Source organism: Indicator indicator, chromosome 8 (genome assembly GCF_027791375.1).
Source record: "Indicator indicator isolate 239-I01 chromosome 8, UM_Iind_1.1, whole genome shotgun sequence".
Taxonomy (NCBI): domain Eukaryota; kingdom Metazoa; phylum Chordata; class Aves; order Piciformes; family Indicatoridae; genus Indicator; species Indicator indicator.
Window position 1 is genome coordinate 13,587,014 of NC_072017.1, and position 71,286 is coordinate 13,658,299.

Genomic DNA, 71,286 nt, shown 5'->3' on the forward strand with positions numbered 1-71,286 from the left:
ACCAAAATGTTAAGCTAAGGAACCTTGGTAAAACAAAGGGAAAGAGGATGACCCAGAAGGCTCTCCTCATTCACACTCCCGTGTGCACACATAACTTCAAGAACATGAAGACTCTCTGTGAACTTGAGAGGAATTGCTCATGTCCTTGCATCTAAGGGCATGTTTCCTCAATTTGGATTCAAGTGAGTGACTTTGTCCCCCCTAGATGTTGGGTAATGAAGAAGGGGTAATGAAGAAGAGATCCAGCTGTATCTCCAGGGCTCCGCCTGCAATTCTTTGCAGATGCAGTTTCTATTAATTTTAACATGGGCATGAATACTTCTAGAACACTGCAGAAACACCACAGATCTGACACCCTTTTATTTACAACTATGTAAGCAGAAAGCAAATGAAACAAAAATCCCCTTCCAATGAATAACACCAATTTCATAGGAGAAATGACAAATTGTTAAAGTGTTAGCCAACGTTTCTTTCATTATACCTGGGGTGACTGTTTATGTTATAGCAATATGCAAATACTTTAAATACTTAACTATAATCAGAAATTTTGTGTTTTGTTTTGTTTTGTTTTGTCATAAGAAAGGGATTATTGCTATCCAGTATCTAAAAGTATCAGTGCTACAGATTACATCAGCATCAGAAAGTTTTTTACAGGACAAATTAATATTCAAAAAAATTTAATCGTGCATCGTCATTAAAAATGGGTGTAGGCACTCAGGAAGATGTGGGTAATAGTGTTAAAGTAAGAATTATAGGAGTCTTGCAACTGATTTATATTCTTGATAAGCCCTGGTCTGTAAATGCAAATTACCAGCATGGTTCCTGCTGGAGAGCTTTCCGACTTTAATGTACCAGAAAAATAAACAGGCCAGCTGTGGGTGCCCGACTCCATGAGGAAATTCAACTGCTCCAACTGCACAGATAAAAAGTCACAATGCTTGTGGCAGTGGTTTAAAGAACCAAAACGATGGTATAGTCAGGTCCACTGAAAGACAGTGTGAAGCCCCGCAACAGAAACAACAAAAAGAGAACATTTCAGAAATATTATTAAACTTTGAAAATAAGCAGAATGGCTTATTTACCTCCTGGAACTTGAAGGATTCCCATTTTCAAGTTTTTCTTTTTTTTTCTCACAGAAATGAAAGCCAGGCCAGAATAGAGTTGGGTTTGTTTGTTGGGATGGTTTGTTTTTTTTTTTTTTGGTGAGGGAGAGGCAGGATGCTGAATGAAACAACCTGTTCCAGCAGCTGGATGTCTAAAGAAAATGATTCAAATAGTAAGTTCCAAACTCAGCAATTCTGCAGGAAAAAAAAGAAAAACAAAAAAAAAAGGAAAAGAAAGCTCTGGATATTTGATACTTCTGGGATAAATTTTCTGAATTTAAAGCTGCTAGGTCTTACTGAAACAGCAAAGCCACAAAAGATAAAAGCGTCTTTTTTAAGAGAATGAATCACCAATGAAAGTTAAGAAAACCAAATCTGCCCATTCCCATTACCTTTCAACTTCAAAAAAAGAATCACAACAGAAGATGTAACTTCTGGTGTGTATCGTGTGAACCTGTGATGCGAGAAGCAGAGGGAAATACCTTTGTCAATGCCTTGAACGTGCCCCATTGAGATCATCTGAAGATGGTGGGAAGAAATGGCAAGAGGGAGCTGCAAATTCTGCTCAACGGTTTGGCTAGCGTTTCTCAAGGAAGCCAACTGTGTTTTATTTGACCAAAACCAATTATTGTCATTCACAGTATCTGCTGATACAGTCACAGCTGGCTCATTTTGTAAATTAAAAGCACATACTAGAAACGACAACAGCCACCGAGCATCACAAAAGCCAGCCCCAGCTATTCTTCCCTTTGCCTGGAAGGAGGTGCTGGAGCAGCACCAGGCACCTCCCCTGTCCTGAGCCAGTGCAGGCATTCCCAGCCAGGCCTTTTTCAAGGTTAGGAAAAGGCCATCCTCTGTGGCTTAGGCAGTTGCTCAAGGTAGAGTTGGTGTCTCTACATTTAATAGCACCTCACGGGATTGTTTTTTTTTTTTTTTTCCTTCTGTGAATGTGCATAGGTGCTATTTTGGATCCTCTGTGAACTTTAGCCACCTCAAAGCAGGGTGTCTCACTGTTGAATTACTGGCCGTATGAAGATCCGCCTCCTTCTGTCTGCTTTAAATCTGCCACCTGCTAGTTTCATTTGATGCTCTCAGTTCTTATATTACAAAAAAAAAAAAAAAAAAAGGCAAATAATCCATTAATCCATTTCTATTCTTTATACCTGACTGTGTATTTTCTTATCTGACTGGTTTTTGTTGGTTATCACCCATCCATCCCAAATAATCCTAGTCATTTGAATCCTCAAATCACTCTAATATTGAGGTCTTTCCATATTTTTAGTTATCTTTGTTGCTTTTCTCTGGATATTTGCTATTTCTGTTACCCATGGGCCAGAGCTGCTAGAGGCACGTATATTACAGCCTTCCCCATACTCTCCTTTACCCTCCATCCTGGCAGGTCCTGCCAGCTTTGAGATAGTTTCTGATCATCGAACCAATCCTTCCATGGAGTTATCATGACTGCAAGATCTTTTTTTTCTCCTGAGTGGGAACAAGTTGGTTAGAAATTTCTTGCTTTCAACCACTTGACTGATCTCTAATCACACCTGGCATAGTAACTACCTCCATCCAGGTCAAAGAGTCATTAATACCACCAGAGAATCATAGAACGGTTTTGGTGGGAAGAGACCTTTCAGACCAAGAAGTGCAACCATTAACCTATTACTATTACTGCTGGGTCACCACTAAACCTCAATTGAATACGTCTATACATCTTTCAAATACCTTCAGGGATGGTGATTCCACAACTTCCCTGGGCAGCCTGTTTCAATGTTTGACAACCCTTTCAGTGAAGACATTTTTCATGTCGAGCCTAAACCTCCTCTGGCATAACTTCAGGCCATGTCTTCTTGTCCCATCTTAATAATACTGTTAATAATGCTGTTTTCCTAGTGTCATGTCCTAAACCATTACACCTAGTTAGACCTCAAGTCTATAAAAATTCAGCTTTATTTGCTGGAGTTTGATGATTTGAATCCTTTTGGCTCATTTTCCTCCAGCCACAGCCTAGTATGACCCTCCTATACAATCTGGGTTGTCACGATTGCGTCCTGCTAATTATCTCCTCTCCCCACACTTCTGTTCAGTCAACATGTGTACTCAAAGCCAAATGTCCCAAGTTATGGAATCATAGAATGGCTTTATTTGGAAGGGACCTCAAAGATCATCTAGTTCCAACCCCACTGTCATGGGCAGGGACACCTTCTGCTGGATCAGGTTGCTCAAAGTCTCATCCTTATTCCATTGTGGCTTCATGGAAATCAGTCCCTCTGGTTTCTTCCAGAAGTATCTGGGAGTATCTGCCATGTGAATACGACCCTTCCTTGCTGTTCCTTCACAGCTGCTCTGGGACTTATGTCTCTCCCTAGTTGTGTGGACTTGTGAGTGTTTCTTGAGTTTTGGAGGAGATGCTTGATTTCACTATCCTGCTTGGCATCCTACATCTTGCTTCCAAAACCTCTCCCGTGACCTTTCTTACTTCACTGTTGCACAGGTGGTGCACAGGTAGACCACAGTCACCTTCTAGGCCCCAACATTTTTGGGAAGTGGTTTTTGTATTCCTGATATCAATGGGTCCTTTCCAACCCAACACAACACAATTCTGTGTTTATATTTTCTTCAGTGCAAGGAGATAATTTTCCAAAACAGGAGGACTCATCACACACAAAGGTGACTCCCCACCCTCTTTCTAGCTTGGTGTCCTCTCCACATCCAGGGCTGTGACTGCAGGGGGTCCTCACAGCACCCAGCACCTGGGGAGTACCTCCCTCTCCATTTGCCATCCAGCTGGAAAGCAGACCACTCCTCCTGTGCCACCCTCTGTAAAACATCTTGTGTCCTGGCATTCCCCCCACTGCTGATGGCTGTGCATCACGTGTCTGCATACATAGCTACACCACTTGCCTACCTTTTACCTACATATAGATGTGCATGCATGTGACACAGATGTGCACTTCCTGTCACTCCTTATACAACCTTTTATAGTGACTACATTTCATACTATCCCCAGTCCCCCTGTGCTTGGGGCCTTTCCTTCATCATCTCTGGGTAAGGCTAGAATGAAGTAATGCAGCCCCTCCTCAGTCAATGTTACATGCTGTAGTTCGCACCTGGATTACCTAAATTTCTGCAGAATATGCTTGGTCTCTAACCAGACTCCATGACCAGTGGCAATTTGCAAAATCTTAGGACATCCAACAGCTCCCTCTTGAAGTAACCCAGCTGCTTGAGAGCTGCAGAGTTCAAAGGATCGTGTCTGAAGTTGTTCTCGTTGTAGGACTGTGACATAGTCCTTCTGAAAAGACAACGACGGTCCCAGCAGGTGCGTTACACCAGACCAAGACCACCACTCCCAATGCAGCAGAGAGGGAAGAGATGCAGCGGGTGATGCGATTGGTGCTGGTGGAGCTGAGCTGCGGGAATTCCCACCAGGTGTCTGGGAAAAGCTGCATCCTGGGATAGTGTCTTCTCACCCTTGCTGCTCGGAGCTGTCCCGCCTTATTTAGGGTTGTGCGTGGGAGCCGTTTCGGTCGCAAATCAAGCCATGAATAAAATTCCAGATTTCCGCATGCAGGTCAGACCTTGAATTAAAACCATGTAAAGATGCTGTAGGAGCCGACGGGCCCGACACGACGCTTAGCACCAAAATCAACCATCACTGAAACTATCGACCCAGTTCCCCGGGATGAACGGGGCGAGGGGTTCGGAGGAGGAAGGGGCTGACCACGTTACGCAGCAGCCAGGATCGGGGAGCGGGATAGTGCCGGGGACTGCGCCGTGCAGCGCCTCGCCGTGCCCTGCCGCGCCGTGCCCTGCCGTACCGCGGCGATGACGGGCGCAGCGCGCTTCCGCGCCCGCCGCTGCAGCCCTGCCCCCGCCGCCTGCGCGGCCGGCCCGGCCCGGCGGAGAGGCGGGGGGATTTCCAAGCGCCGGCGGCCTCGCCGCTTCCTCTCCTTGTTTTGCTTTCGATCTGGACCTTTCTCCGCCCGGGCGGAGGCAGTTAACTTTTAGTTTTGCTCCCGCGATTATTCAGCGCCTGTTTTAATTTCCATTTCGCGTCCCCTGGCAACAGCGGTAACCTTGAGGAATTGTGTAAGGGCCGCGAAAACGGCCGGCGAGGTAAAAAATTAGATATTTTTAATTTTTTTTTAATTTTTTGCTGTTTGATTTTTAATTTTCCGCATTGCCGCTGTTTTTGAGTGCAGGGCGGCGGGGCTCCCGGAAAGATGCGCATCGGCTTAAAAACAAAGGTCGGGCTGCAGTGGCCGGGGCCGAGCCCGGTTCCGTCGCTGCATTTGGGAAGGGGAGGGTGGGCGGGCAGGGGGTGGTGAAGAGACGGCGGCGGGTTGCGGCGGCGATGCAGTGGGTGCGGGGTACCGTGGCCTTCTGGGTTAGGAGCTCCGGCGCGCAGACAAAGGCGGGGGCGTCGGATCTGGAGGGCCAGGGCGCGGCGCGGGCCGGGCCGGGGGGGTCCTCCGCACTTGTTGCGGGCCTGGCGGTTGTCGGTAGCCTCGGTAAGGAAAGGGGGCAGCGGCAGTGGCGCAGCGCGGGCAGCCTCAGGGGCTGCAGGCGAGGGTCGCACCGCGTGGGGGAGGGTGGGGGGGGCACTGCCCCCGCGGGTGCCCGGGGCAGCGGGAGGCGGGGGAGGGGCGGTTGCGGGGGGGGCGGACCCGGAGCTCCAGAGAGGTGGGGCCTCTGCGCCCGCCCCGCGGCCGGTCCGTTACACAAGCGGAGGGGCGGGGCCTTCGCTCCTTGTCCAGCGCGGCCTCCGCCTTGCCCTGACTTCAGCGGGTTAGAGGGTCGGGGGTTGCCGTCCTTGCTAGGGGACGGCAGCAGCCGTGCGGCGAGAGGAGCGGTTGGCACGACAGGATGGAGCGCGGCCTGAGGGGCTGCGAGGCCGCCGCGGGTGGGTTCTGCGGAAGCGGCGGAAGGAGGAAGTCTCGTGAAGTGCCGCACAGGGCAGGCGGGTGATGGGCGGCGGTGTTTGCTCGCTCCTGTGCGGCAGGCCCTTCCGCCGCTACCCAGATCTTCAGCACGCCTCTAGAGAACTAGCATTTCTGTTGGTTTCCGCCCTAGTCTATGCTCTCAATGAATCCAGCGTTAGCAAGTGAGTCGTTTGAACACTTAGCAACCTTGAACAGCGCTCTGCTTTCTGTTGTTTTCAGGAATACCTTCGTTTCTAGTGGGGGCAGGCAGCGCTGTCATGTCGCAACTCATTGTGTGGCCCTTTGCATAGTGCTGTCCTGCTCCATGCCAGCAAGTGGAGGGCCAAGTCCTGGACATCTTCCCCTGGACGAAATTTAGGAACAGAGGTTTTGTTTGTGTGTAGCACAGTGGGTCAAACTCCAAGCATCTCGTAGTGTCTGGGGTCAAAGTTGTAGTGCTTGAAGAACTGGATCCCTCAACCCAGGTTCCTAGTAATATTTAGGTCTTTAATTGTATTTTGATTACTATGAGTACCTAAACAGCAGAGTGTTTGAGACTTACTTCAGAGTGCAGAACTTTGCTCCTCGTTAATGTAACGTTGTCATTTGTTGCCCAACTTCCTGTGCTAAGATCTTGCATACAGCAATCTCTTTTATGCAGGAGCAGTTGTAAACTACAGCCTCAGTTCCTGGAGATGAAATACATGTTTTAGTTCATACTTATTTAAATCTTAATAGGTTTGCATATAATAACCTTTGCAGAATGCTTGTGTTACTATCATGAAAAAGAGTTGAGTGGAGCAGCAACAGTTAAATTCACCCTAATACAGAAACAGTGACATAATTACAAAAGTAGCAGAATCAATTTGAGGCAGATGATTTCCTTCTAAATCATAATCTTTCAGTGCCACTCACTCCTTCACAGACATAAGCATACTTCTCTGCCCCTGTGTGTAATGTCCCAGAGGGGAATTACTTCATGTGCCCCTTGTGTGTGGTTCCTTTTCACTGGTAAATAGTGGTAGAAGGAGTGAGAGCACCAACTCGTTTGACATGGTACCTTTTCATTGTGTTCACATGCCACACTGTAGATGCTCATCTAGGTACAGACAAGATGATGTGTCAGTCTGCTGACCCCCGTGTGATCTCTGGAGGTCCCAGCTGGTTCACAGAGGTAGTTAGAGCAGTTAGCCATTATATTTGACAATTGTCTTTGTAGTGCCACCTGATTACTTGGTGAGTACAAAAGTGACATTTCAGAAGATGTCAATTTCTTGAGAAAAGCTGTTCATTGTAGACCTTGGAAAGTGGTAGTAAGAGGTATGAGAAGTAGCATAGAGGCTGTTAGGAAGGGATGGTAAAGAACCCAGTCTCCATTGCTTGGAGGTCTTTGATGTGTGGGACCAGGTGGAGTTAGAGGCAGAATCTTAATAAACAGTTGGAAAAGTGATGCAGAAAAGAAAAGGAGCTAAGATTCAAGAGGAAATGGAAATATTCTTGTAATAGAAAGAGCCTGCATTAGAAGAATGGACTTTATGTAAATACATTTGCAGCAAGGCTATGTATGTCTTAAATAAAACATGTTTTTATGTATTTATATACTTGTAATTTTAATATATATTGACACAAGTTTAAAAAGTAAGATGTGGGAAAAAGCTGACAGATGAAGAATGTAAAGTTTGCCATGACACGTCCTCTCTTGAAGAGGAGCATCATCCCCTTGATATTAAAACATCTTTGTGATACAATATTTGAGAAGTATCAGAAAGTTGGTGGAAACTCAGATATCGTAGAGACAGACTACAGATAGCATAGAAAGGGCAGAGTCCCTTGCACATATATGCAATAGGATACTTTTTGTTAAAGAGAAACTAGGATCTCATGAACTGATGTTCTAGGCCTGTGTAGGAGGAGTAGAGATTAGGGGTAGATGACTGTCTGATAAAAATGTTGAAGACTGCCCTATATTAAGGGAGAGTAGAAGAGCAACAAAAATAGGAAACAGGATGATAATGGGAGGCTTCAGTTCCCTTCCTCCTAGATTACGTCATGCTCCAACATTAAATTTGCCCAGGTACTAAGTTTTTAGATACCAAAAAAACTGTGCTTCCTAAATGTGGCTTGTAAGAGTACTTTGTGGATAGCAACTCTGAACAAGGGGCTGGCTAGCAAGAATTAAGTTCAGAGTTTTCTGTCAAAAATGCCAGCCAGCAATGATGTGATGGTGATTGTAACCTGCTTAGACTTCAAGAGCAGTAAAGCCAAGGGTTGTTGTGGCAGGGTTTAATTTCCCCAAGTAAATCTTCATAAAGCAAGGGGAAAAAAATGGTAAGAGGCAGCCAAAAGTGTAAAATACTTGCAAGTGGCATGTAATTCTTTAAAGACACTCTAGTGAAGGCTCCGAGCAATTGCATGGCATCTATCAGAAATACCAAAAAAAAGGCTGAGTGGGCTGACAAGCAAAGATTCTCAGTAGAAATAAAAAGACATCTTTTAAGAGTTAAACCTTTGTCTCCTAATAGGAAAGGTGGAAAAGAACATAAAATCTGTGTTAAATACAGTAAGGTAGACCCAAAAGAGTCATGGAACAAGTTGCTAAAGGCATGAAAACAATTAGTAAATCCTCTTTGAAATGCATCAAAAGCAGGAAGCCTGCTGATAAGTTATCCATGCATAACACAAGTGTGTAAGGAAGATAAAGTCATAGTAGAAGAGTGAAACAAATTCGTTGCTTTACTGAGGAAGAGTTTAAGTTGCTCCCCTTGGAGGAAGCTTTATCTTTTTTTAAGGAGTATGTTGGAGAATTTCTTCCAAACTGAAGTGTCTGTTAGAGAAAGTATTAGAACAAACCATTGGGAAGGGTGAAATAGATGGTAGGAGGTAATACTTGTTGAAGAATTTTGAAAGGAAAATATGAAATGTAAAATGTATTACTTATACATTGCCCATGGTGTGTAACTTGTTGTCTAGGCCTGCCTTGGTGCTCCAGGAATAGAAGGTGACAAATGAGCTGCCAGGTTTTCAAGGTCTCTGGTGAGACTGAGAACTCCAGGGTGGTAATTTTTGTTTGCTTGGGCATTGTTTTGCCAGGGATTAGTGAACACAGGTTAAAATGTGATACATTGACAAAGACTATGTCTAGTTTCTGTGGAGGAGGAGTTGTGAGTCTTCCAAAGTTGTGAGCATTGTGAGTCTTCCGAAGTTCTGTAAAGGCACTGCTGTGCTGTGGCTGGAGTCTGGTTGATATATACAGTCCTTAACGCAGGGCCAATTCTGAAGTGAGATCACATTGCTCTGGGCTGTATAGTCATGGTCAGTTTGCTTAATGAAAGGAAGTTGCCAGTTGTCAGTCTGAAGAATGTGCCTAGGGTCTGTGTGGTTCAGTGGTTGGAGGAAAGGGTAGGTGGTGATGTGACAAGTTTGCTGGTTATGATAACTCATTTGGCACATGAAAATCTCAAAGGCTGAACCCCAAAGCCTGTAGGAGATCTTGTATGGAGCATCCAGATGTAAGTTTGCAAACAAAATTCAGTATAGACCGAGTGTAATGCAAGTATAAGGAAATGCAACCTTAACTTTATGTACACAAGGATGAGGTTTGAACTGACTTGAAAATATCATACAACATAAATAATCCTATGAAAAAAAAAAAGCTCTGTGCCCAGAAATGACTAACGAGAGGGCAGGTTAGGAATTATTAACAAGGAGTAAAGAATTAAATAGAAACCACTATAAATCCATGTTGCTTCTCTCTCCACAATAGCGTTAATAATTTTTGTTCCTTCATCTCAAAATAGATGTAGTGAAAGTTGATGAGCTGCAGAGAAAGGCATCAAAGACAGTCAAGGGTATGAAAGAGCTTTTGTGAATGAGAAATAGCTTGGAAAAGAAGAGATGGAAGAGAATGTGGGGATGTTCTTTAAAATCATTCATGTCATGAAGAATGCAAGTAGGTGATAGTACAGATAAGATAAATGCAACCCAAATAAAACGATTGAGAGGCAGCTTCACAACAACAGGAGTGTTTGTCCTGCATCATATAAATTCTGGTGCTTATGGCCACTGCATGGATGTCAGGAATTTACGTGGGTTCACAAGTGATTAGGCTATCTGTGGGAGAGAAACTTGCTGTGCAACTTAGCAGTCAGAACAGTTCAGTATCAAATTTTGAGCACTGACTGCCCACAAAGAATTACTACAGATGCTGATCAAGAATTACTGCTGAAAGCTGCAAATAGAAACCTTCACTGAGAAGCATAAGCTACGGTCCATTTGCAGATAATAGAGAAGCAAGATCATGTGTTGCCCTTTGTTATGTGAGCCTGGTGACATAAGATCTTATGAAACTTCCAGCAAAATAATGTCTCTGTGATGATCCTGTTTAATCTATGCTTGTTACCCCTGGACTTGTTAACCTGACACAAGTTACAGTCAGGTTAACTACATCCTGAATGCATTTAACATTGAATAGGAGTGGTACTCCCAACAAAATTCCTCTGATGTTTGCAGGATTAGAACCTCAACTTCTATTTTGTGGCTCTGATGTTGAAAGTCACAGTCCATTTGTAGGTAAAGAAGTAAAACTAATCACGTGTTACTTACCTCCGTGACTGCTTTGTAAATAATTCCCTTTTGAAACTCTGTTCTTCAAAGGCCTGCAGTGATTGTAATACTGAGGGCATAAACCAAAAGGTAGCGTTTACAGAAGTTTTATTATACCTTATGGTGCCATAAACTGTGTGCCATTTTCTGGTTTGTCCTTTGAGATCACAAGTGCAAAAGGAAAACAGCAAATAAGCAAGCCAGAAAGATTGTAGGTACAATGAATGGGAGGAACAGATTCATTGTGTTGCATATTCCTATGTGTAAATAACATTATGGAAAAAATAATTCAGTGTAATTAAATAATTTCCCTTTTTTTTATTTTTCAGAAGTTTTGGTGGAACTATATAAAACTTCCTCATGTATTGCCTATGTGTGAACTCTTGTGTTAAGATTAAAGTAGGTTAAAATAGCCAGTAAGAAAAGCTATAATCAGCAACTAGCAGTAATGAAGGGTTGGTGGAAACGAATGCATGTTAACAGTTAAGAGTTTAGTATGTGCATATATATACACATACATATCTACATGTGTATAATAAAAATGTTTTGCATGTAGCAGAAATAATATGCAGCACACATTTCTTATTGATAGACTGCAGAACAGTTTGAAAACTTGCTCTTCCAGTTAATGATGGATCTTTCCAATCTCTCAAAGGTTGATGAAAAATTACTGTGTTTTTTTGTATGAGCTGGGGAGAAAAGAAAAGAAAAAGAGGTAAGCAGTAAAGTAATGTTTGTTTTTTAATGTGTAATATACTGCACGCCAAGGTTTGTGTATACTGGAATTCTTCTGACCCCTTTGTTTGCTAGGGGGCAGATTGCAACAAATGTGCAGCAGTTGTTAGTACAAGGCAGATGTTTTATCTTGTTGCAGCTTGGATGCAGGCATCCAGGGGCAAATCCACCTTCATGTGGCATGTTGTTTCACCCAAGGTGCAGAACTAAATTCTAACTAAATTATTTCAACATTCAGCTGTTGCTGTACAGGTTGCTAGCTTTCAAGATGAGCTTAGAAATTAGGATTTCCGTATTCTTGGCCTTTTAAAGAGTAAAGCAGGTTATGGTTTGATAGTTTTCCAGCTAATCTTTACAGGATTGCTTTGTAGCTCTCAGCATATCTGGTGTTAGGAGTGGAGTTAAGGTGTGGCAAAAGCAAATGTATTTAAATTTGCCCTTTAGTTTGAACTGCATACAACAGTGGATGTTGTGTAACCTTTTTCTGTAAAATTATTTCAGTTGCTTTTAAAGGACTTGCATGCTTGACATTGATATAGCACATAAGAAGGAAGGGTTGCTTACAGGTTTTGTTTTTAAAAATCTGAAGTGTGATTAAGTTCTGAGTTTTTTGATATGTATGCAGGACTATATGTGACTTGAAGGGCAAAAAGACAGTCTGTATTGTAATATTCCTATGGCTATTGGATATTGCTTGAGAGCATCACAGGCAAACCTCTTACAGCTTTATCTAGGCAAGGCAATGCCTTAATTCTTTATTAAGGTAGTAGTAAATTTAAGTCTTTATGTCCATTTCATGCATATATATATAACATTTCATGCATATATATATATATATATATTTGGTGCATGATATGGGCTTTTGTCCATTTGGCTACTCTTTTGAGGTTTTTTTGTTGAATTGTGTAAACATACTTTATATGCAACTGAGAAATTAATCCAATGAAAAGTACCGAACTATTGAATTTAATTTGATGTGGCATGTAAATTTGTAAAATCAAAATCAAACACCCTCCACCCCCATAAGCATTCAAAAACTGTGACAGCATCTTAAAAAGCTTATCTGAAATAAAAATAATTCCACAGTAGGAAAAAAGGTGGGATAGAAAACTAATGCTTTTAAATTATTGAAACCTCTCCAGCAGGATTTGAAATCCCAACAGTGTTACATGGAAAAGATGAAAGCAAAACTTGAGGATAAAATTGAAACCAAATATAAACAAAAGTGAAACCGACTCCATTGGTTTTCATTTCCCAGTTGGCAAAAATGAAAGAATAAACACAGAGCAAAGAAGTAGGAGAGCTGAACTTGAAAAATTATTTCAATTTTACGATTTATTTTATTTAGCAGTAAATTTGACTTCTGCTTGGCAGCTTTCCATTAGTAGACTACATAGTAGGGAGCAGGAGTTGCTGCTCTCCATGGTTTATCTAGGTACCACTTTTCCCTCCTAATGGATAGGGAAGTGGCCCTGCAGTGTGGGAAGTGACATCTTTTTCAGTCACAGAAGTAATGTTTTGAAATGCTGTGACAAACATGCACAGAAAGTACAATGGAGATGATGACATCTAGTATGTTGAAAGGGAGTCAGCTGGTAGGTGCACTTAAATTTTATTCATGTTGAGATTTAAGTTGTTAATATGATCAAGTCTAAAAGCATTTGGTGGGCTTTTTTTTGCTCCCCACCTTTGCGATTGTCTGTTCAGATCTGAGTCAGATCAACAATAAGTTATGAAGTATCAGCTTCACTGATGACATGAAATGACTGAATGATTTCACCCCATTTCCCCAGATCAGTCAACAGTTAGAAGGTCCTTTTTGAGCTTGAGAACTAGCTAGTAAATTAGTTAGAAGATGGCCAGACATTGGGTAGCTGTGGAATCTTGAATGAATATCCTTCTTGTATGTAGAGAGACTTGCTCCTAGGCTGTGTTGACAAAAAGGTTACGTGTTGAGGAGGAGCTTGGACAATTGCTGCTCTGCTGAAGCTGTACTAGGGTGAAATGAAAGACTTTTATTTCAAAGGCCTAGTTCTCACACACTGCATTCAAGCATTATAAAAACTAAATTATTTTGATGCCAAAAACGTTGTGGAGATTTGAGAATGATGAGAAAAACTGATGAAGACTAGCTTTGTTCAATTTAATAATATTATCTGGCCTAGATGAGAAATGAAGATGAGTTCAGTGGTCTCACTCTAGCTCACTAGCATTTTAGGAATCTTCCAAGATAGAAATAGCTGCTGCAGATCAGAAATCGAGACTGTTTCATTGCTGTTGGTCTGTGGTCAATACAAAAACTTAGGAGTGCATTTTGTAACTGATCCATTAACTATTCATATCTCAATGTGAAAATTACATAAGATGTTCTCATATGTCCTGTGGCAGTGGAAAGGGTAGCACTGTCATCAATGTCATACATTTCAACAAGCATTAGTCTTAAGCGTTTAATACTCCTCACTCTTTCAGTGAAAGCCTCTTAAGTATATGTATAAAAGAAAAAATATTTCCCTCTTACATTCTCCAGTGTCAAGCATATCTCTGTAATAACTAATTCATTTTTTGTGCTCAACACATCTGCTTCTTTCATGGTGCTATTTTTGTAACCGTAAATAAGTGCGTGTGATAGACATGTTTCCACCTCACAGTGTGGATGATTCAGAGGATCCCAGCCCCCAAGTCTGTGCCTACTGTGGTCTCTCTGTAAAGAAACTATCTGAGTAAGCAGGAGAGAGTTCTTTATTAATCTGAAATAGTGTATACTTTTCTTTAATACCTTCTCTTGGAAGTAAAGGAGAACCTGCTTTCTTGAAAGTGCTGTGTTTGGTGCCTGCTGTGAGATTAAGCAGGGGCGGTTCATATCTTTTGCTCTCGGTTCTGGGTGCTACGCTAGAGATTAGAAGTTCGGGTAGCAAAAGTGTAGGTGTGGATTAGCTATTAACTTCTGTGGTGGAAACTGCCCTTGCCCAGACAATAAAATGAAAGCTTTGAGCAAATATTAAATCACACTTTAGTGTAGTGTGCAAATAGTTTTTGCTGTGTGTTGCAGAACAGTATGTTATACAAACAAAGGTAGCTGTGAGAAACAAGCCCAGTCCAAGCAAGGTGGATTACATCAGGTGCAGGTCATGGCCAGTGAATATGAAAAGTCTTCCTTGAACACATTTCTCAGTGTTAGCTATCCGGAATAATTTTTCTGCCTTTCTGAATGCCTCTAAAATGTTAATGCCTTCTCTGCAGTCCTGCCTGAGCCTCAGAAGCTGTGAGTGTGGGAACACTGAGACTTTGGTTTTACGAGGGCTGCTTTTCATGTATATAGCATCCTGTAAAGTATTGACACTATACTTAGAAGAATGCTCGGCAGGACATGGAGATGAAGTCTGCTTCAGGCTTAAAAACAGTATGTTTACAATTTAAGATCCTGATCTTGCAGATACTCACATGTGATTTTTTTTCACTGCTTTCAGAGGGACACATGTTGTGCTTGTTAAAATTTTTAGGATATCTCCTGTAAGCTTAGTCACAGAGAGCATGTAAGAGTGCTTTGGTCTAACAGGGCCATGGAGAGACTTAAAAATTCTGTTGAGTTGTATCAGTATGATAAAATACGTGATTCTTTATAAATGTGCAAGCCTTAATAGCCTTCTAGTTTTTGCCAGGCTGGAAAATTCTTTATGAATCAGGTGTCAAATGCTGAGTTTTCCTGGCAGCTTTCAGGATTTGGCTTGTGTGGATACTGGCTGAAACAGCTAAGCAGCAGCAGCTATTACATGTGGGTATTTGGGAGTGGATTTGTGTATGAGCACTTAATTCCAGAATAACATTGGTTTATTGGGGGAAAACTGCTCCCCAATGCAGGGAATTAATTATGCCCTGACAACCATGCCAGCAATTTTCTTGCTGTAAACAAGCCATTCACAAACTTCTCTTTGTGAAATCCAGCTCTACTACTGAAACTTACCACCTCTCTTCTAGGCAGCTTTTTGAGGAAAACTAGTTAGACGTCCCAGATACAGAAGATGAACCTTGATCAATCATCAGATGTAACACAAAGGATATAAATAAGGTAAAAATTATGGCTGCTTTTGAGACTCCTGGAGGAGGTGGAGAGTTTTCTCTTGTCATGTGCTGTTGAGTGTCGCTTGCATAGCCCCATTGTCATCCTGATGCCACCACAATCTGGCATCTCTGTCTTCACTCCAGACAACACCTGGGAAACAAATAAAAGAAACCCCGAGGAAACAAAGTCTTCCTTTGAAGCTGAAAGTAAAGCAATCATTTTTTATTGCCCCCAGACTGTCAGACATTGATGTGTGTGCAGATCATTGTGGCAAGGATACTGCAGAGATGATCTTTACCAATGTATTTGTATAGAAGGCTGGGTCAAGCTCCTGGCTGATACAAGTCACTGAGATGCCAGAGAAATGAATGAGCTCAGCCACGGACATCATGTTCAACTGTCATGATAAAATTCAACGTAGGAACCAGCACAAGGGAAATTTTATTGTAGGCGTGGAGAGGTTGAAGTGTTTTTTCATTAAGGCTAAGTTCAGAAGCAAAAAACCCTCCTCCTTCTAGTTCTGTTACATTAGAATAAGATGGCTTTACTTCAGTGCCTTTCTAGTTTGCAAATCCAAGGACTACTCTTAATGATGCCTGAGATCACTGAAAAATAATAGCTCATGTCTGTGCTGCTGAGGGAGAATAAGCTTTGCATAGAAACCAAAGGAAAGAGTCTGTTTTGATGTGTAATGTCTGAATCCCAGCCAGGACGTGTTAACACCCTTTGGGTGGGACAGAAATGCTATAGGGCTGATGAAACATGCTCTATATACAGCATGAGCTTCCATTGTATGTTTTCCTGGGCATGTTTATCATGCAGCCTGCAATGCTGATTTCAGTATGTTTGAAGTATTTGCTGCCTTTGTTTTCTTTGGGTTTTTTTGGGGGTTGTGTGTGTGGTTGTTTTGTTGTGTTTTTTTTTTCAGAGAATGTTGGGTTGTTTGGTGTTTTTCACACTCTGTCCCTTGAGGACACAAGGGCTTTTCTTCCTTCTACTTTCATATATCTTTCTTGGGTACAGCAGCATGACAGGAGGGCATGCAGAACGCTTCCCACTACTCTACATGTTCCTGCAGCCCAAGGTGAGCACAACCTGGCCCCTATGAAGCAGAGGCTTGGGAAGTTGGGTAGCTGCTGCTAGCTTGACTCTTCAGTGCAGCAGCCTGCATTCCCAGATGTCTCACCACCCCACAGAGCTTTCCCCTTACCAGCCTTGGTCCTATTGTAGCTGTGACATTTTTGGTTTGAGAATCTAGGAAAGCAGGTGAAGTATTGCCCATTGGTTGCCTGTACAGGTTCTGCCTCATGTCTTAACACCAATCCGTCCAGGATCTGCACCCTCCCACCCTGCCTGCTATCCAGTTCTTGGCTTTCTGGCCTGTGTTGATGGAGTTTTCTCCTTCTTGTAGACACCTGAGGAAATAAGATACCACCTTTCATGCCCGCAGTGAATTATTTTTCTTGGTGATGGATAGGAAGGATATAGCATGCTCATGACATCTTTGCTGCTGTCACCAAAGTGTTCAGAAAGAACAGGAAAAATGTTGCCGTTACTATAGCATAGATCAAACATTCCAGCTAACACAAGAGCTGGTCTGTGGAGCAGTGGCCATGGGGTATGCTTTAAGGGAATATAAGGCAAGAGATGCTTGGTGATAAGCATATCTGCCAGCAAAGTTGTGTTCCTTCCCCTATCCCTCAATGGGGCATCATTGACAGAGTGTTCTTAAGGAACAAAAGAGGCACCATTACATGCAATTAAGAGACCAGAGAGGGTAGGCTTTGCTGTCTGACTATCCATGAATCTAAAATGTCTCTTTTGAGGTTTTATATGTTTGCTTGCTCTGTATTCGTTTTCAGTGCCAAGAGCTTCAGGATTTTTATTTTGAACCCTTAACCCTTGTACCTCAGAGAACAGCAGTGCCCACTTTTCCTTGTTTACTCATCCTACTTTAATTACATGCTTTAGTGTTGGTTCAAAAAAAAAAAAGGATACTTGTGTAGTTTGGGGTTAGCAGGAAGAAGGCATGTTAATTCTACTTCTGCAGCATTAATGGTGAGATTGTCCTCGTGGCAGATGGGAAATGTACTGGGCAAAGGTCTGTCTCCCTGTGGGCTGCAAGCAGGGAGATTTTAGTGTCTGAAATTGGAGCAGCTGTGTAAAGTTCAGTTCAGTTGTCTGTGTTGCAGTATCAATCTCACATTTCAGAAGTATTTCTGAGCAGGGTAGGCCAACAGGTTTTCTTACCCAGAAAAGTCTCTGTCCCTGACAAGTTTGACTTCCAAGCAGGGCTTTGCTTAGAGTACATAGGGTTAAACCTGTGTTTACCTTTGATAGGGGCATCCCCAGTGAAATTGCTGGAAAAGGTGGTCCTATATGCAAAATCCTACGTGAAGACAGAGTCTGAGCTGTGACCAAGAGACAGAATTTTGCTCCAAGTACTGTTCCTTAAAATAAGATCATGTTTCCTTGTATCCTGGAACAGTCCTGGCACAGGGACAAATACAGAACCCGGTTCTCTGAATCCTAAAATTAGCGTATGGTCTCATTTCAGTGTATCTGCTTGGTCACACAGGGTGATTGATGCTTTTCTGAACTGCTGCAGCAGTAGCTAACAAAGGGAATGCTTTGAAAGTTTATCAGCAAAGCACGAGATAACTTTTTTTGAAAACAAAAAAAAAATACCATCAGTTCTGAATTTACAGAGAAAAGAGAAATGGATGCCATGGAATATTCTGCACATGTCCTCTGGGGAGCAGATGTTTTTTCACAGCTCTGAGGAAAGGCTGTAACCTCTTCACAAATGCACCTCCAAGTATCTTATCCCATCTTACCTTCTCACAACCATTAATAGTATTTCCACACATTGGCATATATCTTTTAACCTGGGTACTTTTTGAAGGGAGGAGAAGAATTATTTGTTCAGATTTTTTTTCCTTCCAGAGAAATAATTAAAAAAAAATACCCACAAGCATAGAGTAGCTTGTCTTTTGGGGATAACCTTTGTGCCTTTTCAGTTACACAGATGCTGTTAGAGGGAGCAAAACTGAAGGGATGAGAACATCTTGTACTGCTCAGATTTAATGCCTGCCATGCCATTGCTTTCACTTTCTGTCTACTGCTGTAATTCTAGTGAAGAACTTCTCATTCCTAAAGGTTACACTTTCTGTATGGCAGGAGTGTTATCTCCATCAGGGTGAAAAACAAAAGTCAGACTGACTAGAAGGCGTTAGGAGAGAGTGTAGGGAGTGCTACAAGCTCTTCATTGATCATTATGGAGTGAGAGTATTTGTATGCATATATAGACTGCAACTATGCCATCTTTTCTAACGTTTCTTTGAAGACAATTAGCTCATGAAAATAACTGATATTTTTCTAATATCTCTTGAAAAATGGATGAGTGTTTTGAGTTCCTTTCTTAAGAGCTGTCCACAAAGAATCTTAGAAGAACACATCTTGCAAAGAAGTATAGAACTGAAACTCAGTATGATTTGTTGTGTCTTCAGGAGGCTGTGGTGACAGCTACCTGCTCAATGCTCCTTGTGTGATTGCTCCTAAAAATGTTGTTATACCTGTGCTTCCCTCTTATATGCTGTTAGGACTCAGCTTTCATCTGTATCTATGTTGGGAAACTGGCTTGCATTGTTCACTCCAGGCTGTTGGTGTAATTTCCTTGTAGAAAGCTCCTTTTCAGGTGTAACGTGTGGTAGTAGGAGCAGTGTTCTTGACTGGCTTCTTCCTGGTCTGTGTATTCCTGAGTGGGTTATGCTGGCCCTAGCTTCAGCAGATCCTGTACTGGCTGCGTTCTACAGCATTCTTCCTCCGAGTCATGTCTACAGGAGTAGGACAGTTTATAGCTCGTCAGGGGTAGCCTCCACCATGAGAAAAAAAGGGCTCAACTGATTGTAGGACTAGAATGAATAGTGCAGTAAATAAGGCTTCAAAAGCCATCAAAATAATCCCTCTGTCAACTGGCATCAGCACATCTGTGGGCCATGCTCCCAGCAGCCTCCCCCTCAAGAGAAGTGCTGTTGAGTTGGAATTAGTGTCTCACAAGCTCTGCACTTGGCTGGGAGTAATTTTATTGATGTCTTAATGTTGTTGATTCCCCACCTTCAAAAATGGAATGACCCCTGACCACAGACCCCTTTATGGAGGCGGCAGATGATAAAAATGGAGTGAGAAAAGGGAAATGATATTCACAGCACTACCAACCTTAATACATTTGTAGGAGGCATGGTTAAAAATTGTGGTTCTTGAAGATTGATTGTCTTGGTAAGAATGGCAATTGTTCATAAAATGAATTCCCAGCAGGAAGTCCTACTTCAATGTCTAAATGAGCTCCTCTTCTCTTGTAGGGGAGAAAAATGCTTTCTTAGGTCCCATCTGCATTAGCAGTTGACTGTGTTTCTTGGTCATTATTCTTCCCTTCCCCCACTATGTGACAGTGATAAACCACAAGAAAAAAACGAACAGAAGTTATTATGAACATAATGCCAGAAAGTTTGACTTGAACACGAGTCGCTGGGTGTGTTAAGTATTTTCCTGAGCTTACTACAAAGAGGTGCAGAGGGTAAGTACTGTCCCCAGTTTGAAGATGTAGTCTACAAGCACAGGACCTTTATTGGTGGTTTTGGATTAAGGAGGTCCTCTCTGTTCTCCCCAGCTGCTCCTTCCCACTCCCATGATGGAGTGCTTCTCCTCTTGGTTATGCTGTCCCAAGCGTCATTGATCAGGATGAGAGCTGTCATCTGGGTTCAAACAGACAGGGAAAAAAAAAAAAAAAGTCTTGCAGAAAGAGTCATTGCTTGTAAGCCTCCTGAGCTCCATGACTGGTCTTCTTCACAAAGCTGCCTATGCAGAGTAGTGTTGGAATGCAACGAAATTTGGATGGGACTAAAGGGTGAGATTGGTGGAGTGCCAGGTGCTTGTTTGCCATTGGTGGAGCTGCAACTTTCCCCTGCAGCGCAGGCAGGGTCTGCTCCTCTCCCCTCGCCATCTCCATCCACCAAGTAATCCAAGATGGAGGAAGATAGTGCAAAGTGACCCACAGCAGGCGTTAGGCCATTTTTCTCCTGGTTAACTCAAGTGTGAATGTTCGGGCTGGCAAAGGTAAACAGGCTTTTTAAGAGGTTTGGTTAGGTCAGCAGATGGGTACCTATTCTCAGGAGTTCATGGTGGTGGTGAAGTTGGTGGGAACCGAAGCAACCGAAGCTACTTCTAATATGCAGAAGGTGATGTTTCTTTCTGTATAAATAAATCATGTATTTGACGTCTCAGGAGGGGAGATGTGGCACCTTCATTTCTTGTAGGCAATTGTTAGTAGAGTTGACTTGGTATTTTCATCACAAGGATGTTGTTGACATGCGATTGCCAAAAACCCCACTACATTTTAGCACCATTATGGTTAGTGCTGTCCTGAGGCAGACATGTCTTCTTCTGAACACATCAGGCTTTATTTTTGGCAGCATATGCTCTCAGAAGAGCAAGGTTGTGTTTTGATGAGCAGAAGCATGGTGTGCTTGCCCCTCTGTGAATAACATTCCCCCAGAAGATGCTCACCGTTCACTCCAGCTGGACATCATTGCAGGTTATTTTTAGCTGGGTTTGGTTTTACTTTCAGATAAACAGATCTTGGGAGGCACTTCTCCCTTCCTGCAAGCCAAAGCTCTTTTCTGATTACCCTGGTGATGGATATGAAGGTGCATGCTGGCAGCTGCAGGTGCTGATCCTGAAGGAGTCCCAGGGTGCTGAAAAGGAGATGAGCACTGCAACATCTGTGGAGGGGCAGCTGGAGAAGGCCCTGGGGGCATAGGAGGGAAGAGATGACTGGCTCAACTGTACTGATTTGCCCAAGCTCTGCTTCTTTGTAGTAGCAATGTTGACAGCTTTATTGTCTCCTGAAACACGTTGCTTATGCACAAAGACAGCTTCTGTTTGCTTGTCCCATGTGGGATTCATTGCTGCTGCCTTCAAGATGACTTTTCCGCCTTCTGTCTAATTTGTTCATTCAGCTGGGCTTGAAATTTGTCTTAGGGGCTCATTACCCAGAAGATGAGTCTCACTGCTAAATGGGAGCACTCATATATAGAATTCTGAAGATGATGCACAGCATTTCCAGGAATTGTCTTGAACTGCATGCGTACTTAAAGGTATCCTACAAGGAAATGCATCTTAGATGATCATTGCATCTATTTGTTTCCTTCTTGATAGACAAATGAAAATCTGCTCATGTTTTCAGTACATTGCCATGTGCATTTTTCAGCTTCAACCCAAAATATATTAGGGGAAGATCTCTTTACACACACTGTGACCTCCTGAGGGTATTTGGTGCCAAGGGGAGGGGCTGCAGCAGCACAGCCAGCTACTCCCTGCCATTCCCAGGGCTGAAAAAACTACACTTGCCTCAGTCTTTCCCAGAAAAGAGCTACTGTCTTGCACAGAGGGGATTTACACAAGGGCTCAAGTGCTGTCAGATTCTGAGGTTGGCTGTTTCTTTGTGTCTAATGTGAGCATGAAAGGGAGAAGAGCAGTTGCAACCATTTTCTGAGCTGATGTAGACATTTGTAGTCAGTAGGAAAGGCTCCGACTGAAGCTCGAGTGACCTGCTCCACACAGTGTTAGAGAAAAGGCCAGGATGTTTGCTAAGAGATTAGCGTGAGCATGGCTGCTGGTAAATTCTCTGAACACATCAAAGAGCCTTATTGTTGCACTCAGGTTTTAATTCCTTATTAGTTGCAGGAAATACATGTCCTCAGAGCAATAAGAGGAAACTTTGAACATTTTTCTTCCTCTTGTGCTGGGTGTGGACTTGGTACTGCCTAATTGTTAGTCTGTCTGATGCCTGTACTCCCATAGGAAGCCAGAACAAACCCATTTACATTTGTGTCATTGCTGTGCGCTTTCAAATTCGTGGCCCACTCATTTTGTTTCTCTTTTTTTCTTTTTTTTTTCCTTAAGATCAAAGGTGACAAGAATAGCAGAGAAGTTAAGAATGATGCGGAGAACACAGATGTGAAGAACAAAGAGGAGAGGAAGGAGTTGAGCCCAGTGCAGAGGGGGAGAGGAGAAGAAGCCTAAAAGCAAGTACTTGAACATGGAAATAATGGGTTGCAGGCTGCTTAACAGGAGTTTAATGTGGTGCTTTCATCTTCATCTAGCGCCAGTTGGCATTTTCAGAGCAGTGCCTGAGAGAGGTTAATGTTTTTAAAATTATCTGCCTTGAGTTCAAGACTTTGGACTCTTATGTCAATAATTTACAGCTCTAAACAGGGAAGTGTCATCAGGGTCACGTGTGTGTGTGTGAGACAAAGAGAGTTAAAAAAAAGAAATCAGTTTGACTCTGAAATGAATAATGTGGTGGTATAGTTGAGAAGGCTTTAAAGCTCTCACTTCCTAGCTAGTCAATATCGAAATGTAAATTAGCAGGTAAAAATCAGTGACTGAGCTGATCAGAGAAAGCTGGGGCAGGGGGGTCAAACTGCTCAGCCAGAACCAAAGTAGTCTGATAAATTGCTCTCATGTAAAATGTTTTCTTTTCATAATTTTAGTCCAGTTTATGGGACAGAAGCAGCTGTTTTAAAGTGCTGTCATTAGCATTTTAGCTAGTACAGTGATGCCTCTTGAATGCAGATCCTTCTGGTTGCATCTTTATTCTTGGAAAAAGAAGGTCTTGTGCAAATGCAGGTATGTGGGCCAAAAAGAGGAGAGTAACTATTTTCCTTTGTGGCCACCTGTGTCAGCAGACAAGCTTTTGCCAACATAATGTGTCTTCTTGAGGTGAACCTTCTCCTGCTCCAGGTGTACCCAAGAGTCTGCCATAGAAAAGGCTGTATCATCTCAATTGCTCTTAGGTGGGGCTTCTGTAGAGATCCAAAGTCACTATTGTATTTATAATTGTTCAGTGCTTGCAGAGCTTTAGTATGTCTGTACTGTGCTGAGATGGGGGAGCTGCCTGGGAGTTCTGCCTGGAAAATCAGTGATCTTGTCCCTTGTTCCCTGCAGCTTGCTCCCAGGTGGGTGACAATGCCTGTCGAAAGGATGCGGATGCGCCCCTGGCTGGAAGAGCAAATCAACTCTAACAGGATACCAGGGCTGAAATGGCTAAATAAGGTAAGGGGGTGCATGCACATGTGTGGATGTGGGCTGAAGAGGGACTTCATGGTAGTGCCTGAGGTTTGGATAGGTAAATCAGCTCATTCCTGGTTTTCAAAAGGGTGGCATGGTGAGGGAGGGCAAAGCTAAATGCTTCCTGCTGAACCTGTTCCTCCAGACTTGCCTGCCAGATTTGAGGCACACTGCTTTAGCCTGGTGGATTTGTGACTCCTTTGAAAGCATTTTCCAACTCTTTGTTGTTGGAGCAAGCATTTCTGAAGACTCAGCTAGTACTTTGTTTTTTTAAGCTGGGAGCAGGTAGCTCACCAAGTAGCATCAGAGGGAGGTGAACAAAATGCTTTCCTGAGGTGGAAGGCTATATTCTGTGTTAGAGTCTGGGTTGAATCAATGATCTCCAGTTTCAGGCTTGTGTGAATTCTCTGAAACATCTCGACCTGGGAGAAAACGTGCTAAGTTTCCTTGTCAGACCCAAACTTAATATTCCTGGTGCTGAGCTCTCACTGGGAGCTGTAGACACAGGTGTGGGCTCCAAAATGTCCATGCCCAATTTGAAAGGTTCTTGATTGGCTCAATAAAACCAAGGAGTGTTATTTGAGACTTTGAACAGCAATAAACCCTGGAAATTACTCCATGCATTGTGCAGTGTGCAGGAAAGTAATTCACCATGCTGAAAAGCATGAAGCAGTTTTGGCTACAGAGACTTTTATTATCAAAATGGGTAGATATGCAGCAAGTCAGGTGCAGAAACAGAGAAGCTGCCACTATGGTTAAGACAGTAACCCAGTTAATCTGGTGTTCTCCTTAGAGTAGTAGCTGTGATGCACAGATGTTCATTTCTAGAGATGAAGAGTGGCTGTTAGATTACTACTTTTTTTTTTTTCTTTAGCTTTCAAAGCTATAAATGCTCATGAGTATAAAATTATCAGGAGCCTTTTAATTTTCAGCTACAAATTTTGTTTCTCAGGAACTTCCTGCATCAGTGAGTCTCACATGCTGTGGCAGGGTAAATAAATACTGCTTTATCCGTTCCCTAGTTAGCTGCCTTGTGAATTTGAGTAGATCCTTGTTCTTGCATAATGGGGTCACAGCTGAAGAGGAGGAAGAGACCAGTTTTTTACTGTTGTCTTTGTAATTTGAGTCCCATGTTCAGATTCTTCTCCTTGAGTATCTCTCTTTGGTGTCAGCTCTTTTCCTGCTGACAGTCTCTCTCTGTTGTCCTTTGCTGGGCATTCCTGCCCAATCCTGAAATAATTTCCCTGCATTTAGGAGGGCACACTATTTCAGATGTAAGCATAAATACAGTGTTGTCATCTGTAGGTTATGTTCATGTAACCACTTCCGGTACACCTCAGGAATGTGCTTGCCGCCTTTGCTCTGCAGTGTGAAAATGCTGTCACTGTGTCAACAGCTTCCTTCTTCCAAGTTCAGCCCACCAACCCATAAAGGCAGTTGCAAGGCATGTCGTGCTGTTTAATGTTTGCAGCCCTCTGATGGCGTCATTAACAGCAGTTTCTGCCTTGTGCATCTGACAAACTGTGTGCAAGAGCTGGTGGGAGACTTCATGCTTAGTTAGCATATTCTATATTGACCAAGGCTTGTCTCAGAAATATTTTGATCTTCTCCCTCCACCACCCTCAAACAAACAAAGCTGTGGCTCCTACCAGAAAGAGAGTGCCAGACACTGTGGCCTGCCTTAAAGTTTATTAAACTCTGATTTGGCATCGTTCTGTGTTGCCTCTGTTGTCCTCCACAAGCTAATTGTACTTCGGAGCAATTTTGTTTAAAAATGTTTAAACGTTTATTCCAACAGTGAATCACTGAACCAAAAATATTTCTATTTTTACTGTAAAGCCTGACCATAAACAAAGCCATGCATGGATGGAATCAATGATACGGTGTCATGTGTATCACAGCCCTTTCTGTACCCACAGACTCAACTCTGGAGGCTGTAGGATTTGGGGATTTGTGTATTTTAACCAGAGTTTGACAGAGAAAAGGCAGTTCACAGGACAGAAAAGGAGGTGGGTTAAATTAGCAAGAGAATGCCACCCATGTGTGCACAGTTTTTAAGGAAATAAGATTTAAATACTGAAGAAACTATTACCGTTCTGGGTTTGCCATTTGCTTTCTCGGGGAATTTTTCCATTCTGAGAAAAGAATATTAAACCTCTCTTGTTTAAAAATGACAAATCAGGTACAGCTAACTTACCTAATTCCTTCCCCTACTGTCAGTTGATCACATTATACCTCCTGCTTTGTGTTCCCTAGAAGAGACTCCTCTCTATAGGGCTTAAAAAATAAATTCTTGTGCCTTGTGAAAATGGCTGAATGCCATGAGGGAGAAAGGTAATTTCTTTTATCTTCCCAGAGAGACAAAACTGGGAGGTGTGAAGGCAGTGATGTAGTTCATTAGAGGGCAGAGGTGGTGTGAGGAGGGGAGTAATGTGAGGTCAGAGTCCCTCATAGATCTAGAAAAGGAAATCAGAATGGAAACATTCAGAGTAGCTGTAACAGGAGTTGAGAGGCAACCTGCTGCTTTGGTGGGTGCTTGGAGTATTAACCTCCAGACGGATGCTGCTATTTAAAATGTGTCCTGTGACTTTCTAGGTAGAATGTGATCTTGTGCTCATTCACCTGCTTGGAGCATTCTGCAGGGCTGTGGCTGCAAGCATCTGATACTATTTTCCTCTTCCCACCTATTTTTGAGAATGTGTGACACCTTTTCCTTTTTGATATCCCCATTGGAATCAGCAGCAATTCCTGTTGCCTTTTGTGGGTTGTGCTTTTCACTTTAGGTGAGGCTAATTTTTTAATAGAAGCACGAGACTGCCCCACAAGCATCCAGTGATGGAGTGCTGTACCAGACAGCACGTGTTTTTTCAAGCCTAAGAGAAAGCACAGATGAACCTTTTCCTATTAAGGTCGTTATTAGGAGGCATCAAATGAAGCAGGATATAGGTAAATGTTTGGTAATGTGTGAAATAAAAAATGAGTATTTAAATAAAAAGCACCTATGTAAACTAGAGCAGAACACACAATGACATGGTATTACTGCAATCAGCAGTCTTGCAGAATTTCAGATATTAGGTATTTGATGTTTGATGAGAGACTCTGCAGTTTCTATATAGGCATGTGAAACTTTATATCCATTATAATACGTGTGTATTCTATGATATTTTTTATTTATATTAAAATTTTCTGTAAGTCTGTGCTTTGAGACTTGTGGTGTTGGGAAGAACTTCCCGTAATAGACAGAAACACTGTAATGAACACTCAGACTGCTTTTGAGTGTCCTGACCTTCCTTTGAAGCAATGAATACGATTGATGATGGCAGGATGCTGTATTTGGACTCTTGTTTGATCTGCTAGTTCCTATAGAACTGGAATTATCATTTGGAATATAAAGTCAGTGGTATAACCTCTGTAGCATTGTATAGCATTGTTCAAGCCTCTCCCTATCACCAAGCATAAGAGGAGTTTTTAATCTGATCAATTGTTAAAGTTCTTGTTGATAGAAATTGCCTTCTATGGAAGGACATTTTTTTTTCCCCCCCATGGTCATTGTAGTCTATGGGAGAGTAAAGGCAAGGAAGCTTATTCTGAGTCTGATGAATACAGTAGTGCTCAGGATCACAGGGTAGTGGAGTTGAGGCTCTCTTTAGACAGCTTCTACTTTGGGAAAGAGGAGAGCAAATCTGTAGGATGATTATATAGAGGGGGAAAGGTAGGGAGGCAAAAGGCATGTGAGAGAAGTGATGGGAATAGATTAAGAGGAAGAATGAGAGTGTGAGGGCTTGAAAGGAGATGAGGAATGTGTTAAATCTGTTTTTCACCAAATTAAAGAGAAGATGAAGCCAAGCGAGAAGGGAAGAATACAGTTCTGAGCAAGTGAATGCAAATGGGAGAGAGGATTGAAGACAAGAGTTAAAGGACAATACAAAAGAGAGGCTCAAAAAAGAAAAGATCACATGGAAAGGAAGGGAAATAAACCTTGACATTAGTGAAATACTAACCAGCAGACAAGGAAGAGAAGTGATTGTTGGAGGAAGGGGAAAGGGCAGAGGATTCATTTCACCCAACATCAGACATCTACAGTGCAGTCATTGAAATGAGAGCTGCCTGTCTAGAGTTATTTGTAGTCAGGAGAGAGAAATGAGCTCTTTTAGGGTGCAGTTCACTTGGCATAGCTCAGGTGGCCTACTGAAGAAGAGTGCATTTTACCCTGGAAGTGCTTTTCTCTTCACAGGCTGAGAAGTGGATCTAAACCTGTAGTAGTGGATAATAGCACAAGATGTCTGTATGTGAAATCAGATAAGATATATTTCTCCTAATAAGGGAGAAAAAACAAGTATTGTGGAACAAACTCCTTGTGCATGGCTTTGCAGCAATGAATGTAGAGTTCTGAAGCAACCCTGTCCGTTAGCACAAAGGAATTTGTTCTCATGTTGTATGACACAAAAGTACATCTGACCCAGCATCCATCTGGCCCGGTATTCTGTGTGCTAAGTGCTTGTGGAAGGAGTATAGGAAACATGCTGTTCAATCTCTGAAAGTGGTTGGGTTCCTAGAATTGGAGCCACATCCCACTAATATCTTCAGTAGTCACCAGTGTGCTATCTTCCACAAGCTTTTCTGATTCCTTTGGAAATCCATTTATGCTTCACCACGTAAGGCATGCCAGGGTTTAACTACATGTTGTGTGTTTAAAAACTAATTAAAAAGCATTCCCTTGGATTGCTTTAAATGCACTTCTCTTTGGACTAAAATTTCTAAACTAAAATATGTTCAACTATCTTCAATGTTACCCTCTTCACATGGAAGTCTTGTATTTTTTTATCCCCACTGGAGAGATCTCTTCGTTTGAAACAGTCACATGTCTGTTTGCCTAGCATAATGATCTGGGACATCCCTTTCCTTCACTGTGCTAGTATTTTACAGACTGAGTTCTAAATACCTTGAAATGACTCCATTCTTATGGTTGTTTAAGATTCGTGCCTGATTTTTCTAATCATTAAAAGTGTCTGTGCAGCCAAAACTAGCCTGCATTTCAATGTTCAGAAATGTGCAGCACTGCATGTTTTCCCCATGTGTCAGCTTGGAAAACTGCCAGGCTCATTGTCTCTGAAGGGGCTTCTGAGTATTTCTTATACTCAGGGCTATATTCTGCTCTGTGATGCCAGTGGATATTTTGTTGTTGAGTTCAGTGGCAGCAGCGCTGGGTTAGCAAATCACTTGTAGATGCTGGATGTGCTTTTAAATAAGTGTCTTAAAGTCATCAGGAGATTCTTCAAGTCTATCAGTATTGGCATTTCCTGTTTGTTTTCCATTCCAGGAGAAGAAGATTTTTCAGATTCCCTGGATGCATGCTGCAAGACATGGGTGGGATGTTGAAAAAGATGCTCCCTTATTTAGAAACTGGGCAATTCACACAGGTATCGGAACTGTCTTCCTAAAGGACAAATTTTCACGTTGTTTTTCCTTTTAAAATTCTTGTCTGCTTTCACTAACACAAAGGGGATCTAAGTTTGTAGCTTTGTGAGAAGCTGATTTTTTTTTTCAAGGCCTGAGATACTCTCCAGCTTTACTGTAGCACCATAACTCATTTGCATTGAGGAACACAGTACAACTTAATTGATTTAAATGTTAACAAGATTGGGTTCGGAATTGTCGGGAGTAGAGCACACTCAGCACTTTGTAGAGCTGGGCCCTTAGGCTTTTTTTGCCTTTCTGTGGATTTCAGCCAGACATAATAAAGGTAAATGCTGTGCAAGCTTTCCCACATTGTTGTGGGCTCACATCTGATCTGCAGTGCCCTGGGTCTTTCTTAAGCAGAAACTGTTCATCATGTGTTCTAGAAATGTGCATGGGAATGAGATCACAACACTGTCTTGCAAGCTCAGCTATTGTTTGAATGCTTGTCATGGGAACTGAAGGCTGATACCTTGCAGTTAGCCTACACTGTTATTAATTCACCTTAGGTTTTCAGTTACACATCTTCTGTGCCTGACTTTTTTTTTTTTTTTCTTGCTTAGGAAAATACCAGTCAGGAGTAGATAAACCTGATCCAAAGACATGGAAGGCAAACTTCCGTTGTGCTATGAACTCCCTGCCTGACATAGAAGAAGTGAAGGACAAAAGTATAAAGAAAGGAAACAATGCCTTCAGGGTGTACCGGATGCTGCCGTTATCTGAAAGACCTTCCAAAAAAGGTAAAAGGGAAACCTCGTGGAAAACAGTGCTGAGGGCATTGTTTTTATTTTGGGGCCCACAAAATGTGCCAGTTCTACTTCTGCTGTGCAGCTCAGTATTTTACTGAGATGTTCCCTGGAGCTTAGAAACAGCTATATGAAAAATGGACTACATTCAGTTAAGAGAGCAAGCTGTTTGGAGAGAGGATCAGTGAGGTGTAATACTCCCAGGCTGGTGGCAGGTTAAATTGTGTTAGTTCTGTAAAAGAGTTACCGTCAGATGTTAGTCCCAGATCACCTTCAGTCAAAGAGACTTATCAGAAGGATAATAAACCAGTACATTTAAGTCTGTAGGACTCAATCAAAATGAGTCAATGGCACACATGTTGGTAGCTTCTTTTAAGCACGGGTAGAAATAAACTGGTGCTCTGCTGAGCTGAGTGGGAGCAGTACACTTTCTACTTAGAACACTGAACTGTGAAACTACTTTTTTTTAGTAGCTACACTAGGTCTTGAAAAAACAGCCCCCACAGCGTGATAATGGTGAAATGGGAAACTGTGTTTGAATCCCCAGATTTAGGGGTTGTCTCCCACTTGTCAGGAGAAGACTTAACCACCAGGTCAATCTCATGAGTATTTGGTTTTTTACAGAGTAGAAATACTTGCTTTGTTATGGCTCATTGGCTTCCTTATGGCTTCATTACTGGTTTATGGAGTAGAACGATGACTTCCTTAGTCCTCTAGTATCCTCTGGTGTCTAGAATTTTTGGACATAAAGATAACCTGCAAATGAAATGCACAGTGTTCCTCTAAAATCCAGTCAGTTCACCTGTAGCTTAGTTTGCTGTTCTCTTAAATTTAGAAGTGAAAGGCACAACTTCAGTTTAAGGCTGTTGTAAGATCCCCATGTCTGCCTGTCTCAGAGTGCAGGACTCTTACTGGAACTGTTTGACCACATTGATGTTCAGTGCCTCAATAAGGACTTGCACTGAAATCATTCCAAAAGTTAAAATAATTAAAAGGTTTGATTTATTAAAGCAATGGATACAACAGATTCAGGATCGCTGGTGATAAATGCACTGTGAGTGGTTGAGCTCAAGTTAATGAATCTAAGGTAACATCCAACGAAGTCAGGGACACAAATCTCTGCAATAGCTTCAATATATTATAGTAATGTAGCAAAAGTTAAGCTGTGAATTGAAGGTGCAATTCTTTCCAAGAAAGGTGTCCCTGCCTTGGGTGCAGGAACAGGAGGAACAGCCTGCTGACTGTTCTTGTCTCTGCTAAATCTGCAGTCTTTTCCCACCAGCTGTCACTGATGCTGCTGGTACTGCTGTTCCAAGAGATGATCCTGTCATGTCTGCACTCAGGCACTCTAGCCTTCAAAATCTGTTTTGAAGTTGGGTGTTTATGGTGTTTTAGCCTTGCTTCATCAGTTTTAGCCAAAATGGGGCTGTCTTACTTTCATGAGACTCCCCTCTTCCAGCTGCCTGGCAGGCCAGCTTCCCACATCATCATTTAGCATAAACACTCTTGGTTGTAAATTACCTTGGTCCTGAAGCTCACTAAATTAACTTCCTTTCCTGTCTTGTGGTGAGCTACAGAGTTGCCCCACAAAGGTCAATGTGCAAATTATGAAATGTCCAGCATTTTTGAGGCAGAATCATACCATGAAAGGGAGATCCATCTGCCAAAGGTACAGCATTTGCTTCAAAGCTGTTTTGTCTCTTGTCAGTGATGTATTTTGTGTGTTCAGACATACTTGTCTGAACCATAACCTGTCACATTGTGGTAGATTCCTCTCATAACTCTAAGAACTAGAAAAGTTAATCATGAAAGCTGAGATTCTGGAGATGGAGGTCGTAGCAAGAGAGGATTCTGCAGCAAATCCAGCCACTATAAAACTGACATATTTTGGGCCTTTTATATATTCTGACACGCCCTTTCTATGTGGCATGTGGCTAAAGTTTTGTGTGAGTGAGAGCAAAAGACTTTGGCTGCAAATATTTCTAATTCTCAGTGCTGTGTTGTAGTAGAGATGGGAGAAAGTCCTGGGACACATCTGTGCAAACAGTGGGTTAGAGCTGAGCTTGCACCAGTGAGTCTGAGCTTCCACATCAAGGTCTTGTCAGGTCAAAGAAGAGGTAGCCACAGTGGGGTCCACCAAGGCACGTGACATTGTGAGGGTTATATACTGTGTGGTCTTTTTTGTATTCTCAAGTTCAGCGTGATGGCATAAACCACTAATGCATGAATTACAATATATGTTTAGCCTCTCTCAAACTGCAAATATTTACCAAAATATTTGTTGAAGTTTATGGTGATCTCTTTTCATGTTAAATCAATGAGTAGTCTCCCTTTTCCTACAGCTACAATGAGATAAATACTTTGATTTTTTTTTTCCCCTAGAAGAGTATTTTTCTTCCTCTTCTTTATTTTTTAGCAGGCCTTAGTTGGATTAATTTGTCACTTCCATCTTTTTCACCTTGATTTTTTTTTTTTTTTACTGCAGTTGCTTTCCTTGGTCCCATTGTGGTTCTTCTTCTAGCCCTTTAAAAACAAAACACAAAACCAGAGTGTTTGAAGTGAATTTTTGACTGCTCAGGCCTTAATAGGGGTTTAAAAATAAGCAACATGTGCTCTCCCTTTCCTAGGAGGTGCTGCCATTTTGAGGCACTTTTTGGGGCTATTTGTTGGTGCATATAGAAAGTGTGAACTGATAGCATACAGGATTTTAAGAAATCTTCCTTCTGTTGTTGCAGGAAAAAAAACAAAGTCTGAGAAAGATGACAAATTCAAACAAATTAAGGTAAGAGGTAGCTGTTTAATAGTGGGAGAGCTTGTAAAAGCAATCTGTTGCATGTTTTTTAAATAGCCTCAGTAGAATATTGTGGTGGATATTTGCAGACCTCCCATGGCTGTGGTTTGGTTAAGTAGCTACAGTTACATGGGATGTTTGGAGGGGGGTTTATAAACGTGAAGGCTGTTAGAGCCATGACTGACGTCATCAGTTGACACAGCCCTTGTGTTACAATGCCTGGAGCTTGGAAAGCTGGCAGCCTTGGCAATGCATTTGCCATTTGTTTGTCTGTGTAAGTAGAAATACAGTAATTATGGAAGGAATGTTTCTGAACAATAGAGCTACCTTTTGGAACAGTTAATTGTGTGCATAAGGCATTGGAAGTTCACTTCTGTTTGGGCAAGGGGTCTGTTCTGTCAGCTACACCTTCTGCTTACGTTTGTCAGTTAGAAGGCCTTGCTTGTGAAGCTCCTCAGTCACTGCCTGAGATTCTTGCTCAGTCTGATGTTAGCTTTTCCTACTAAGCATGGTGTTCCCTAGCTTTCACACCTCTGAAAGATTTCAGGCTCTCATGATTGCACATAGCAGCCATGTCTGCAGCAGAAGGGCAGCCTGGCCCCCTGCTGCCTGCTTCTGAAGGGCTGTGCCACTCGTGCCTAGGCACAAATTCTGCACCTGCTGGCCAGGTAAACGTGGAAGTCTGGGAAAACTCCTCCACTAAAATGTAGCTTGGAAGACAGGTGCTGTCCCAGTGGTTGTGACTTGTGGAGTTACATGTCAGAATACTATGATTTTTAAATTGTCTTAAAAGAATCACTTTTTAGCCATTCTGCCTGGATCACACAGGCATATGTGCTTATTGTAAACTTTGGTTGGAGCAGAGCTACTTACAGTGCCTGTCAAACGCTCCACTGCTTTGCCATTCCTCTCCTTCATAATCTTTTAGTCAAAGTATTAAATGCCTGAAGAGCTGGGGTGGTTCCTGAACAATCTTGTCCTCTCCATTAAGGTTAATTTCACAGACTGTCATTGCTGAGGGAGCCCCAGTGATGCCTGGCAGAGTAGTACATGTGGCATTAACACCTGGGATTAGGTGCTGGTGAGGCTGTGCTTGGAGCTTGTGAGGTGGCTTGCCTCCAGCTTCAGTGCCCAGAACTGCAGAGGTGACACAGGATCAGTGAACTGAGCTGGCTGTGCCTCTACCAGCGATACCCACAAGGAGCCACCAAGTATGGTATGGCCATTTAGCCCCTTGTAGGCTTTGAGCTGGGTCCAGACACTATTCCTGTCTGTTTCCCCTTAGTCTGACAAATGTGTACATGGGCTGGCCTCCAGATATGGCTGGATTTTAAAATAGATGCTCCTTCCATGCTTGGCTACCGTTAGACTGACTATTGAATTGAAGGCTATAGTAGAGGAGAAGGGTGGTGGATGAATTAGTGCAAATGCATGCTGCTGAGCCCTGAAAGCTGCTTAGCATTGCTTTGCTTGGTGATATGAATTCCTGAGATCTGAGTTGCATGTTCTGCATTGAACACCTTGCAGTTACTCTGAAAGCCTGTCTTCAGTGGAGGTGAGTGGCAGGCTGCTCCATGATCTGCCTGGGAACTGCAACAGGGTGATGTTAGCAGAGGGAGAAGCTGAGGAGATGAGATCTGCAATGAGACCTCAGCATAGCAAGAGTCTTGCACTGAGCTCTCTGCCACCGCCAGACCCTGTGGGCACCCAGAGCAACCACTGGTTGGAGGAAGAGCCCTGACAGACCTTGCTGAGCTTCAGCAATGTGCTCTGGGCACTCACTGCTTGGCCCTGTGGTTGTGAGAGACCTGGGCCTTACCAAATCCCTGTTCCCATTCCCATAGGCTGCTTTTTTTTTTTTTTTTCTGATGGGGCATTGCACACCACCAGAGGCTCAGATCTCCAGTGTGCATTGTGGATCCTCAATGGATCAGTAGTGGCTGATTTTATCTTTTCTGATTCTCCATGTCTTTGACCTCTGTGTCAGTGCAAAGACCTAATTGCCATTAACACTACCTTTGCACCCTTCTGAGGGGCGTTGGGACAGGGTGCATGTTTGCCTTTCTTAATGTCTGGGAAGGTGCAGATTTGTGTCAAAATGACAGCTCTTTTTGAGTAGATCACAATCACAGCATGTGGCATCCAGCAAAGACCTCTGTCATGCTGTCCCCAGTTTTCTGCCCCCATGATAACAGTTCACATGGTTAGCACTGTGAAGGGCTGACACCACAAGTCTTGAGGCTCACTTTTGCCCTGCCCTTGCCAAAAAGCTTTAGAGCAGCAAAAATGAGCATGGTGTGGCATCAGATGCAGTTCTGCACTTCTCTGTTGATATCTTCTGGTAGTGAGGTGAGAACATCCCATGCAATGAGCTACTACATCCCTTGCAGGGCTGGCATGGCCAGTCCAGAGTAAAATGAGAAACTTTAGACTTTGTAACTGATAATCTTGTAAGGGAGCCAGTACTAGGGAAGAGGTAGGATTAGGTGTAGGTAATCCTTTAAATGTGTTTATAGCTTTTAAAAAGAAATCTTGAGTTTATGGAATTAAACTTTTTGGTGTCTATTCTGAAGGGGGTTTTTTAGATGCCCACTCAAGTGTACCAGACCTACAGAGGTGCCTCTTGTGGAAAGTTCAGTCTATGTAGAAGAGGTGGTGTTGTCCCAATGCTGTTGCCCTGTGGTAATGTTTATGATGTGATCTAAAAGGCAGTATTTAGTGTAAACACTTTGGTTTACTTTCAGGCTCACTACAGAGCAAAATTAAGGCTAGCATTTAGAAATTGTTGTACAGAAGCTACGGCTTCCTTTCAGAGTGCTGAGAGGTATGGCATGCTTGAAAGGGAATGAGGATGAATGTTAAATAGAGTACTGTTTTACAGCAGTGTTTCTTCCTTGTTACTTCCAAATGTCAATCTCTTGTAGTAAATAGCACGCTAATTTCTTGCTCTCTGAAGGCTCACTCTAAATCTGAAAATTAAAAATAGTTTTCATTCCAAAGCAGAAGATTTGGAAATGGAGTAGACTCTGGCTTCTTCTCTGAGAACCAAAATATTCCTTCTAATACCGTGCCTAGCAGACAGCAGGGAGTATGTGGCAGGCAGGAGCAATATGGTTTATTACGGTCTCAGAACAAAGAGATGAACTGAGTCCAGTCCTAAATAAATCAAACCTGACCCAAATGTACTGTTTTCATTCTAGCAAGAGCCAGTTGAATCATCTTTTGGGATTAATGGGCTAAATGATGTCACTTCTGACTATATCCTGTCCTCCAGTATAAAAAATGAAGTTGACAGTACAGTGAACTTTGTAGGTAAGTACTCCTATGCTTTTCTTATATGCAAAGCATACAGGTGACTTTAAAAAACCCTTTTGACTGCCAGACTCAGCTCTTCATCAGCATTTTGCTGCCATAGTTGCAGTTAGGTCGACTCATTTTTCACTAGCCCAAGGAAGGGAAGCTCCTGGTTGCAGGCCAGCCCCACCACCTTGCAGAGTAAGAAAGCAGCATTGTGTCAATGTGGTAGTTCTCCTGAGAGCAAAGCACATACTGACACGCTCTGATGGCTTTTCCTGACACAAGCCTACTCCACAGGGTAGTCCTCAACTCTGAGGAGACTGTAGCTTGTGTCATGTGGGAGTTAAACTGCAGTTGGGTGGTGGTTTCCTATTACTCAAAGCAGAGGTTTGTCTAGGATACCGTTTTATTTGGGAGTTTAAACTTGCAGATGAAATGGAGGAACTTCTTTATTTTACCGGAACCTTAGTAGCAGAGTTAGTTCTTAATGTCACTGAGCTAACAAGGATCAGCAGACACTGCATTTAGAAACTGGTACGTTAGGAATTGGCTGTCATCTCAGCATGGGAATAATTGGTTCTCAGTAGAATAATTGGGCTGGTTTTTGACAGCTGGTTTTTGGCTGAGGTTGTCAGTGCAGTGAGGGCTCCTAGAAATGTGACCTGTATACCATTTTGTCTAGAATTCCACTTTTATATTTGATGAAAAAGTGTTTGAAGGATATATTAGTCTTCTGCTTGGAGAGATGGCAGAAATTATGTGCAGTGACTGTTTTTGATACCCGTTTCTTAGGTCACAGGGCTTTGCATAAGCATTCCCCTCAAGTACTTCTGTGGCTGAGGAGTTTGTGAGTAGTTTTCCTCTCTTTATGGCAGTTCATCTTAATCATCTGTCACTTTGTAAGAGTGTTAGAACGTCAGCATTGTTCCTGCAATAGAGGGTTTTATAACTTGAAGGAATAGCACAGTAATACTGCTAATGCTTCCAACTTACTGCTGAACATAAACAAATCTGAAGCACCCCAAGGCTAGTATGCAGTCCTGGGGAAGCAGCTTCATACACTTCTGCTTTATTTTACGGCCTTCAAGTCAGTCAGAGGTCAGTTAACAGCAGTCTTTGGAACATACCTGGTGTTGGCCAAAACCTACTAGTGTCAGCAAGAGTAATTTTCCTCCATACATCTCAGTTTTCTACAGTACAATGTATCCTGAATTCCTGTTTGATTTTATGGTGAGATAAAAGCATGTTGCTCCCTAGATCTCAGTAATTTAGAGGATAGGACCTGTAGTGGCAACATCAACATCTATGAGTAGTTAAAGGTCTGTCATGGAAACCAAGCAAGAGGTTCAGAGGAACAGAACTGAATTTGTGTCTTAAGCACTTCCTTTTTTTTTTTTTTTCATGGACTCAGAGAATTTATTTTCAGGGGTAGGACACCAGGGCTTGGATGGATTACTGTCACCCAGCATTATTTAAGTAATGGCTTGTGAAGTGTGCTGCTTATCCAAACTGGAGAGAGGTCCTTATTTAGGACTGCAAGCAGGATTTTAATTTAAAGAGGGAAAAGGTTAAAATAGATCTGTTCTGCAGAAAAGAAGGAAGTCATCTGGAGGGAAGGAAGGACAGACGGCACCTACAGCATGTCTGCCGTATGTGCAGCTCATGGGAAAGTTGTGGCATGTTGCCCAAGCCAGCAGTAATTTGTGCTGTGCAAGTTATCTCTCAGGGTGGGTAAAAATTTGCCCAGTACTGAGGAGACAGATAAAACCATGCATATGGCCTGCTCGTAGCCTGACAGAGTTGCACAATATTGATTTCTCCCGGGTAAAAACTCTGTATGTGTGCTCTTCTCCCCACACCCCACTCAGTAAAAAGCTGGTTGTTTCAGAATGAGGAAAGGTGGAATACAGTGGACATTAAATGCCTGAAACAAAATTGTACTAATTGTAGTGATTCAGCTTTTAAAAAGAGGACTATCCAGCATGTGTGTAATTTCCTTTATGCTGGAATTGTTTGATAAAATACACATCTAGGTTTGGGGGATTTTCCAGTAGTTACCTGACACTTCCCAAAGCAAAATGACAGGCAGCTTTTCTCTGGGAGAAAAAAAATGTCATTTTTTCAAAAAGTTATGTTCTAGCCTTGTCTAGAGATAGAAGGCAGGGGTGGATTCTTTGTATATACATGTGCATTCATATTTATCTTAGTTCATTCAGGAACAGATGCTATATTTTGCCTTGTCTGAAATTAGTAATTAGATTACTTAGGTCAGTTAACAGAAGAGTTTCAAGATCTCCTGCTTTTCATTGTCTCTTCATGGGGCTATAGAAAAACACACTGTCTGAATTTCTAACAACACAGCACCATGTTAGTATAGAATTTGTCTCTATGAGATTGTTCCTTTTGAAGCTCTATGTTCCAGTGAATACCTATAGTCCTTCCCCTAACTCCTGGGACAATGGTGGATTCAGGTTAGCCATCCACTGAGATGTGTGCTCTTCTGAGGCAGTTGTCACATGTGTCTACTGCTGGGTTTGACTGGGGAGTTGTATGAGACAGAGGGAGTTGTCTCAGACACCTCCAGAGAAGTGAGATTCTGGCTTTCACCAAACTTTTGCTTTGCTCAATAACTTCTCTTACTACCTTGGTTTACTCCCTTGTTTCAAAAGGGTGTTGTGTAGCACAATTAATGCCTGCAAAGCCTTTTCAGAACGTTTGTAAAGGATCCATGGTGCCTTCACTTTGTAGAAATAAATAATGTTCCTTTGGTATTAAACAGCATGTGGCTGGGGGGAATAGAAAAAACTCTCTGTTAATAATTAACCAGAATGTAGCTTTCTGTCACAGACCGTGGGGATTACAGACTACGGGTACAACCATGTTTTTCTGTATACTATTAGTGGCATTGCAAGGATCAGTAAGAACAAGCATCTGATTAGAGGAGAAATTTTTCATAGATTGACATCATGTGTAACATCATAGAGTCCCACCATGTTTTACATGACCATGTGGCCAGCTTTTTGCATGCCAGGTCTGATCTTCCGGTGCATAATTTACATGAGAGCATCCAGAGGCAAGGGGATATTGGCAGCTTGCTGGGTGAGGATGCTTTCAGATTAGGAAAGAATTCTGTGGTCCATATGTCCTGGTAAGACCATGTTTCTGGGTGGAGGAGAAGTGTGGCTGTGGTCTTTCCTGGGAAAGCCTCTGGACAGCTGGTATGTCAAGGAGGGTTCAAGGATTTTATGCACGAGAAGCCAGGGGAGATTTAGGTGTTTTCAGTTGCCGCAAGTGGGGAAAGATGTTTCTGAAGGTGATGGAAACTAAATAAATCACAGATTTCCTTTATGAGTTCTGTTGAAAGCAGGTGCTGGGCATGGAAGGAAGTGCTAGTGCAGTATTAAGAGCTCACTTAGTTATCAAGCAGGCTCCATAGACAGGCTCTTAGAGATCCAGCAGGGTCAAGGTGTTACAAGTAATTAATTTGTATTTCTAACCCCAAGTTGTAGGACAATCTCACCTTGATGGCTGCAGCGAGGAGCAAGTGATAGTTGCCAATCCTCCTGATATTTGCCAAGTAGTAGAGGTGACAACAGAAAGCGATGAAAAGCCCCTCAGCCTGAGCCAGCTGTACCCGCTCCAGATCTCCCCTGTCTCATCCTATGCAGGTAAGCATCCTGGCCTTTCTTTACACTCTGTTTTTGGAAATATTTAGAAGTCACTAGGGCAGAGGGGTAGTTGGCAGAGATCCAGAAATGCCTACTCAGTTGGTTTGTGCATTGTTAATGAAACTCAAAACCCCACAGTCCTCTACTCATTTCACCTTGGGAAACAACTCGGCAGATCTGAGATTGGAAACATAAGCTGCAGATTTTAGCCTATAACTAATGGAAAAAGATGCAATGCAGAGAGGTCCTTTCATCTTTTATTAGGGGGACATTTCTGCAAATACTGTATACCCCTTGCCTCTGACTTACAAAGATTGAAGGTCTTTTCTGGTGAATTTCCTCAGCACTTACCTAGGACAGGGGGCACAGAGTACTGAAGGCTGCACTAATGATACATATAATGCCAACATGGAGCTGCAGGCCCTGGGGGAGCACATCTGTCTTGTTACAGTCTGCACACTGCAACAGCCACGTAGCAACAGATAACAAGGGGTTCTGCAAGCAGCAGAGCTGTGGACTTCTGGCTTCCAACATGTGCCTTCCATCTGGATTCTCTGATAGCCAGAAGGGGGTGAGATAACAAGCTTTTCTCCAAGTCAGGGTGCTCATGGTTTCTCTGTGTTGGCTTGCTCTTTATTTTCGTAAAACTAGTAGGAAGTTAAGTCTTTGGTACTCATTTATCCATTATCAAAGTCTAACAGTGTGTCCAGAAGTTCTTGGTGGAGAAACAGCAAATGCACATGTGGGCACACTATATAGAATCCCTGCAATCACACAGGCCTTATTTCTGTGGGAAGCAGGACAAAGCCACATTTGAAAGTAGAAAAAGTTTCAGATCCAACCTGTCCTTCCTTTTTCAACATGTTGCTAACATGCATGCTTCAGGAGACTGGCTAGAAACACAAATGTTGTCTTTTTAGGCAAGCTTCAGTATTAATTGTTCCCTGTGCAATTTATTCTCTTGCACACGGTTTTGCCTTGGATGCATTAGGCTGAAATTAGTTCCAGACACTTCTTCTACAAAATATGTATTTAGCATTTTTTTGTCTTTGGGTCCAGGTGAACAGTGTGATGTTCTTTTGAATAGCCTCCAACGTTAGTCTTACACATGTTGATAAACAATTATGCTTCCCAGTGTGTTTAGTCTAACGGCCAAAGCATTTAGAAGGGCTTTGCAAAGCCCGAGGCAGAGGAACGAGAGTACTTTGAGTTATTAGCAGCTGGGAGATGGGGCTTTTGAAAAATTTGTCCTCTTTCCAAATGCTTCTTGCAAAACTTCTTCACTCTAGGTGAACACGACCGTGATGCATTCCTTTAATCTCAGCTACATGATCTAAGTTCTAGGAATGCAAACAAAAGTCACTGTCTTGATCTGGAAGTCATGGTGGTTGCTTGGGCTGGAATGATAGTGAGGGGTGGTCCTGATGACAGGAGAACCATGAGCTACCTCCCCTAAACTCAAGGCAACAAGACTGCAGAAGGAAAAAAGCATAACTGAAGAAATTCTGATGTATGTTTGTTTCTTACTATCCTGGTTACCTATAGCTGTCCTAAATTACACCAGGACCTGCTGGCTTCTAACTCAGATGATGATTTCATGCCACTGCCATGCTTTGGAATGCATTGCAAGGCAGCTCTTGACAATCCTGGTTACTCTAGCTAGAGACTGATGAGAAGGGAAGTACTGCAAGAGTCTGTCTTGTGAGAAGTCCTATTTAATGTATCAATGAGCAAAACAGATGTTGGAGTACACACTCGTGAGGGTTACAGGTGACATCAAATAGGAGACACCGGTTGAGGGCAGGACCACTATCGAGAGAGTCTGCAGAAATGGGCCAGCAGAAACATTATGAAATTAAGCAAGGGCAGATGCCAAGTCCTCTGCTTGAGAAGGAAGAGCCCTTTGTAGTGGTAGAGGTGGGGGCTGCTGGGATGGGGAGAAGCTCTGCAGAAAGGCATGTGGGCAGTGCGCTGAATGTAAGACAGCAGAGCACCTTGGCGGGAGAGGCGGGCACCACCTTTCAGGTGTACGGCCAGTAGATCATCCCCCTCCACTAGTTACACTACTTCTGGAGTATTGGGTCCAGGCTTGAGCCCCCCCCAGTCCAAGAAAGATACAAACAGATGGGAGCAAATACAGGGAAGAGCCACCAGGATGATCAAGGGCTGGGATACTCATTCCATCAGGAGATACTGAGAGACTGGGGCTCGTTCAGTCTGGAGATGGTTTTGAGCAGCCTGCTCCTACCTGCAGGGTGGTCAGTGTAGGACCAGACACTTTACAACTGTGCGTGGTGGAAGGATTCAAAAACAGCAGGCATAAGCTGGAACAAGAGAATTTGGTCCAGGTGTATATAAGAAAAGATTACCATCCTTTTCACCTCAAGAACAGTCAGGCAGTAGAGCAGGATGGCAAAGAAGATTGTGCTGCTTCCCTCCTTGGTTTTAAGACCTGACTGGATAAGGCCCCAAGCAACCTGATCCAGTCTTGTAGCTGGTCCTGCTTTGAGCAAAAGGTTGTGCTATGGACCTCTTGAGGTCTGTTCCAGTATGAATCATTGTATGAATCTCTTTTTTTAAAAGACCATGTATTTGCCTTTGAGGCAGGAGTGAGGACAGAGGTCTGTGGTTTGTTAGACCCCTGAAACTTGTAGGACACTCTTATGACTATTTCTAGCTTTGTCTTGCTTCAGGCAAACTTGTACAGGAGAACCACAGGAGCCCTGGCCTGTGCTAATGTGCTACTAGGTAGAGCTGCCTGCTCTGTCAGGTGCAACTACTGAATGCCGTAACAGCTGTGCCAGGAACAGTTAGTTAAGCTCTTCTGAAACAGCAACAAAACAAAGCACCCTAGGTATCAACTGTCCTACAAAAGTCTGGTTTATTTCAAACCCACTTCTAGATCCTTTCTAAGGTTACTCAGGCAAATTATATGAGTGGCCCTTGTGAGTCTTCTCATGTTTCCATTGACGTTTATGAAATCCTTTTTTTTGTTTTTTTTTTTGTTTGGTTGGTTGTCAACCTCCTCTTGTGCTGGACACTGATTCAAATAACCTTCTTGATTGAAATAACTTCTCTAACTTTCCATGCCCAAGTGCTAGCTTCCTTGGCTTTGCTAACTATAGTGCTATCTCTTGCTCAGCATTTTGTTATGTATAAACACCAAGGATGGATTCCTTCTCAGCTGCATCACTCTTTTTTTTTTTTTTTCCTTTTGTTGCCACATGTTTCTTTATGTCAAGGAATATCTGTTTCTTGTCTCCATGTGGATTCCTCCTCTTGCTTTGCACAGTTTAATTTCTGCTTACCCCCTCCTCCCCAGCATGGCTTAACTAGCCAGTTAGTCGTGTTGGCACATCTCTCTACCCGCGTCAGTGAATGAGAATCCATGCAGAGTGCTAACTTCATAGGGCTTTGCAGATAGATTTCATGTTTCTGACTGCACCTCCGCTTACTGCTTGCTGTGGCAAAGGCTGGTGTCTGGGAGGTGCTGGCTTTGGAAGTAGTAGTTTGGAGTAGCAGAGTTATCTGCTTCCTTGTTTCAGAAGGACTGCAGGCACAGTTTAGATCCTGGAGTCTGAAAGAGCAATTCATACCATTGGTTTAACATGCCTCTGCCTAAATGTAGTGCTTAGCCAGACCTCAGGAGGAGGACAAGGTGCTTCCCTTGAAGACAAGCAAGCTTGTGATCCACAAGGCTCAGTCTGTGCACCCTTAGGGCTCGTGTCCAGGGTGGAGCATGAGGCTGCTCTCTGGGAAAGCAGGATCATGGCTGATGGTTGCAGGGGTGAGGGGGATGTCAAGCAGTCTGCATTGGCTAAAATACGTAACACAGAGCGGAGAGTGGAAACTGGCACTTGAGAGCTGCCTTACCTGCTGCTGTAACTCATTCCTTGTGAAATCTTGTGATTTCAGTGTTCCTGTTGGCTTAGGGCATGGACAAGCCCTGTCTGCTCATCCTTGGTGGAGGAGCTGAAGAAAGACATCTTCCAAATGCTGTTGGTAGCCTGATAGATGCCTAGGGTTATCCTACCAGGAGACAGGACACAGTGGTTCAAAACCCCACTAGCTGAAGGAGACCTGCAGTTCAGGCCTCTGCTTTTTTGGATAGGAGTCTTGGTACCAGGCAGCTGTGCTGAAGGCAGCAGCCATTGCTGCAGACTGGTCCCAAAAAGGGGGTTTGTTGTGCTCTCCCTCAGGTATATCTGGGGCCCATGTGCCAGCTGCTTGAGCCTCAGACACTAGGAGACCTGTGTTCAGACAAACGTGGGCTTGAAAGTAGAGTAAAAATTCCAGGATTTGCAACACTTCTGAGAGGGAAGGATGCAGCTGCAGGGGGATGGCCATCCTGCTGGAGCTGTGCTTCTGTATTTGTGTTCTGGTTGAAGGGATGAGGGTGAGGGAGGCCTTGTGTGGTGGGGGGAGGCGATGGGGCTGGAGATAATAGCATTTCTACTTGCTTGAGTGGTGGGTGAAAGGCTGAGAAATAGGCTTGGGGTGCTGAGCATGGTGGGTGAAGTGAAATGTGATGCCAAGTTAACAACAGTAATAAAGGACCAGAAGTGACAACAAGCCCTTGAGGCAGCAGGCTGAGATAACAGTTTCTGAAACAAAACCACACTTACTCCTCTGGGGTGGAGCTGTTGCTGGGTTTTTTTCAGTGAGATAAAAATAAGGACTTGGACAGAACTTTGCCCTTTGCCAAGCCTGGAGCTGCCAAAAGAGGGTGAGGGAGTGTCTGCTACCACAGAGGCTTTTCCCTCTGCCCAGAAATCACAAATCCACTTCTTTCTTCTCTGTTGCTCTCTTTTCCAGGGTATAACCATGTTAACTGTGAATTTACCTGAGTTGTTCAGTGCAGCTGTACTGTCTAGCCCTTGGATTGCTATTGCTGTTTCTCTTGACCCTGTTTGCTTCTGCTTGTTGGAATTGGATCAGGCTGCTTGAGCTGGATTTTGCTGCTGCAGGCAGAATAACCTGAGTTTCATTTTTTGTTTTGTTTGACAGAAAGCGAAACGACTGACAGTGTTCCAAGCGATGAAGAAAATGTAGAGGTAATTGTTTCTGGATTTTGAGCACTGTAGAACAAGTTCTCAAAAACAATGTCCTGAAGTGTTCTGCCCCCTTTTACATTTGTAATTCTGTCTACCTGTGGAATATTCATTTTAATAACAGCTGGGGAATTAAAACAAACCAGGAAGGTTCAAGGGTAAGAGACATTTGGATTATTGTTGCAGAATGGATATCTCTGCAAATTCTTTCCTCATCGTTTGTCCAAACCACAAGGAGGTTAATTAGCATGATAAGATGTTCTGGAGAGCTATCAACAGTGCCAGCTAGTTTGTTAATATGATGCACTGACATTGCTGGGTAGTGAGTATTTTATCTTGGCTGAAAGCGTGCTCGCTTTGTTTTCCATAAATGACACCTGAACTCATACAATTGGAGGAAATGCTTACACGTAGCATAGAAATGCAACTTGAATGTGAGGCAGAAAGCCTTCCCAAGCAGTCAGTTAGGTATTGCTGGGTGACAGGAATCCATGGGGAAAATACCTACCCCACAAATGTTTCTTGAGTTGCCCCTACACACCACCAGCACTGGCCTTTTCTTTTGGGGCTGCCATCAAGTGATCAGACTTACCAATCTCCATGAGTACTTAGAGCCCAGGGGAAGCTCACTGAGGGATCTCTCTGGTAAATGAGAAGACACTTCCATTTGGAGCTCTGAGTGGCTGATTGTGTCCATTTTTGTCTCCAACATACTGGGAATAAGGCCTTTATTTTCCATAAGAAGGATGGGCAGAGCTTCCTGAGTGCTAGAGAGCCACCAGAGTTTAGGACACAACTTCAGAAAGAGAGAAGTGGTTGCCATTAAAAGCCAATGGCTAGAGGCTTAGGCTTTTAGAGATGGGGTAATTCCTGTGCGATTCATGCGTGTTTCTGTCTTCATCTTGGTACTTGTAGCACTTCTCAAAGCTCCTTTGTTCATACTGTCTTCCTTCCTTTTTACCCCCACCTTTCTAGGGACGACTTCATTGGCAGAAGAAAAACATTGAAGGCAAACAGTATCTCAGCAATCTGGGTATGAGGAACACTTCTCATATGCTTCCCAGCATGGCAACTTTTGTAGCCAACAAGCCTGACCTCCAAGTCACCATCAAAGAAGAAAGCTGCCCACTGCCTTACAACAGCTCCTGGCCCCCTTTCCCAGACATCCCTCTGCCACAAGTAGTGTCTACAGCCTCCACTAGCAGCAGCCGGCCAGACCGCGAGACTCGGGCCAGCGTCATCAAGAAAACGTCAGACATCACCCAGTCGAGAGTCAAGAGCTACTAAGCCTTTGATGGTGTGGGGTTTTAGCTTCGTTTTGTTTGGGTTTGTATTTTATGTTTCTCTAGGAGAGGTTCATCCCTTGACGCACACGAGACAAATCTAAGGTAAAGCCTTGGCAATATAAAACATTGCTGTGTCCGCCCCCAGTGCCGCAGTGTTTCTAACTCAGGACTCCAGCCGTCAGTACCTGCACCTGAACCCAGGCGGATCTCCACGGTTGCTGTGCAGGCAAACAACCAGAGAACTTTGGCCCACTTGCAGGTTCCAGTGTTTCATAAGAGGACCAACCGACCACAAGGGAAGTGGTGCTGCTGCGCTTCTTGCTGTCAAGGCTGTGATGGAACTGAAAGCCTCAGAATGGAAGAGAAAATGTGAACTAGCTGGAATATTTTTAAATAAAGAAAAATCTATTGTGAATATTGTACATAGTGCAGTACTAGCAACGTTGCAGTCTGCTTCTGCACCTTATTAAGAAAGCACTTACAAAAGGCCTTTTATTACCTTGCTCTACTTAATGGCACATTGAAGGTCCCTCCTCACCTGTATTCTTTTCCAAGGCTATTCTTGCTGAAGTGTCTTTAAAGAATAGAGGAAAGGAAAGGAAGTTAAAACTTCTATGTGGATTTTGTACGTTTTAAGACTGCTTTTCTCATGTTTGTTTCTAATCAGCTATGCTTGAACGCTGCGTGGTACAATAGAGACAAAAAAAAAGAAACCTATTACAGAGATATTATGCAAATTCCCAGATTTAAAAAAAAAAAAGAAGAAGAAAAATACTCTAATTCTAACCAGAGCAAGCTTTTTTATTTTTTATACAGGGGAATATTTTATTCAAAATAAAATTCTAAAATGAATATAATTTTTTTTAATCTTTTCTACAGCAAATTTATAATTTTAAGAGTCAGTCCTTGGTTATCAGCAGTTATTACATCCTTGTGGCACATTTTTTTTTTTAATTTTGTAAAGGTGAAATAGCTTTTATGAGCTCATGTAGCAATCAGATTATCCTGTGGATTGATAATAAATATGGTATATAGTTAAATTTTTAATAATCCTCTTGTTTGTCTCTTTTTTTTTTTTTTTTTAATCTTTCAGAAGCCCCAGCTGGCATAGGTTTGATAGGCAAATGCAACCTCTCAGGGTGGGCAATCAGTATTGGGTACTGTTAAAATTTCTGGAGTATCCATCTCTCAGGACAGGAAGTGCTGTGCTTGAGGCAGACTGACATGGAAAGAGGAACTCTGGTTTAAAGGTGGTGTACTCCAGTTGGGCCTCATGTACAGAGCCTGGGACTTGGGGCACCTCTTCTGCTGTTGTTCCATAGTTAAGTTTTGAACAAGTCCCCTCATGGAAGGGATCTGGTGAAAGTCTGTCCCCTGCCCAGCACACGCTCAGCTGTGCTTGCCCCATTTCTCATTTCTGTTTAGTTTGCTTGCAGTTTCCTTGCCAGAAAAATCTCTTAGTACAGTGTTTCAAGCAACCCCAATAATAAGGAACTCTTAATTAATCAGAATTAATCAGAGGTCAAATGGGAGGGCCACAAAGATGATCAGCAAGCTGGAGCACCTCCTTTGTGAGGACAGACGGAGAGCTGGGATTGTTCAGCCTGGAGAAGAAAAGGCTCTGGGGAGACCTTACAGTGGCCTTCCAGTACTTCTGGGGGGGTCTACAGGAAAGAGTGGGAGGGACTCTAGCAGTACAGTGGTAGGATGATGGGTAACAATTTCAAACTGAAAGAAGGTAGATTTAGATTAGATATTATGAGTCGAACTCCCTCCACAGTAAGCAGGGGCATCTTCAACTTCATCAGGTTGCCTGGAGCACTGTCGAGCCTCACCTTTAATATATCTGGGGATGGGACTTCAACTACCTCCGTGGGCAACCTGTTCTAGTGTCCCACTACCCTCATGGTAAAGAACTGGTTCCTAATATCCAGTCTAAATGTTGGGATATCGAGGTCTTCGGCAAAGCCTCATCCCCTTGAAAAGACCTTCCACAGCATTCAGATAGGAGAAAAGTCATTTGAGGAATAGCAGAACTGGAGAAGATGGGTTTGCTTGGGATTGGGGCTGCGTACAGAGGAATCTCCTAGGGTGGGGAGCATAGCTGAGGCTCCCCTGTTGGTTAGGGCACTCATACATCCTCTCTCTCACCACCTGCTCTCCTTAATGAACTTTCTAGTGAAGTGTTAACCTACCCAGCAACCTTTTGCTCAGCAAGGGCCCAGTAAGAGCTGTCTTTTATATCCAGGCACCTGCTTTTTCAAACTTGTAGGAGCTTTTCATTAACAGGACATGTTCTACTGCAGAGTTACAGAACATTTAAGTCAGGTAGGACCTCAGGGGGTTACACCTGGCCCAACCCCTGCTCCAAAGTTTCAAAGGTAGGTCAGGTTGCTTAGAGCCTTATTTGATCAAATTTTTAATATCCCCACAGATGGAGACTACTAACTCTTTGGGCCACCCTTCTCAGTGGTTTCAGGGTGTGAAGTGTGTTGGGGGACACAGGCTGATGGAGTTCAGCATGACAACATGTTTTGGATTTGGGGAAATCAGAAGAGCTGAAGGCTGCCCATGGTATCAGCCAAAGACCTGGCTGCATGAGATACTGCAGCTGCAGAGAGCTGCTTTGAAGTCTAGAAGTGAGGAGTGGTGGTATTTAGTGAAAAGGTACTTAGTGGAAAAAAAAAAAAAGGAAATAATGGTTTCAAGTATAAATTTATCCAGGCGTGCTTATGAGTCACATAATGTTGCAACCCAGGTACCCACTGTTGTCTAAGGCTGCTGCTCCTGACACCCTGCTGGAGCCTGGCAATGTCCTCACACACAAAGATATTCAAATCCCATTCAAAACTGGGACAGGTGAGTAACATCAAAATTCCCCAGGACCAGGCCCCACCCTGGTTTTCTCCCCAGCTGGTAGCAATGGTCTCTGTTTGTGTGGGTGTGTAGCCACCTGCCAGGCCCCCTCCCTCCTTCTCCTGCATGCATTGGCTTGGGGGCAGGTGGTGCAGCTTGGTGCACTGGCACTTCTGCTGTGAGGCAGTAGTTGTAGGTAACCTGCACACCTCTGCCACAGGACTGCAAAATGTATTCTCTCTGCACTTGGGTAAATGGCTTTCGTCAGGGCTCCTTAGAGTCAGCAGGTTTGCTGCATGGCTTCTGCCTGGGCCAGCAGAAACCAGATTCGTCTTTGAATTGGTTTCTTCTTCCCTAAGATGTGTCTCTTCTCAACCTCTTCCATCTTGCTTCCAGATGGGGACCCACCCACAGAGGGAGAATGGTGCTGCCACATGCCCTTTGCTCTGGTCTCTCCAGTTGCTGGCTGGGGTCAGCTGCCTGGCAGGGGAGCCAGGGGGTGGCCACAGTGTGGGGCTGTGCAGTGGTTGCCTTGGAAGGGTGTGTACAAGAGCCTGGGGCCAGGACTACCAACTTACATCTTCAAATGCTGGGGAAGTACTCCCTGCCCCTGCCCCCCTTGTGGCTTAGTGGTGCAAGCAGCAGAACGGTTAGCTTCAGCCCCATTGCCTTTACTGTCTGTCTGTTAATTACCTTTGCTGACTGGCTGTCATGAGGAGAGGCTGGTGCTGCGGACTTGCCAGCATGTGTGCGGGCATTTCTCTTTGACAGAGGCTGTGCTGCCTTCTGCCAATGCCATGGCAGAAGAAACAGCCTGATGACCTTTTCAGCAAGTGCCTGGAGAGTTTCCTCCCCTGCAGTAAGAGCAGCAGGTGCAGGATTTTTCTGTCAACAATAATGAAAATAATGGTGGGGAGGAAGGAAACCACAGAGGCCAACAGCAACTGCTGCCACAGGTCGGCACATTGTCTAGGACCGTAGCTTTCTGAGGAGGTGAAGGCAATTGCAGTAAGGCTTGGGATGCACAAAATCCAGTTACTGGATTTTACAGCTCTTTGAATTAGCTTTTCTCTGCATGTGGCAGCTTTAAATAAATCAGCAAAGGCAGAGGAAACCCTTTCCGAGTTCACTGCATTGTTTTTTGATGAGTAGCTGATGGTAGGTAGCTCCTTTGGGCTGGTTCTGCTCTCAGTTGCATGTCTGTAGACTAAATAATTCAGCAGCACTACAAGGTGTGCTGTCAAGCCTCCCATAGCTGCAGCTCTAAGCACTGCCTGGCCTTCTCAATTAATTTCTGTTCAGAGCTAATTTTGGGCTGGCATCAGAAGCTAAAGCATCAGTGGAAAAGGCTCCTTGTTTTATACAGGCTAATGCTGGGTAGAGATGGTGGAGAAGAATCTGAGTTACTGGGTTTATTTTGATTTTGTAAGGACTACCTCTTTCAGCCCCTGTGGCTGTAGTTCCTCTCCAAAGGATACTTAGTGCTGCTTTGTTTTCTCTGCTCATTTGATGTAGGCTTTCTCAGCTGATTTATGCACCTTACCATGCCCTTTAAACTTAGTATGTTTGCACATGTTTTTTCAGACTGCTTCTTAGGAGAAGCTGGACTTTTAAGGTGTCCAAACCCAGGTGGCAGGCTGGGGATTTGCCAGGGTGCTGCGTTATTAACTCCTCTCAATTTCTACCGTGAAAGGGAGGGGAGCAGCCGGAAATGGGGTGGGTGCTGAGGACGTTTGCTGTAGCACTTGCTTTTGCATGTGCTTGTTTAAAGATGTTATCTCTCACAGTCAATGCTGTCAAGTTTCAGTTTTCAGTAGTATTTTTACTCTTAGGCAAATTTGTGTTTTGATTTTTTTTCCTTTTCCTTTTTTCAAAGAACTAAAAAAAAAAAAAAAGTCACCTCACTGTAACATTTTAAAGGCCGTTTTTAAAAATTCCTGTCACATGTAACAATGCACAGATCTGTCAGCTGCAGTAGCTGGCTTACCTTTCTCAATACAGTTCTTTTAAGAGCAAGAAGATATGGACACATAAATAGGGTTGCAGATTTGTTTCTGGTTCAGACCCCCAAGAGCTAAGGGCTATTGACACCCATTTAATGCCTCGGAGCAGGGGGGGGATGTGTCAGTCTCACAGCCCGAGGCAGGCTATCTGCATTCACATCAGGCTGTGCAGTTGTCCAGAGCCCAGGCTTCTCCCACATTCAGCTTCTTTTCCCATTTTGCTTCCCCTTACTGCTTGCTTTCTTTGTCCAGGCTTGTTTCACATATGCACGGTGTGACTCCTGCAGCTGGCGCCTGCTTTGTAGCCCTTTTGGGCTTTCCTTTATCCCTCCTTCCTGATCACCTTCCCTTGCACACTCCCCTATCAGTTTGCACAGCCCCACTGTCCCCTGCCATTCCAGCTCTCAATTTTCTCCAGTTAGTAAGTGAAAGAGAAGTCGTATGCCTTGGTGCTTTTGCTTTATCTTAAGTAGCCTCTAGCAGTGCTCTGGGCATCGGTAGGGACCACAGATGCTGTTTCACCCCTGGGGCAGAGACCATCATCACCTGTCATGCTGCCCAGGACTTTTGCCTCCATCAGACAGCCAAGTGATGGAAAAGGACAAACCATTCACATGACTTATACAAAACACAGCATAGAGCAGCTCCTAGTCAGCGGTGTGGGGCTTTCCCCTGCCTCAAAACACTGCCTTGCTGCTCCTGGCACACGGTGGGATATGCAGGTGGGGGTATACCATGCACCCATGCAGCCTGGCTGCCCTCATGGAATGCTACACCTTCTGTGGAGTGCTGCCATACCCTGCTCTGCACAGGCACCTCACTGCTGCCATGAAGGCAGAGGACCCTGCAGATAATGCTGTTCAAGATGCCTTTCCCTAAAAGCTGTTTCCCTGGAGGTTTCCACTGTCCTGGCACATGCAGTATGGCTCATCCTTGTGTTTGCACTTTTTGCAGCTTCCTTTGGCATTTGCCATACTTTGCTGAAGAAAATAAGATGATTCCTGGTTTACTGGAAGGCATTACAGTGCCATGCCATGGCATATTTTAGGACAATATTGCTGTTTTTCCAGTGACTGAGGTTTGGAGACATGAGTTTCCTGGTACTAATGAGAGATTTTATAAGCATTTTTTGTTTAGTGGAGGAAAATTTGCAGAGAAAATGTTAATGATGTGTGTGAGCAAAGCTGATAGAAGAACTCTTTGTAAGCATTTCAAAGAGCTCTTCGAAAATGAATCAAATGTCAATGCAAGCTTCCTGCAAAAAGCCCCAAAGGTCAGTTTAGGATAAGCTACCAGGAGATCAATGACCCACTCTGCCATGTCCAGTCCCTGCGTCCACTGGGGGAGGCTGCCTGAGCACCCACACACCCTGTGCCTGGCCAAGCGGTCTCCCTTTGGGGACTAGGATGCAGCCAGGCATCTCATCCAGCTCCTGCCACAGCTGGAGAGTGGCAGCATGCTGCTCCCCACCAACACAGCAGCTGGTAAATGTGAGCTGGGGAATTCACAACCTTGTAACAGCAAGTCTTCCTTCCCACAGCTGTGTAGCAGCCTCTGATGAAGTTATCCTCACCAGAGCCTGTTCATCTTATGGTTTTACACAGCTTCAAGTTCCAGATGGGATGGAAGAGGAGCAAAACCAGAGCAGCATGATAGACAGCAAAGAATTTATGGCAAGTACATGTTTATTCACGAATTCTGATTAACTGGTTCTAAACAGTTTTGCTTAAGTTTCTATCTGAATAAAGTCTTTAAAAGAAGGCAGATGATACCAAAACAAGTTCGCTGTGGGAACAACTTACCCTATTCCACTGATTCACTGTCTGCAGGAAATGCTAATTTGAGGTAACATAGCCCTGATGAAAGGGGGGAAAATGGAATTAACTAAAGGAACATCTGTCTCAGAGGGATGATTTTTTTTTTTTTATTTAGATGCTTTAATTAAGCAAACACAATCTCCTTCTCATTCTTTAGGGGAGGGAGAGTGTTCAGGCACAGGACAGCTGTATCCATGGCCGCTTCGTTAGGATCGTTACCTCTCTCGCTCTCTGTGCTCGTAAACACCAGAGACCTGCCAAGCTAAAACAACGTCCCAGCTGGGTCACTTCAGGTAAAGCCAACAGGATGTGTGCTGTGACTTCCCTTCCCTCGGCAGCAGCACAAACAGCCGCTGTGCCCCGCTGGGAGCCGGTACGCGCGGCCAGATGCAGGCTGTCCGTCAGCAGCGGTGGCTGGCACCCTCTAAACAAGAGCCTTTTTCCCCCCTCCCCCTGCTAAATGACGCGCAGCAACAGGCTGCTCCATTGCCTTACAAAGGAAAGCCCGGGCTCAGCAGGGGTGCAGCTGCCTGGTTTATTTTTGTCGTCCTTTGGATGTTTCTTCGTGTGCTGACTTCAAGGAACTTGTTACAAAGATAGGTCTCAGTTTTAAAGAGCAACATGAGAAAAAGCAAGGTGCCCACCCCAAGCCAGTTGCCTCTAGGGGAAGGGGGAGAAGGCTACCAGGCACAAGGTCAGGCTTCAAAGTCCAGAAATAGATCTGGATGCTGCTGGACCCCAAGGATGGAGAAAAGTGGGGCTAAGGGTGTCAGAAGAAAAAAGAAAGGGCTTCTATAGAGTCTGGGTGAGGACTTGCCCCTCCCCAGCAGCTCTCCTGCTTTTTTCTTATGATCCTGGTTGTTCTGGAGAACAGTGTGGCTTATCCTTTAGAGCTATAATAGCTCTCATGTTATATCCCTAAAGCCTGTGCTAAGTAACCCTCAAAGTTCCTTGTTAGGGCAGAGCTAGCTAGCAACGGTATCCTCCAGGACCACTACCCACGCCAACTTGGATGCTGCTACCCAGAGTACCTCTGCATCAGGAGTGAAGGGCCTATATGGCCATGCCCTGATGTCCTAAGAGCTCAGGCTGGTGGGAACTGCTGTAGCTCCCAAGCTGGTTGCATTTCATCCAGTCACTCCTCCCTGCAGCAAATCAGCTGTGTTTGGGCCCAAGCCTGGGTCCCCTTTCTGAATGCTATGCCTTGGTTTGAAAAGAGCGGGGGCCCCTCTTTCTCAGAAAGGTAAATCATACTTGTGGGTAAAACATTGTGCCCTATTTATGCCCAGAATTGTATCTGCATGATAAAATTTATCTGTATTGGCTGAGGCCAGTTCTTGTAGACTTTTGGCAGAGACCAATGTGGCAAAAGACTTTACATTTAGGAGTGTCTTCTGGCCTTAAGCTTAATTTGAAGATCTTTTATATGGTCCTTATTGTAGCGGCAGCACCTTTCATAAAGTCAAGAGTCAGTCAGTCCTGTGCTTCACCTGACAGTCTGCACACCTTCTTACACATCAAAAAATACCAGTAGCATTGCCCTGGAAACTGACACTTGGTGCTTTGTCCACCAGGAACTGTGCATCATCGCTGCTCTCCAAACTGCCTTGTTTCCAAGCTGCCCACCTTCATGCTTACAAATAAAAGAGTATAAATAATCAAAAAGTATTTTAAAAGTAAAGATCATTCCCCTCTGGCCTCTGTGCATTTACTACCAGAGGGGCAGCACTGCCCAAGAGCATTGGGCTCAGATCCATTTTCTTCATGTCTCTAGGCAGCAGTTTTGGGGAAGTTCAACCACATCGTGCACAGGCACTGCACTCTCTGTTTTTGTTTATCTCTGGTAGGTGTTTCTGCTCTGCTTGGAGCAAAACTCCTTTTCTCATTGCTTCCCCTGAGTAAATATGCACTTAGTGATGTGGCATTGTTCTTTGGGGTTGGGCTGTTTCCAGATGATTAATTATTACAGCCACAAATTTACAACAGGACAGGGATGTGCGTCAGATCACTGACCCAAATGGACCAGTATCCTGTCTTTAGGATTTTGGACACTTGGGTAAGATTATTGGAGCCAAGGCAATTTTAGAGTGAATTTTTCCTTAATAACCCCTCCCAGCATTTACTAATCAGCGTTTTGAAGAGGTCTTGAGTTGGAGGTTGTACCTGAATGACTGTATTTAATAGTCCCAAAGGACACACCTCGCGCAAACGTGTCTGATTTCTTTTTGACCTTGTTCATGCCTCTAGGCATTTCCCAGGCAATAAGCTTCTCCTCCAGCTACGTGTGAAAAAGTAATGCTCTTCAATTGCTTCAGAGCAACTGCCTGAAAATTTAACCATAAAGCAAGCAGCCTGATTTCACTAGATGTACAGGCTAGGAAGGTGAAGGTATACTGGATGTAGTCGGCTCTCCATGAAGCATATGCATGGGTTTGGCATGTGTTAGATCAGTTACCTGGACAAATGCATTAGTCTTCAGTGCTGCTGCCTCGGCACATGTACCCAATCTCTGCAGTAGCCAGCTGAGACCTACCCAAACTAGGTTTATTGGATCCCTGAGGCATCAGATGGAGACAGCTGCATGAGAGCTGAATGGCAATTCATTGGCGGATGCTGCTGGGCAAAAGGCAGAGGGATGGGTGTGCAGGGGCTCTGCAGTGCCACAGCAATGCTGACTTTCCAGGGCACCAACCTGCACCGGGGCCAACCATTGCTTAAGGGTCCCTTTGCGTGGGCTGGAGCAGCATAACCATACCAGTGGCTAAAATTAGCAGCTAGCTAATCAGTGCTGTGCTAAGTGCGTGGGGGTTTGGTGGGTGGGTTGGAAGAAGTGCTGCTGATGCTGGAAAAGCCTGCTGGCATAAGCAGTGCTTTCAAGCATTAACCTGTGATCACAAGCAAGTGCATCATGAGTTCCACTGCCATGGAAAGTGTTCTGGGGCTGCCTGCCTGACTACTGTATCCAATTTTGGGCTCCCCAGTTCAAGAAAGACTGGGATCTACTGGAAAGAGTCCAAAAAAGAGCTACACGAATGATTAAGGGGCTTGAACATCTCTCCTAAGAAGAAAGACTGAGAGAACTGGGACTGTTTAGTCTGGAGAAGGCTGAGAGGGGATCTTATTAATGTCTATACATATCTGAGGGGTGGGTATCAAGACGAAGAAGACAGGCTCCTTTCAGTGACACCCAGTAATAGGACAAGGAATAGTGGATATAAGCTAGAACTCAGGAAGTTCCACCTCACCATGAGGAGAAACTTCTTTACTGCGAGGGTGATGGAGCACTGGAACAGACTGCCCGGCGAGGTTGTGGAGTTTCCTTCTCCAGAGAATTTCAAAGCCAGCTTGGATGTGTTCCTGTGTGATCTGCCCTAAGTGATCCTGCTTTGGCAGGGGTGGGGTTGGACTTGATGATCTATTCCAACCCCTAACATTCTGTGATACAGCAATCGCTGAAGAGGCAGCACATCCAAATGCCTTGCACATCTGTGTTTTCAACCACGTAAAGAAAAAAGTCTGTTATGTTCAATGAACAAACATGGGGTTGATTTTTTTCTTTTTTTTCTTTTTAATTTTTAAAAGCCTTCAAACTGTTATCTGGTTTCCAGTGAAGTAACTCTCTTTCAAACTCTCTTTCCTCTTTCAAAGAGGAAGCAGGTGCTTAGAAAGGATTTGTTTTTGAGGGGTGGGGGGGCAATGCAGGCTGCGTGGCCTTAGCTCAGCCGCAGTTTGCCTGGTTCAGCAAGCCCTGCTCTCGGCTGAGCCGCTTGTGCTGCACATCCCTCCAGAGCCCAGCCTGTGAGATGCGGGGCTGCAGCCAGCCGCAGGCTCCTGGAGTGAGCCAGGCTGCAGACACACGCATGCCTGTGTGCACACATGTGCCTGCACAGGCTGTCCTCATAGCATGAAGGCCTGCAAGCTGCCCCTGCTTTTCCTGTCTTATAAAAAAGTGGAGGTAAAAGACAAGTTTCAATGCTGACAAAATGGATCAAGGGTTACTGTCAGTCAGGGCCACATAGAGCACTGTACCCTTTGGGAGTCTTGTAAACTTTAGCTACAAAGCCTAGGAAGGGGAGAGGAAAGGAAGGCAATACCAACTATTTCCTTACCCTTCTCTCTCTGCAGGCTTCTTCTACCCTTACTTTCCAACTTGGATGAAAGTGGCCACCAGGCTCAGAAGTTTTTGAGTAAGATTTACTAGTTGGCATGGCTACTTCTCCAGTAAGCAAGCTAAAATCCTTTCTCTGCACCCCTTTCCTGCCCCCCCTACCCCCCCTTCCCACCCCCCGTCTTGATTCACAGATTTCAAAGAAATAAACACAGGTAATCAGTTTCACCCAGAGATTTATTTTATCTATTTTTTCATCAATATTTTGACTATTTCACAGCAGCTGTGGATGAAATGCTGTTTCAATATGCAGGACTTACAAACATAGGGAGAGGTCCCCCTAAACACCCTCACTTCATTTCTTTGACAGCAGTTTGCCTATGTACCAAGACTGGGTGGATGTATGTCTCACACTCAGCTGCAATGTCTGTGCCCAGATGGATCCTCCATGTGTCCCCCCGGGGACCAGCAGCATGAGGCACCACACTACAGACTGTCCAGCCTGATTTCCAGGCTGTCCACTGACAACTGCCCCTCAGAACAAGGCTGGTCTAGAGCTAAGGAGCCGGGGTAAGCTCCATCCTGGCACCCCACATGAGAACACTTGTCCCCTGCATAGAGCTGAACCAGCAGGAAACCATGCTCAGTGTCATGCTGGGGTTGAAATCTTCATACCCTGAGTTAATCTCTTATTTTTGCTTTGCCAGAACTCCCCGGAGTTATGCTGAGATATGAATTGATTTATTTTTCCTAGCAGCAGTGAGGCAATTCCCAAATGCATCAGAAAATGAAATATGGTGATATATGATGATATACACGATACATATCAGACATCATCCCCGTTCTACCATGACAGTGCTAAGAGAGGAGTTCAGCACACAGCAGTCTCTGATCAGTGCTAAGGATGCCATCACCTGTTTTGAGCCTGATTTGCCTCCATGAGGAAGAAGCATGCATTTTCTCTGTGCTTTGGGAGTGGGTTACTTGCACCCCATGAAGGTTTATCACTTCCCTTAAGCCTTGTGCCATCTAAATTCTTGAGCATCGTACTTGCTCACGCTGGTACAATTTGCTCTGTTGACAGGCAAGAGAAGCTCCAGCACGCTGAAACAAGCTTCTGTTTGCTCTGCAAATCCTGTGCATTACCCATGCACTGGGCAGAAAGGGATCAAGCTGCAGTATTTTGGTGTGTAACCCATGAAGGCTTTCCAAAACTGCTGCTGTTCAGTGTTAGCTGTCTGTGGCTCCTGCTCCCTCCCAGATGTCTGCTGTTTCTCTAGGTGAGGCTGCCTGGACAGGAGCAGAGGAGAAGGCAGCATGCCTGGCCCCTGACTCCCTAAGTGGCACCTTGGACAGGCTCTGGTGAATGGAAGGGAGAGAAGAAAAGATTTGGGAACTTTTTTTTTTTTTTGAGTTGCATCATCACAGAACTGAGAGAAGAAGTGAAATTTAAACACAAAGGACTGATTTTAGTAAAGCATGGTGAGCTTGCCAATCTTACAGTGAGCAGTCCCTGTGCTGCAGCCTGTGGAGGAATGGTGAAATTCAGTGCAGTTTCAACTCCTCATTGCCAGCTGCTGATCTGTGTTAAGTATCAGCTGGTGTCAGAGGGAACATTCCCTTGGTATATTCCAAAGTGCAGGAAAATCTCATACTACCTGTGCAGTGAAACTTAGCTGAAGAAACCTGCTTGAGTCTCAATTTTGAGTTGTTAGTAAAACATTGCATGAAAAAAGGTACAGCTTTGTACAGCCACTGTGGTTACTGTGATGTACCACAGATAGATCTTAGCTTAAAAAGACTCTTTTTTTTTTTTTTTTTTTTTTTTGGATTTGCATTAGGCATCAGAAAAAGAAACCAATACTGAAAGAAAAAGGAGGAGGGAAAGGAATAAATGCCATACTTACAGCTGTAAAGTCACATTTTGCTGCTGAATATTCCCTCAGAAACCTCTTGGTAATAGAAATGTGGGCCTGATTTTCAGACCAACAGTTCATCTGACTTTTGTTTACAAGGGCCAATAGCAGCACAGTGGGAGCTTGCACCCAGCAGGGCTTTCAGAAGTGGGTGGGTGGTGAGACCAAATGGCAAGTCTTTTGGCATTGGCTGTAGCATCATAGATTTCTTCTTCCCATAGAAAGAATTTGTGCTGCCTTGAGCTGGAGCCATGTTTCAGTTTGCAGAGGGAAGGCTGATGGCCCTTGCAGAGCTTAGCTTTCTGAGCATGGCTAGATTGATCAGAGAGCTGCAGATGCCTCAGTAAGTGTCACCACAGTGCCATGGCACAGAAAAGCACATGGCATAAATTAAAATCAAGTGCTTCGTTCAGCTGGAGGAAGGCTGAGGCTGGACAAGAGTAACTCGCAATCATTCTTTTATCCCTTTCTAGAGAGGAGTTGCTTCCTTTCCCACACAGTTCTACCCTCTTTCATCCCATCTGTTTAAAGAGAAACTAAAACAAAGAAAACCTGAAGTAAACCCTAAACATAAACAACAACAAAAAAGAGAAGATACTGATGCAACACAGCTGAAAGACACCGGTTTGGCTGCCATTGCCAGACTGCTCAGGAAATCCTGCTGGCCAAATTGTGTGCTTACAGCTCTGCCTCATGGCATCAGGCCATGAAGACATCAAGGCTCTTCTGCTGTGTAGTTGAAGCCTCTTTGGAAGGAGAATGGCTTCTGGTGGAAACATGCTCCAGGAGCCACCAAGGGTATTGTTAGACCTTTCACTCCCAAGCCCTGCTCCCTAGGCAAAGATCAGGGTGGAGTGGAGGACTGCTGCTGGGTCCTCCATGGATGGCCATAGATCCCTTTGCTTGCTTCAAGTTTGTAGCTATCCACTGTCACTTCTCCATAACCTGTCTTTTTCTGCAAAAAAATGTAGCCAGGATGAGGGTAGAAGCATGTCTATGGCACCCTGTTCCCCACATCCTCCTGTGTCTTTCTAGTGGTCTCCACACCCATTGTGAGCCCAGGTAAGACTTTGCCTGCCCCCTTCTCTTAGCTTTCCAAGCATGCTGCCAATTTGTCTTTTTTACAAATTTACAAGGCTTCATATTAAAAACAGTTACCTCACCTCTTCATATTAAAAAGCAATTAGATCCCTCTGGCATTCATGGGAAGGCAGACTCCAAATCTCTCATGTTTGATATTTTGTGATGTCCAGACCCAGTTTATGATGGGTTAGCTGACATGCCTTCTTCTTTGACATAAATGGTTCCCTCACCCAAACATTTACTCTTGGCTGCAGTTACCAACAGCAATCCCAGCTACTTCATACCTAAGGAGCCAGGACCACCATCCATCCCTCTGGCTCTGGTTTTGCCTGCTGACTGAGGAATAATTTCTCCCACATAAGCAGGGATTTCTTTAGGTGCAAGCCTGTAAATAAATCTACTTTGAGGTTGGAGTTTCAAGGCATTTTTAGGTCAGACTGAAAAATATTTCTAGTAGCAATAAAAAAGGAGCACCCAACCTTCCTTTCATTTCATACCCTGGCTGGCATCCACATGCAATCAAGCTTTTACCATTACCCTGGTTAGCACTCTGGGTGTCCCCATACTAGCATGCAACCAAACCCTTCAGGCAGTCCCTCCTTCAGGTACCTGTTGCCCAACTCTGCACAGGCATTTTTTGGTCAGAGTGAAAAACGTTTCTAGTGGCAATGAAAACCAAACACACAAACTTCCTTTCATTGCAGCTGAGGTTTAAAAGAGAATTCGTCCAAGCTGTTCTTGTAAAAAACAACTTCTCACTCCCTCTCTTGAGTGGTTTGACGGGGTTTTTACATCTCCTTCTGACCTGCAGGGATTTTTTCTCCTGTGTGTATGTAGTGCCTGCTGTGTTCAGGCAGGTAAGAATGATAGTGGCTGGCTGTTGGGCTTCAGCTCACTTCTTAGAAAGTACAAAGCACACTGAAAAGCTTGCTGAAAAGTCACTGCATGCCTTAGAAAGTGAAAAACCTGTGCTTGGGCAGGTCCTGAAAGTCTGGGTGTTAGCACTGTGCTGTGAAAGCTTGGAGGCAATGGAGGTACTCCAGAGCCCTGGGCAGGTGGTAGGTGGATATGGGTGGCAGAGCACCCCAATCCCAACCTTTGGCCTCCCATGGCTTTATGCAAGCAATCAGTAAGTAATCACCATGCAGTTTAATCATGTATTATGTTATGCAGCAGGGACAGTTTAAAAATAGGTATCTTGGTGTGAGCCCAAGCTCCCTGTCCCTCTGCCACATGCAGGAGGCTGTGCAAGGCTGTGTGCCTGAGCTTGGCAGTGATGGGCACATTGGCAAAAGCATTGCCCATCAGGACAGGAACAGAGCAGAGCAATGGCTTCTAATTAGTTGCTGCAGATATTTTGGAGCATGGCCAGTGAAGGTACTGCTGTGGGTTGGTTTCACCCGTATTCTAGAATCGAAATTTATCTATTATGACAGGGTACAGAGAAGAAGAAATACCGGAAATTGTGCTGCTGTGAGCTTCCTGGTGAAGTGGATTTGGATGCAGAGCAGGTGTGCCATGCTCTGGACCAGAGGATGCAGAAATGGTTTGTGTGACAGTGATGAGCAGAGACAGCCTCAGCAGTGGCAGCCCCCCTCCAATGGTCCATAGATAAGGTGCAAGGAAGAAGAAACTGGTACAGCTATCCTGAGGAGAGGGCTTTTCCATCTCCCTTGCACAACAAAACGTTTTTACCATTTCATAGAATCATAGAATCATAGAATCAACCAGGTTGGAAGAGACCTCCAAGATCATCCAGTCCAACCAATTACCCACCCCTAACCAATCAACTAGACAAGATTTCAGGCTGTGATGATCAGGCTTTTGCAGAAAATGAAGTTACTGGTCCACAGTCTGAGGACTTCTTACTGTTACCTGGTAGACTGTGCTTTTAGTATGCAGCCAGCGAGTGTTCAGATCATTCTTACAATGCCTGTTCCTCAAGGAAAACTGATCATCAAGTGCTTACTCTTGCCATACACACATGAGGCTGACCAATGACCTGCTGACACACACCAAACCTGGTAATCAGTTGGAAAAAAATGCAGTTTACATCAGACACAGGCTTGAATCCTATGGCTTAATAAGCACAACTTGCAGACTCAGCCTCTTCTCTGTACCTTCTGTACTCACCCACACATAAAGGTTTGCAGAGGGTGTATGAGATGCTACGGTCTGCACCCTGACAGCTGCAAGATGTTCAGGCTGTTTATAGAGCCTAGAAGAGAACAAATTCAGCACCATGGTTAGGGTTAGGGGTTAGGATTAGGTTTAAGGGTTAGGGTCAGGGTTATAATTAGATTAGAGTTAAGTTTAGGGCTAGGGTTTAGGGTTAAGTGTTAGTTTTAGGGTTAAAAGTTAGGATTAGGAGAAGAGAAGAGGGGAGGGGAGCCTGAGCAGAAAGATGTAGTCACTAGATTCACAAAGATCAGTGCATTAATCTTGATGTTATTTGAATGGGGAGGCCTGAAACTTCGGATGCACAAGACTCGTGTTTCTGTGTCATGGTGGATGTTGCTATGAACCATGAACATTTTGTTCACTTTGGCATTGAACAGATGGCAAGAAACTGGAAGGGATTCAAACAACAGTAGACATGATTTAAGACACACTGGAAGAACTGGCTTGAGAAACAAGCAAGTAAATTTAAAACTAGGGATAGGAAATGTGCTACAGCTCTTTAGAGAATATAAAACCACCAAGAGGAACTGTTTAGTTTCACAGAATAGAATGTAAACAAAATGAACATACCAAGAGTAACCAAGGGTTCTGGGAAATCAATCCTAGCTGGTCTTGATGCACTTATTTAAGCTGCCAGCCCTTTTTCTTGCACCTCCACAACAATCAGGACAGCAGCAAGACAGGTGGTGCAGCCTCCCCTTCACTGACAATTCCCTGCATGGCAGATTTAAATCCTCACTGTTTCCAGGCTAAAAGTGCACAGCAACCCATGACCTTGGGTGGCAGTATAGGTCTGCTACCACTGCTCCTGCCCTAGTCTTTCCAGTAGTGCAGGAACAAAAAGAGAACAGTGGATGGGGACCCCAGCAAGAACTTCTCGTGGTTATGAGTAACCCACAGCAGCAGCTTCTCTGCTGGGGACCATAATAAATCCATACAGAGGTGAGGTAACAGGAACAAACACCTTTATGGGTGGATGTCCCACAGAGAGAATCGACTTTTCAGTACAGCTGACTCCAGTATGTACTGTACATGACTTCAATTGTTCCTTATGGCTGCCTGGCCAGCAGCTGCTGGGCTTCTCTTTCCTCTTTGTTACCTGCAGTCTGCTGACAGACTGTGTGAGCTCCAACAGCTTCAGTTCATCTCTCCCATTCTCTCACAAGCCTTGTGCACAGCAGGAGAGACAGCCAGCAGGAAGGATGGGCTGCCTTTGCAAGGAAACCCACTCCTCCTTCAATTGCTATGTGCTGGCTTTTGCTCATCACCTTTGTGACTTGCATGCTCACAGAGAGCTGGCTGCACAGGGAGCACCCTTGAAGTCCCACTCCCGCCCTTTCTGACACTTATCCCCATTTCCAAACCAGACATGAAGTTTCAGATGCCCACACTGAACCCATGCAAAATATTTTACTGAGTTCACACTGCGGCTTTTCTGTGATGCATGCATGGCCTACTCAGGGCTGGAGGCAGTTTGTGGTATGCTTATGCCTGCAAGTGAGTAGAGAAATGCTAGGTCCCCAGAGGGATGGCTTTCCACACAGCCCTGTATCCGTGCACTCCCACACCCCTGCACGCAGGAGTGCCGCAGCAGCTCCTGCCAGTGCTGTAGCAGCGCTGTTTGCTGCCTCCTCTTTAGTGGTCATGGCAACTGTCGTTGTGTAACGCAGTATTGCCAGGATCGGGGCCAGGAGCAGAGCTTCCTAACGGAAAGGAAAAACAAAACAAAACAAAACAAAACCAAACCCAGAGGAAGGCATGATGTCAGGCCATCAAAGTCCGAGAACCCCTCCTGCCTGCCATCACATGCACTTTTCAACACTGACCCTGGCAATCCAATCTCATCAGGGCAGACCTTGGTGCCAGCAGCTGAAGAGTTACCGTTTGGAGCAGCTCGTTAGTGCCGCCGTTTCCCTCGTCTCTCGCGGTAAACAAGAACAAACTGCATCCGCAGCTCATCGAGCTGTTGCTTAAGGAAGTGCCTGGGACAATGAAACCCACATCACTCAGCAGCTAAGCCGACAGCGCAGGCATTGCAGGATCCCAGGCGGGAGCAGTTTAAATACTTGTCATTTTGATCCAGGGTTGTTTGCATTTCTTTGTCAGCAATTTCTTTTCTGAAAGACAGAGGTATTTTTAAAAGTGACAGATCTTCAAGGTGTCCCTGGGTTTGTCTCCACGAGGGGCAAATTCACTGAGGAGGCAGGAGGGCTGGGTGCAGGGAGGCCTGAGCCCTTTCTGAGACAGCTAGCTCACTCCCAGTAAACCATGTCTCTGCTACATGAGTCCTTACTGGGCCAGCAGTGTCCCAGGCAAGCACACTGGAGCTGTGGCTCAGCTGGGGTTTGGCTGGGTGATCTCTGCCCACTTCGTATGCACAGTGGGCACAGGGTCAGCAAAAGGAAAGGCAGGGACTAGACATGGAAACAAATACATTCATGTTGTAAAATCAGAAGGTGGGAATGAATGAACAGAAGTGTGGAAGGAAGTGCTCACTGCTAACCTTTAATCCTCAATTCTCATGAGGGCATCTCACCTCAGCAGCCTGAGGCCCTTGCCAGGCTGGCTCACCACAGTAGGAATTAAGGAGAATGAGGGGAAGATGAGGAAGGAAGGCTGTTTTCTAACCAAGAGAAGGGGAAATTGCCTCTGTCCCCAGCCAGAGTGGAAATAAGAGGAAATGCTACTTTTCCCTGATCAGTTTCTGTCGTCTTTGCAGGGCTTTCAGTTAGCATCGGTCTTGGTTACCAGTGCTTATGAGCTAAATGCTCTGGGGCAACAGTGATGCAAGGAGACAGCATGCTAATGGAGTTCTTAACTAATTGCAAAAGGTACCATGGTCAGCCCTGTTTCCCTGATACCAGTCCTGTTTCCCTGTTTTACTTTATCATAAAACCAAAAGCACCTGCTATGCCTTGTCATCTGAGCTGAGGACAGTCCACAGCTTGTAGCTTCTTGGAGGTAATGTTCACAGCTGCTTTCTGGTTTATTATCAACAGAAACCCCTGAGCCATATGATTGTCCCCAGCAGGGTCCACTGGGATGGCATTAGCCTGCCCAAAGAGCCATGCACAGAGAGCAGGGACACCACTACTAATGGTCCTCCTTCTAGCACTTCTAGGCAAGGACAGGAATTTCAGTTTTCACCTGATAAAATGTGGCTCCCTTCAGCTTGTTTAAAAACAGGTTTATTATAAAAGGGATTTTGTGCAAAGATGTGGGAGCCTGCCCTTCCTTTCACCCCTTGCCATTGCAATACAACAAATCAGCTTCAGAGATGAAGACTACCATCACTGGTTTGTATTTTCAGAGCAGAAGCACTCGTGGGTTTGGGCTGACATCTAGTGTTGGTGTGGATGAGGCCAGAGAAAACAGCTGAATCATTTTTCCCAGTGTGTCAGTGATGAATTGCAAGGAAGAAGGATGTGAACATTTCTTTGGCTTAGTGTTTCTAATTTGTTTAGAGGCTCGTGGGTGTCTTTGTTCCATTAACTAACAAATAAAATAATAATAACAGGACATTAAAAAAATACACGAACAATTTTTAGGCCTAGAAATCAGACAACCAGATCAAATTGCTGAGGTATGCTGTTGCCTCCTTATTTTGAAGCACCATTAAGATGAGCTACTAGTTTTGAGAAGTAGAGGTTGTTTACAAGAAGGAAGACACATGATGACACTCTTGAATGGTTGGGTACGATTTCAAGGGACTTATCCCACCAAAAGTACTTGGTATGACAAGTTTCAGGAAACCACACTGCTGCTGCCTTGATGTGTCATTATTCATTTGCCAGCCACATCTCTTGTGGCCTCACCTTTTTCATCCTCCACTAACCACTGCAAGGTCTTTCCACAAAAGCAAGCACACAAGTTCAAGTCAGTTCACCATCATATTGACTCACTCCTGAGACACCTTCCTCAGAGACCTGCAGTGTTGGTCAGAAGCCATTTATGGACTGAGGCTCCACAGATGTGTGGAGTGTGACAGAGGAGAGCACTGCTTATTTGGTACAAGGAGAAAGAGAAAAGCTGCACATTTGGGTATTCAATACCTCTCAAAATGAACTGGAAAAAACATGCAGCTCAGCTGTGAAAGTATTTCCTGAAAAATGCTTTGGGTGCTCAAGTTCACCCAAAAACTCAAGCTCTCAAAGCTAGAGGAATGACTGAACCACATGGAGGAAGAGACACTAAACAAGAATAAGCCAGAGTAGAAAGAGGCTCAGACAGTCCCTAAATTGCTACAGGCTGGAAAAGTATCTGAGAGAAATGTCATCAAGTGCTTGTCCTGTTTTGATATTGCCCTGTAGGCATTTGCTTTGTCCCCTCTCTGAGGGAGGATGCTGGGTTGTAGATGACCATTTGTTTGGGTCCAGAAGGTTTGTACTGGCATCACCCAGTATCACCATTTACTGGTGCGGGGTTTTTATTTTTAACTTGGGGCTGCTCTAACTCTTCCATACGGCACAGACAGAAAAAAAGTATTTTTGCAAAACAAAAGCAGTTTGGGCTCTCTCCTTTCCCATGTTCCTACACTGAAAGCTGGATAGGATCTTTGGGAGTGTAGAAATTGGCAAAAGGGGGAAAAGTAGTGAGAGGAGAGGGACATAGAATAAACCTGCATGCAGTATACTTGGGAAGTCCATTTTTGGTTTTGCTTTGATGCTATGTGCAGGAATATCACCATTTCATGCAGAAAGTCACATCCTGTCCCCATGCTCTGAGCACTAGCAGAAGACCTGGCTTCAGTTCTGCCTGACTTCCTGTGTGCCCTTTCAGGGGTGACATCAGCCTTGTGCACCTCATTTCTCCAAGATGGTTGCAAAAGTACATCCTGACTGTCCTCATCATCTCTCTAGGAGATGAAGGCTCTCAGCTTTCCTTATGGTTACCCCACCTGTCTGATGCAGTGGGGTGAAGGTCCCAATGGCATCTTCAGAGGAATGATACATCCCATCTGGAGTTTTCCAGAACCTGGACCCTATCTTTGCTCCTCACCCTCCTTTTTACTGGGCAGGTTTCCTTCCAGTTGTAACATCATTTTGTCCAAAGATAAGTGGGCTGTAGAAACAGGCTTCAGGGTTACAAATATGTGAAAGGAAGAGGAAAATGTGTTTATGCTCTACTTTCCCAGTGTAACTGGGAGGCAGCCTGGTGCAAGAGGGCTCCCTAAGCGCCGTTGATCAAAGCCAGTGGTGTTAGCACAGGAATCAGCTTTTTACCACTCTGATAGGGTGCAGATGGAGTATGGAAGCAGCTTTTAGCATCACGACACCACAGGCACCCTGCCATTGAAGTTTTGAGCTCAGGAAGTACCCTGCTACTTCTTAGCCTTTAAATACCCAGTCTTTCTTTTTACATTTGGTATCAAATAGGTGTTTCAGACAACCAAAGAATTCATACTTAAGCTCAGGTGGTGCAGAGCATCTTGTCCAAGCAGAAAATATTTGCTCTGTACACACATTAGAACTCCAGAAAGTACATGGAGATATTTGACATAACTTTGAACCATTTCAGGACAAAGCATTCCCTCATATTGTTTTAGCCATAGTATATTTTACTTCATGTAGCTTTCAAATATTTACATGTCTGCATTTATGGCCACTGATTATACTTTGATACAGTCCTTCTCCTTTTTTTCCATGATACTATTCTTTGCTGCCTTCTCCAATATAAAACCAAAACAGCAGAAAGTTGATCTTGGCACATAGAAAAGACCACTGCAAACCAAACTCTGGAGAAAAACAAGCCCTCCACAAACTGCTTAGTTATTGAAAGCATCCTTTACCAACAGAGCTCCTCCTGGTTAAGCCCTGATGCTAAGGGGCACATTACTATGATGTTGGATCTCCTGGGTAAAAAAGGGCCTGACATAGAATGAACAATATACATCAAGGGTAATAGCAAGGCTTTGGGATTTCATAATCCTCTTCCATTATACCAAGGACATCTTAGCACTTCAAGAGTTAGAGACAAATATTTTCTTCCTGAGGAGCCCTCTTGTCAGGCAGCTGCTGCTGGAGATGCCCACTTGGGCAACCACTGCGTGTGCCACAGTACAAGGGGCTATTCTGAAAGCATGCCTCAACTATAGAATTGCATTGCCTCAAAAGACAAAACCTACTTCTCTGCTACAGTGTATGCTTTTAGAGCAATTGCTATAAACCTCCACTGGTTTCAGATGTCATAAAACCATATCATGCTTTTGTTTTGAAGAAAGGGATACCAGCAGCTACAGAAGTGGCACATAAAATGCAACAGCTTTGGATGAGTAATCATGAGTTTCTGCCCATGGGCGATCCAGCATGAAGCTTGGTTCAGAAACTGCCACTTCCCTTCTCTTCTTCAGACAAGCTTTCCTTCTAGTTGGTTTCCCATGGATGAAGTTGCTCAGCCCAGTGTTTTGGCTGCTGGGAGATGGTAACTTCCTCCCAGGGCATTTCAACTCTTGCCTTTCAGCTGGATAGTTTCTAAGGAAACCATCTGATGCTGGGGTTTGAGAAGCCTTTCCCCTCCAGTTTACCAGTTTTTGCCTCAAATGTGCTCAAACTGCTGTCACTAGGGAAGTGTTTAATGGTTCATGCAACATATCTTAATTACTACTCATCTAGCCTCTTTCTGACAAATCCTCACATCACACATTTTAAAAAGGACACACTTGTAATTCATCTTTAGGAAGAAGTGGTCCAATTTTCCACTCATAGGTTACTCCTGTGGCATATTCCACTATGGCAGCAGTGCTATTGCAGGCAAGGAATGAATGAGTGGGGAGCAGTGCCTGACCCTATGGCACTCCCAAGGCATGTGCCCAACCCTCATGCAATACTAATTCCCAAATGAGAACAGAACATGGAGGCAGAGCCACGAAGGATGCTGGAGATGCTGGGCACAAGAGGCCACCTGGGGAATGGCATGGCAACTGGCAAGGGGCTATGGGGGCACATCAGATAGTGAACACCACATCAGGGAGACCTGAGCTGATGTTGCCCACAGTGACATTCACTCTTTTTTTTTTTCCCAGGGAAAGGAGAGAATAACTCAGGCTGTGCTGCCACAGCAGAGCATCATTTTCTACATTTGGGCCTAGTGCCCAGGCATGGGGATCACAGTACGTCTCCAGTCCAACGAGGGTGGAGGCAGTAACGCTTGGACACAGTTTGGAATGCCCCATTAAAGCACCTTGTAAAGCCCTGTGTGGAGTACTGGGAATATTCCTGTTTGCCCTGAGACTGCTGCCTTTGAGCAGGTGCAACCATTTCCAGCATGTGGAGGAAACTACAGCTGTGCAGAATAGCGAAATAAGCCACGCTCCAAGCAAATGGAGCAAACAAGCTCTTAACCTTATTTCTTTGGAAAAAAAAGATACCCATTTTCAAACATTTCTTGCATCTGCTAAATGCTTTAGCAGCAGTGCTGTGTCTTGAATGGGTGGTGGTGGTGAAAGACAAATAGCTTCTCTGTGGTGATCTGGTGTGCTTGTGACAGCCGTCGAGGAGATGATTTACTGCTGGAAGCTGGACAGCTGCACTCAGTGCTCACATGGCATGAGGTTGCTTTCTATTGTTTCCAAACTTCCTTGAAAGAGCTAAGTACTTTTGCCACCTATTTTCTCTTTTGAAAAGCTATCAGAGCAGGGTTTTACATGTGTTGTCCACGCCAAGGAAAATAAGTTCTTCCTCAGAACTGGAGGCAGTGGGCCATTGGCCCTGGAGGTTATTACAGGGTGTCTAGTTCCAGCAGCTGACAGCACCATATGAAATTTCAGAGTGTTTTTTTTTTCTGCCATGGAGTGGATTAGCACATCAGCATAATGTCAGAAGGGAAAATAGAGAAAATATGACCCATGTGCTATTAAAGCAGATTATATGGAGAGCTTTGCTGGCGTCAGGCTGCCCCAAGGGACTGGTGCTGCAGGAACAGCCCATGCTTTCCACTCTGGGGCCACTGGCTGCCTCTGTTCTCCTTATGTGGCCTCAGCCATGCTTTTCCACTCCACTTCATGAGGGGTAGCTGGGAACACGCCAGATGGGATGCACTTGAGAGCCCAGTATCACAGCTCTCGTCAGTGCTGGCCCAGGGCAAACACAAAGCCATTTTTTCAAATTGGTTTGGACTTAAAAAATGCTGAGGAGCCACAGCTACTTCTGATGTGGTATCACTAGAAGAGACAATAGTAGCCTCCAGCACTCTCAGGTGCAGCCTGTGCTTCCCTAGGAACAAGATGAAAACAAATTTGGGGAATCATGACTCAAAGTGAAGCCCCCAGCTATGAGACCTGAGATCAGACCTTGGTTTTGGTCAGTCAGGCAGCAGAGGTTTTGTATTCAGCACAGGACAACCATCACTTTCTCATGCTTTTCTATGGAGGCTGCTGAGAGGGAGTAGCACATCACTCTGTCTGTTGCTGCTTTCATGTGCTATTTGTTTTGGTGCAAAAAGAGGAACGTCAAAAGAGGAAAGTTTTACTGGTTAGCCTGAGCATTGGAAAGAGCACATTTCCACTTACCTCTGCTTGTTGTTGGGCAGTGTAGTACAGATGGGCTGAGCTGGGTTAGAGAAAAAGCTGTGTCACCAGAACATGTACCAACAGCAGCATAAGCAGGATCCTCTCTGCTGGAGGCAATGAGGTCTCTCCACAGGCAGGAGATGGCTCCAGCAGTCCAGAGCTATTCACAGAGCTAGGAGAGAAGGAGAGCATAGGTTCTCAAACGAGCTCAGGTTCTCCAGGCTTTCAGTTTCTCCTGGTAGCATGAAGGGGTGGGGGGAGCTTTAGGTATTTCTAGGAAAGCTGGCGCCAATTGCAAATATATTGACTTTGGTATGTTCTTATGAAGAAAGAGCTTTCTGCTGTTGGCTAAAGCTGGGGAGACAGATTTCAGGGAAAACAAAGGTAGGATTTCACTCAGGTGTACAATAAGCTGCTTGAACAAGAGGAGTGGGATGCCAAACAACAAATTTTCTCCACTACTGAAATTGGAAGATGCGATTATAAATCTCGAGACTGCGGCAGAAGAGCAGTGATCTAAAGCCACTAAGTTAAAGCATGCCATATTCAGAGCAGTAAAGTTGCTATGCCAGGTGTGCAATTTGAAGGGCTGAAGTCATCAGAGATAAAAGGGACAGAAATCAAGGCAATTAATCTCCGATAGAGACCAGTGAAGTACCGAGATAGAAAAATCAGATCATTCCCCCCAGGACTGAGTGCTGTCCTAGCTCGTGTCCTCAGATAAAAGCCTGTTGGAGTCACCAAGGTTGGCTCAAGCCATAAACAATATGTTAGGATTTCCTAACCTGAGCACTCAGCTAGTGAGAGAAAGCAATGCTGACCCTGATGTAAAGATATGACCTTGCCCTCCTATAGAGGAGGACGTCACTGATGGCATTTAGACAGAGATGGGACCTTACCTGAAAGAATATCTGATGCAGATCCAGCTTTGCTTGAGAAGTTGTAGCATGCTGATGGAGAAACAC

The 71,286-nt window shown here is 44.1% G+C and overlaps 1 protein-coding gene across 2 annotated transcripts; it reads left to right on the forward strand.

The window, feature by feature from the left end:
• The first annotated feature begins 22,430 nt into the window (after positions 1 to 22,430).
• IRF2 (interferon regulatory factor 2) lies at positions 22,431 to 46,663 on the forward strand. Of its 2 annotated transcripts, none has more exons than XM_054382906.1 (9): positions 22,431 to 22,510; positions 23,433 to 23,540; positions 28,876 to 28,975; positions 29,576 to 29,752; positions 32,494 to 32,540; positions 35,750 to 35,861; positions 39,350 to 39,514; positions 44,522 to 44,568; positions 45,541 to 46,663. In XM_054382906.1, the coding sequence occupies exons 2-9, from the start codon at positions 23,454 to 23,456 to the stop codon at positions 45,850 to 45,852; spliced, it is 1,047 nt and encodes a 348-aa protein (XP_054238881.1). In that variant the 5' UTR covers positions 22,431 to 22,510; positions 23,433 to 23,453; the 3' UTR covers positions 45,853 to 46,663. The 2 variants fall into 2 exon arrangements, with proteins under 2 accessions (XP_054238881.1, XP_054238880.1); XM_054382905.1 differs by having other exon boundaries at positions 22,489 to 22,514.
• Positions 46,664 to 71,286: the final 24,623 nt, after the last annotated feature.

Bases quoted from the DNA above. Each gene is read 5' to 3' on its own strand.
- IRF2 (XM_054382906.1), top strand. From the start codon at position 23,454: ATGCCTGTCGAAAGGATGCGGATGCGCCCCTGGCTGGAAGAGCAAATC. The intron at 35,862-39,349 runs GTAAGTACTCCT...TCTAACCCCAAG, and splicing joins CAGTACAGTGAACTTTGTAG to TTGTAGGACAATCTCACCTT. The intron at 44,569-45,540 runs GTAATTGTTTCT...CCACCTTTCTAG, and splicing joins GCGATGAAGAAAATGTAGAG to GGACGACTTCATTGGCAGAA.